The sequence below is a fragment of the Hibiscus syriacus genome, unplaced genomic scaffold (assembly GCF_006381635.1).
Source record: "Hibiscus syriacus cultivar Baekdansim isolate YM2019G1 unplaced genomic scaffold, ASM638163v2 tig00004779_pilon, whole genome shotgun sequence".
Taxonomy (NCBI): Eukaryota; Viridiplantae; Streptophyta; class Magnoliopsida; order Malvales; family Malvaceae; genus Hibiscus; species Hibiscus syriacus.
The window spans coordinates 50,704-109,080 of NW_024062030.1; the positions used below are offsets into that span (position 1 = coordinate 50,704).

Sequence of the window (58,377 nt, forward strand, 5' to 3'; positions counted from 1 at the left end):
TTTAAAAAAATTAAATAAAATACCAAAAAATATTTAATAAAAAATAATTTTTTATATCACAAGTCATATTCAAAGCAAGTCATAACATATATAAGTTAAAAACCATAAAATCAAGTGAAACAAAATGATTCAAATTAACTACAACATAATATTTAAGATAAAACATATTAAATAATAAATATAATTATATAACTATAATTAAAAAATAAATTTGGGGTTAAAAAAATCATAACAAAATGATATTGTTTGGTTTAATTTTTTTTAAAACAATCTCACATTGCTAAGAAACATAGAAGATCATCCCAAAAGTCTAAAGAGTAAAAATATGAGAACAAAACAATCTCACATTGCTAAGAAATATAGAAGCGCATTACAACTAACTTCTATAAATAATAGAGGTAATTTGACATTCAAAATCATGGAGTCTTTTGGTGAGCATTGAGTGAACTATTCTTTCATTTCAATCAAGCTCGAATTTTAGACTTCAATCGAGCTTCTAAATTTTTTTGAGTTCAAGCCTTTTTGAGTTCAAGTTTCAATATTATATTTCGAGTTTGAGTTGAACTTGATAATTTTTAGCTTGTGAGTTTGAGTTGAGTTAAACTTACTTTTAAAATTTTCAAGTTCGAGTCGAGCTCAGCAATAGTCGAGTTCGACTTGGCTCGTTTAACAAACGACGTTGTTTGGTTTAATTTTTTTTTTTTAAAAAAAATCCCGATTTTTTCCGGTTTTCAGCCGATCCGATTTGAACGGTTCAACGGTTCTAGCCGTTTCACTAATAACGGTTCTGGCCGTTTCACTAATAACGGTTCAACCGGTTTAGATTAAACCGAAATAAACAATGATTCCCGGTTGAACCGTCCGATCCGATTTTTAAAACAGAGTATTTTCTATATTTAAACCAATTGCTTAGTTTTAGGTATATGTATTGTCGGCCATTAATTTGTGATTACGGGAGACATTATTGTGAATGAAGGGTTCACGTACGTTAGGTATTATCCTTGCATGACCATTCTTTTTCGAGCTCAAGTTCGGATTTGCACATTCCATCTCACTTTAAGGAATCGCCGATTGGAATAGTGTCTTCACCTACTCTGCATCGCCAGATTCGATGTTGAAAGATTTATTTATTTTTTATAAAAAAATCAAAGATTGGGAAAAAAGATATTTGGTCACAAAGGAATATATGAAGGATATTTGGGTGGTGGGGAATAAAGGGCATCATTGATTAATCCATTGACAAAATTAAGTCTAAAAATCATTAATTTTTTAAAAAATTTAAACATTTAAGAAGAAAATAAAAAAGTAACAAACCGTTAAAGATTAATATCACTATTATACTTTAAGTGAATAAAACATTATTTTCAAAAAAACATCACGTGTTAATTTTTGATTGGGAAAAGAATTATAGTCCGATTTTATCACGAAATGAACAAATCCATTAAGGGCAAAAAAAAATATGAAATTGAGAAGGAGAAAACATTTTCATGACATTGAGAAATTATGTATAATTTATGTACCAAAAGAGCATTTCACTCTTATCAAAACAATTATTTCAGCATAGTTCAATGACATCCGATGTACTCTCGTTAAATAAATACAAAATATAATTAAAATAAATAAGTTTAGATTTGGCTCAGTCCTATAGATCAAATTCAGGACTAGTTGGCACATGTGGAATTATAAAATTAGCCGTACATATATATTATAAAAATATTCTTTACATATTGTATAATATAACTATAAAATTATATATTATGATATGTATGTGTTTAATAAACTAGATTTTTTTTATTTTTGATAAATATATACTGTTAAAAGAATAAAATAAATTGTATTTTGATAAATATGTGCATATATATTTTGTTTTTCGAGCTAAAATCATGCTTTCAGGACTTTGTCTATATGGGCTGCTTTAAAGGCTTATGTGGAATATGGGATACTAAGTCAACATTTCCAACAAAATCTATGTTACAATGATTTTATGCTGTAACATATATATAGAGAGAGAGATTAATTTTTTGACACTAAAGGATTGTTTGTTTGTCTCTTAATGGAACCATTCAGCGCTCGCATCTCTAAATGATTCAGTGCTGAATAATTCAATACTGATTGATTCAGCAAAGCATTGCTAAGTGATTCAGCACAGAAGAACATTCTAAATGATTCAGAGTCATTATCAAACAGCATGTCACATTCAGAGCTAATTCATACAGAATCTCTGAAGCATTCAACATTTGAATCATTCAGCGCTTAATCATTCTGAAGTAAACAAACAGCCCCTGAATCAGACTTTTAATCGATTTTCGGGTTAAGTTCAAGACGAGTAAATTAATCAGAGTAAGTTGGAAGCATACCGGATCGGGGACGACATAAAATCGCTCTGCCACACCCCAAGTTTGAGTTCGAGAATCATATTTAGATTTTAAATAATCCAAGGTTCTTTCGTGTCAAAAAATTTCATTTTAAATCGGATTTGACGGAAAAGAGATGTTTTTCTACTGCATTGATATCTTCTGCAGATTGCTAAAAAGCTTAACGTTCAATGATATGTGTTCTGTAGCATATAAAACTTGCTTGAAAAGATAGTAGCCAACGAAAACAATGCCCCAACAGGTCGAGAGGCGACCAGAACGGGTAAATGGTCCTGGAGAGGAAGGAAGAAAAAGAACTAGACCGATCTATACGACCAAATGGACTTTTTAAGAAGAAACCCGAAACTTAACTCGGATTATGCAAGAACCGCCAACGGTCTAGGAATCTACCATGCAATGGGAACAATGAAGAAACATATAGCTCACTCTTTAGATGGTGTAAAATTGTATCCGGCTTCGGCAAAGTGGGATTTCACCATATCAAGTGCCCTAGACCGGTGAGAAATCTTGTTCTTCTCTTCCTTTGGCATCTCTGCATAACTACCGGAATCAAGATATAAAAAAATTATCAAAAGATAAGTTCCAGCTTTATTCAATGACCAAATCATAACTAATCATAGGCGAAAGCAGATATATGAAACGACGGACTTACGTTTGGTCATAGCCATCAGGTTGGAAGATAGGATCCCATCCAAAGTCATTGGGTCCCCTAGCTGGAACTATTTTGCCCTAATAGATCAAGCCAAAAAGTAGAACAAATTATCTCAGAAACTTTATTGTTACGATTCAAATTAGTCTTCGAATTATAAATAGAAACAACGCTCTTCCTGCCGCTATTTCCTATGCCCGTTTTTTCATTTCCATCCATTTTCCGAACAATATTTAAATTTTTAAAGAATAACAACATACATGGACCAGCACTTTCTGATTGATATAGAATCTGTCTCTTATTGACTTAAGAATGTAAAAATTTATACAATTGAAGAACAAAGTCCTTGTGCTTCATTCTTGACATGTTTAGACCATTTCATTTTCAAAATTAAACTCGAAAGATATAAGAGTTAAGGTAAGAAAATAGAAAAGTAATCTTGGGAACATACCGGAGTTTTACCCAGAAAGGTAACAGGTTCAACATTGGGACCAAGGGCAAAGGAAAATGCGCATAGGGCATAAGCTGACTTATCCTCGTAAGCCATCAACAAGTTATTCAAACCTAGGAAAAAATTATGAAAGTGAAGTAAACAGGTGAGAGAAGAGTATCCCGAAGCATCGTAAAATTGTCACGGAGGTTTAAAGGAAGGAAATGAAATGAAAGACGGTATCGTAAGAACAGAACCTTCATGGCCAATCTTCTGCAAAAACCACTTGCTGCAGAACACATTAGACAATGACAATTAGAAAGCATACAACAAGAACCTCAACGGCACATTGAAAAAAGAAAAGAACAATCTGATGAGACCTACATTATATGCAAAATCATGTAAAAGCGATTTTGCTTCTATCACCACAAAACAAAGATTAATCTTAAACCTAGAAAATTTAAGAAAGTGAATAGAGAACCAAGAGGAGGAGAAATTTGTTAGAATCCCAAAAGAAAGAAAAGCTCCTAAAATATAAGCTTTATAAAATTTAGAGTAAGGGGTTTTACTGATAAACGAGCCTCCACTGTTGAAACAATCGTTTTCCACGAGTATATGACACATATCGATAATGCATTAAGGGTATCGGAGGATTCAGATCAAAGTAAAACCCTCAAGAAACAATAATTAAAAGGAGTCCATTAATGTTAGCCATTTGCTTGATCAGGTAAGCCTAATAAGATTTCATGCTCAACAAATAATCATAAACTCCATAGGTTCAGTTCACCAAATACCAAAATACCAGAAGCACAGATAAACAATTTTGTCTGTACATTTTAAATCCATTGAAACTGAAACGAGAAGAAAGCTTACACGTTTTGAATTTAGCTACAAGAATGAGATAGAACTTACATGTACGGCCCTGCAAGTAGTTCAAAAAAATCATTAAGGAACCAAAAAACCCAATCAGTAAAACATGTAAAGGATGGTTAATACCCGGAAGACCCTTTAGAGCATTGAAGCAAAGGCATGTATCTTCCACCAACACTGGTCCATTCACCTTCACATCCAATAAAATATAAAGATTAAACATTTCTAGACTAAAAAAATACAAAGATTTATGAATATATAAACCTGGCGAGCAGCCAAACGAGCCTTTTCTTTGGATATTTCTTCCGGTTCCCCTTGCAGTTCAGGCACTGAGCAATTGGCAATGTAAAGAGTTGGGCGGTGGGGGATTCAAAATCAAACGAAAGGAAATTAAAAAAAAAAACTTGTTGTAGAAGAAGAGATTACGGTCAAGCTTGAGGGACTGAAAAGGGATGGATTGACCCAAGATGGTCTTCACTTCCTCCAGCTTCTTGGCATTCCCAGTTACGAAAGTTACCGGACGTGAGACAATCACTGCTCTAGCCGCCGCCGCCATTAACCCGTTCCTTTTTTGCTGCCCTGGAACCAAATGAACAAATTCAAAGACTGTTGAAGCTAGGTTTTGTCTAATCTCGGGGCAGACCCTAAATCAAAGAATCAAAGCCGTGGCGACTTCCCCCCCCCCCCTTTTTTAATGCTAGTAAAATTTGTCTGCAAGATAAAAATGGAATGAATTAATGCTAGATGTTCAAATAATTTTTTTGATAAAAATATGTTTTTTTATGTTTTTTCGTTCTACTTTTATATATTTATACAATAATAATTGTTAAAGAAGGCGTTAAATTACTTGTGTTAAGTTTATTTTTGGAAAAATGAATCTAATATCGTGTTTGAAAAAGAAATTCCTCTAATAATCTATCTCACCCATTAATTCCCAAATTAAGGTGTTTGCAACAGTAATTTTAAAAAACTCCAAGATTGTTGTACGTTTTCATCGTCACTAACTTTTTTTTACTCTACAAAGCTGAAGACTCATAACAATCTCGACGTCTTTCTCTTGACACTATAGAAATGACTCTAGATCGTGAAATAATATGATCTTTTAGAATGAAAGGGAATAATATGATAGATGCCTTATATCGAGAAATATTTTTTCCTACTGCTCTATATGAGCGAGGGAGCCGTTTGTATTTTGACTTAATGTAAAAATAAGTGCTCAAATTATACCATAAGTTAATTTTAGGTGATTAAATAATTTTTCATTAATGTATCTAACATCTTTAATGTTATACTTTTAAGTGCATAGATTATAACGACCATTAAATTTGGTCGTTTCTTGACACGCGTTGAGTTTATAAATATTTAAAAAAAATTAATAAACTATTATTTTAATAAACATTATAAAAAAAAAAGAATTCTCTCTCCTTTCTGCATAACCCCTTCACATGTGCACAAGTTTTATCCCTTCCCAAGATGCTTTCAGTATCCTTCCATTGTCCCATATATCCCCTAAAGTTAACTTAAGGTGAGAATGATAAATTGAGATTAGAGTTAAGGATATGGGTATATTGGATTCAAAAATTTAAGTTCATCTTTATTGATTTTGAAAGATTGGGACAACAACAAGAGCGATGATCGACAGTGGAGATTCGACCACAGATGAGTGATCGTTCAACGATAATAAAGACGGCCAATGATGATCGACAACAATCGATATTGAGGTTGAAATGAAAGATATATAGTTGAAAGGTTTTTTTGTAATTTTAAAAAATACTTATTTTAAAAAAAACTAATAATATTATTAAATTTTAAAAAAATTAAAAAAATATATAAAGATTACACATGTCACTTAACAATATTTTTAATAGATATTAATATGTAGACACTTAAAAGTGTAACGTAAAAAATATTATGTACTTATTTTTAACGAAAAATTATTTAGACACCTAAAGTTAACTTAAAGTATATTTCGATACTTATTTTTCATTAAGCCAAAATATAATTATGACATGTGTCATTTAACGATTTTTTTACAGTCGTTATTGCGTAAGCACCTAAAAGTATAACAAATAAAAAATTAAGCATCTATAAGTGTAACGTTAGAAATGTTAGACACCTATTTCTAACAAAAAAAATTTTAGACACCCAAAATCAACTTATTGTATAATTTGAATACTTATTTTTACATTAAGTCAAATGAAATTTTTCATAAATTTATTTCCAAAATCACGTATACAGAAAATTTAAAGAGAAAATTTAAAGATTAAAGAATTCAATATAATGTTTTACAAATTATAATGATGAAAGTTATATTTAAAGATGTAAATGAATCAAATTTGAACGAATAAAATTATGTTTATATTTGTTTATTTAAAAAAAAAACATTTAGGTTTGGTTCATATTCCTTTAAGTTTTCAATATTACATTCGTATTCGTTTATTTATTTATTGTGAATGTGTTTGCATTTGATTCATTTAATGTTTACAAACATGTTCATGTAGCGTTTGCGAACATGTTTTTTTAATATTCACAAACGTATTTGTTTATATAATTCGAGCCCTCTTGACAATCGACCGAAGAAAAATGATAAAATTACACTATCGTCCTTAGGGATGGCAATGGGTCGGGTCGGGTTTTTGGGCCACCCGACCCGACCCGAGAAGAAAGGGTTATCCACCCGTGACCCGACCCGACCCGACAAAATTAATGTTTCACCCGACCCGACCCGACCCGAATATATGACTTAGAAACCCGATCCGACCAGACCCGAAATAAAAAAAAAATTAATTCAATGAAAACAGTGACTTAATTGAAAAAAATTATATATGGAGGGATATTATTGTAATTACCCCTAAATATATAAGATAAAATTATATATATTTTCGGGTCGGGTCGGGTCGGATTTTTTTTACCCTAAACCCGACCCGACCCGAACAGTGCATTTTAAAAAAATCCGACCCGAACCCGAAATTTTTTTAAAAAAATCCGACCCGATCAGGTCGGATCGGGTCGAAACCCGTCGGATTCGGGTTGAGTTGCCATCCCTAATCGTCCTTAATAAAATATTAAAAATTAATAAGAGATAATATCATTTGTTAAAATTTTAATAAGAGATAATATCAAAATCGTTGCCACACATGCTTGACGTGAAAGATTACGTTGTGTTGTGCCAAGTTTCAATTGAACTTTAAAGAAATAACACGTGCAGGGTCCTGAAAATCGGTGATAATGTCCACCAAATCAAGATTTTAATTTTAATTTTAATTTTGGTCAAAATTTGTAATTGCAAGCTTCCCTTTCACAGGTGAGTACTTGTACTCTGCATTGATTGTAGGCGATGGTTCCATCAATCATCAACATACCTAAATACATTTGACCTAAGCGGGCATGGCTAAAAGAGCAAGAAAATAAATTTAGCATAATTTAATGTACTGTGTCATACTTGTATACAAAAATGAATAAACACGAACATAAACGAATAAAAAATTTATTGTTTGTGTTTGTTCGTTAAGAAATGTAACTTGTTTGTATTCGTTCATTTATATGATAAACAAACACAAATGAACGAATAAATGTAAACGAACACAAATGAACAAACGTAAACGAACATAATAAATGAACATAAATGAAAAAATATATATATTTTTTATTTTCTAACAATTTGAGGATTATATTTTATTTAATTGTTTTGAGCTTTTTTTTATTTGTATTTAAAATTAATTAAATTTTAAAATATTTATAGGTATCAAATTAAAACTTTATTAGGCTTTGATATTTTAAACGAGTCTAGAGAGATTGAGTTAAAAATAAATAAACGCACATAAACAAACATAAACGAACTAACATAAATGAACGAACATATTACCAAATATTCACGAACGTAAATGAACGAACGAGCCCTCTGTTCATATTCGTTCATTTAATTAAACGAACACAATATCTTGTTCATGTTCGTTAGTTTAATAAATTCGTATACCATATCCTTCTCTAATAATGATCCGGTCACGTATTAGAATAATAAAGTTATCAGCTTTGCTAAGTCATTGACCACCCGATTATTATAATTAAATGTAAAAGTAGTCCTTACGATCCATAGAACACCAATAATTTGGATTAATTTTTAAAAGAAGAAACCCCAATAATTTACAAGTTCTCAGCTTTTAATTCTCCATTAATCTCCACCCACCATTGCGCATGTACTTTTAATTCCTTTCACTTATAAAAGTAAGCAAAGTGATCGAATCCAACTCACTCAAAAAAAAGACCGAACAAACATTAAAAAAAAAAGAAATGGGTGGTCGGAACAATCTCGTTGTGGTCCTCGTTCCGGTTCTGTTAATCATCAGCCTGTCGTTGTCGGTTCTCGGAATACGACACGAGCAATTAGCTACGATCCACGTTACGAATTCGATGCCGAAGGGTTCGGGACCTATGCAAATCAGCTGCAAGTCGAGCTACACCGATAACGGGACGCACCAAGTTGGCGAAGGGGACCGTTATCAATGTAACGTTCGAGAAAGGGCCTTATGGCCATATCGGGACGGCGAATGGCGTCGTGGCACGCTTTTCAGCCGCGCCGAGACGGGAGTCGGAAGGCGGTTTATTGGTTGCTTAAGGACGATGGGATCTTCCTTAGTTGGGATAATTCTAGCTGGGTTCGAAAATCCATGTGGGAAACAGAGTGAAATTCAAGCTTGGGGACTTGGTTTGCAGATGTATGTATTTGGTTTCCTTATGCTCTTTGTTGTTCGGAATATACAAAATTTGTGTCTTGTTCATTGTAACGCAATTCAGGATGATGAATTGTTGTGTTGTAGTTTATGATATATTCTGTAATAAATAAATTACTTCTTTCCGGAGAACATTTATTATAAATTTTAGGGTTTGGTACCCAAACTTTATATTGTCAAAATCAAACCTAACGTTCAGTTTAAGTTTTATTTTGTTATCCCATTGTTAAAAACTTAACGGTGATGTTAATGTGTCACTATAAGGTAATGCTACATCATCACTGAAAAAACCTAAAAAATATATTATGTTAGCAGTTCTGTTAATTTTTTATCGACAAGGTACCAAATTGAAATATAAACTAAACGCTAGATATAGTTTTAAAAGAAATAAAATTTGAGTATCAAAATGGAACAAAAGTAACAGTTTAGGTACCAAACATGTAGTTTATCCTAAAGTTTATTTGGATGGACGATGAGATTAATTTTGGTAAAATTAGTTATCATGCAACGTCGTCCAATAATCAAAGACATCATCTTATTTACAATATGCACAGTTATGATTAAATGCAAAGGTAAATTGTGAATTAATAGTGTTGCGAGAGGTAGTTTGGGTGATGGCTATTTAAGGCGTGGCGGAGCAAGGGCCACCGAGAGTTATATTGTTCACGGATATTGAGCAAGAAAGTTGATACTTTTTTAAAATTATTAAGATTCTTTTTTATAGTACTTGTAATATAGTATTTATTCAGGAATTTTTTAATCAACCGATAATAATCATATATATATCTAACATTAAACGCTTATAACTCTGCATACAGTGGAACTCGAATCTAGAACCTCAAGGAATAATAATAAGAAATCATTTGATTCGTGCTAAACGAGAAGATTAAAATAAGGTAATTATATTTATTGGGCTAGATTTTATTTAGTTGTATTAGATTAAAAGTTTGAGTTTGATTTGTTTGGGATATGGATTGGGTTGGTTTATTATATAATAAATTGGTAATTGGGTTGGATTTTAGATTTTGGTTAAATATTTATATATTATTTCATTTAATAAAAATTTAAAATTAAAATAAGGTATGATTTTACACTATGTTTTCATCTCATTTAGTGTTGCATATAAATGTTTCATCTCAATTGATCCAGGGATAGGCACTCAACCCGAACCCGACGGTTTCGACCCAACCTGATTGGGTCAAATTTAAAAAAAACGGGTTTGGGTCAAGTCGGGTTTTTTTAGGTGTGATATTCGAGTCGGGTCGGTTCGGATTTAGGGTGAAAAATATCCGACCCGACCCCAAAAAAATATATAATTTTATCTTATATATTTAAGAATAATTACAATAATACCTCTCTATATATAATTTTTTCAATTAAATCACTTTTTTTATTGAATAAAAATATTTTTTTATTATTTCGGGTTGGGTTTCTAAGTCATATATTCAGATCGCGCCGGGTGAAACCTTGTTTTGGTCTGGTTGGGTCGAGTCTCGAGTGGAGGCTCCCTTGTTGGGTCGGGTCGGGTTGGGTGGACCAAAAACCCGACCCATACCCATCCCTAATATTTGATCCCTCAACCCATGGCACCAAGTCTGTCCAAGAGTTGCTCGTGATAACTTTGAGATACTAAGTTCAAATCTCCGAATGTGACATATCGACATAATTGCTTCTACATACAAACACGAAAATGATTTCCGTAATTTCCGTGATTATTTCTGCAGTTAGATTGCTGCGTTTATCTTTTACGGGATCAGCCAAAGAAACCATAAGAACATATAATAAACTGCAGACAAGGTACCCGCAGATTCGATGCATTTCGGGTAAGAACACGGTAAAAAGAACATGCAGAAACAACTAAAAACAGTTTAATTTCAACAATGGAACGAATAAACCATGGTCTGGATTAGTGACCTAAGCACCTGCACGGCTGCAATATTTCGAAAGAATCTGATTCATACCTGTACATTGATGTTGCTATACTATATAGTATTGTATAGAATCCGATGACACCGAGAGTGTCATCAGTTACTTCCATTTCCTATTAACAGAAGCTTCTGCTACAACATTTTCTTTATCGAATAATGCATTCGCTGTTATATCAAAGAATCAACAGCAAACGAGACATATTGGTTAATGAAAATGGGGAGTAGTGAGTCACATACTTTCACGAGGCATTGTGTTTCAGGGGAAGACTGTCGGGGGGAGACATGTCAAAGTGGTCTTCTTGCCTTTTCGATTCTATCAGCATTTTCACAACTTCACGCATGGACGGCCGATCGAAAGGAGACATGCTAGTGCATAACAAAGCGATTTTCAACACAGTAATCATGTGATCGACAATACTTCTATCGTCAAGATTTAAACGACCGTCGAGTATCCCGGTAGTCAATGAGTGCTTACGAACATAATGTCTCACTAGCGTGACAAGGTCGCCTCCATGATCCAACGGCTGTACAGGAGTCTTCCCTGTCAACAACTCCAGTAACACAACTCCATAGCTATAGATGTCACATTTTTCCGTGATCTTCATAGTGTATGCGTATTCTGTCACAAAAAACAGATACAATTTCAACGATCTAAAACAGATAGATGTCACATTTTTCCAGTAAAAACAGATTTGTTATCTATCACAAATACCTTATATACAAGCTCAAAAGCTGCATCAAACGAACAAATAACAGAAATGTACGAGAAAGAGGAAGAGAATTTTCAGTTTCACCATTAGCGGTGTCGTCAGGTATGATCTTGATCAATATAGTAATAGTACCTTTTTTTGTGAAAACGGAAAGCCAAGGACAACTTACCAGGGGCAATGTATCCATATGATCCAGCAACTGCCGTCACCGACTTAGATTGGGGCATGTCAATTACTTTTGCTAAACCAAAATCACCGACATGTGCTTCGAAATTTTCATCAAGTAAGATATTATTGGACTTGATATCTCGATGAACGATCCTCGGTTTGCAGTCGTGATGTAAATAAGCAAGACCTTCAGCAGCTCCTATGGCAATCAAAAACCGAGTTGGCCATTCTAAGCTGCATGAGACCCCATGAAGTGCTTCACCCAAACTACCATTCTCCATGTACTCGTAAAGAAGCACGTTGAAACCTTGATGATAGCAGAAACCATAAAGCTTCACAATATTCCGATGCCTAATGTTTCCTAATGTTAAAATCTCAGCACGAAAACTGTTCTCAATGTTGTTTCCCTCTGCATTCGATGCTAGCCTCTTAACGGCAACCGTTTGTCCAGAATGCATAACGGCTTTATAAACCGTTCCACAAGCTCCCCTTCCAACAATAAAACTCTCATGAAAATTATTCGTAGACTCGATTAGATCTTGAAATGCAAACCCTTCTTTTGGATGGAAGTAAATATCTGAAGCCGGTGGTGGTATCTCCTTGTCTTTCACGGATGCAACACTTTCACGTGGACGTCTCATTTGATATATGAGAATTACAATGAGAATTAAAGATGCCCCGCCAACAACACCTGCAACTATCGTTATGATTCTTCCTCCTGTACCCTTCTTAGCAGGTATCATCCGAGAAGATGAATCTACCATGCAATTACGAAGAGGCCTACCACAAAGTCCTTTATTTTCAATAAAGCTACTAGTCGGCATGTTCTGAAATAACGGGATGGCAGGTAAAGGTCCGGTTAAGTTGTTGTACGACAAGTTGCATACCATTAAACTTGACAGGTTCTCAAATGTGCTGGGAATTTCACCACTCAAGTTGTTATTATTGAGTAGGAGAAATTCCAACATATTAAGAAGCCCGAGCTCTCGTGGTATATTTCCGGCGAGACGGTTATTGCTAAGGTTCATTGCAATCTGCAAGCTTGAAAGAGAACCAAATTGATTGGGTATTTCACCGGAAAATAAGTTGCCACCCATCTGAAGCTCAATCAAACGAGATAAGTTCCCCAAAGCTGCCGGTATATTTCCCGAGAACTTATTTTCCGAAAGTCTTATAATCTCGAGCTGTGTAAGGGTTCCAAGCTCATTCGGTAAAGTATCAACAAAGCTGTTGTGGCTGAGATCAAGTCGTTGAAGCTTCTTGCAGTTAACTATCTCATGTGGAATCCGCCCGGAAAGTGAATTAGATGATACATTAAAAGTCACTAGTTGAGACAGATTGCCTATCTCCTTAGGCAGCTCGAAACTAAAGTGATTCTCGGCAATATGAAGCCTTTGAAGCTTTTGGCAATTTCCGATCTCAGAAGGAACTGGTCCAGAAAAGTTGTTCTGGTCCAATTCAATAGCGGAAAGATTGACCAGTTTGCATAACCGTGAAGGAAATCTCCCTGTCAGCATGTTCCGGACCAAACGAAGTTGCACTAAGGTCTCACAGGTCTCGATCCCGGTTGAGATATTTCCAGACAGCTTATTAGCTCCAAGGTTTAACAAAATAAGATTACCATGCCAACAAAGATTAGGAGGTATTTTGCCTGTCAAGCGGTTGTTAGAAAAATCAACCGCCCAAAGTGGACTATAAACTCCGAGCTGCTGAGGAATGGTACCGATCAGAAAATTTTCGAATAGCTGTAACTGAACCAATTTAGTCAAATATTGGAAACCATAAGGAATGGGACCTGAAAGATGATTGATCGAAAGGTCAAGGATGGTCAAGTTCTTCAAGCTACTAAGCTCATTTGGTATGACACCAGTAAGCCGGTTCTCGAATAGGTGCAATAAGTGTAGACACCTTATGTTGCTGAACTCAGTTGGGATTTCGCCAGTCAAATAATTATCCGAGAAATCGATTTCCATGGCAAGAGATAGATTCCCTATCTCCCTCGGAATGCTTCCGTTTAATTGATTCCGGTATAGATACAACTCCTTCAGAAACTTGAGGTTCCCAATCTCTGCAGGTATTGGTCCGACAAGCCGATTTGCATACAATGCAAGTGTCTCAAGGCTAGTACAGTTTCCAAGCTCCTTCGGGATAAACCCAGATAACTTATTCTCCCATAAAATCAAATCAGTCAAGCTTCTGAGCATTCCGATTTCCTTAGGCAGTTCTCCTCCAATACGGTTCTGTGCAAGACCAAGCATTTCTAAGCTTTGACATCCACTGATTTCAGCCGGAATGTCACCAGAAATCGAATTCTGCCCAGCTCGAAATGTCTTCAACTTTCGGAGATTCCCGATAGAGCTAGGCAACGGCCCAGTCAAGTTATTTGTGTATGCCACAAACTCATCTAGTGAGGACAAATTCCCAAGCTCTTCAGGAAGGGAACCAGAGATTTTGTTATTGCATATATTCAAACTTCTCAAATAAGAGAGCTTACCCAATTCACCAGGAATCAGACCACTGAAATGGTTATTATTCAAATAAAGAAAGACCAGACGTGAACAATTCCCAATCTCCTCCGGTATGTTCCCGCTGAACTCGTTATAAGACAGATCGAGGAATGTCAAGTGGATCAGACCACCAATACTAGGACTCAGGATTCCCGAAAGATTCATCGAACTCAAATCAACAGACGAGACCACCGGCTCGTAATCTGAAGAACAATTGACACCTCTCCACCGGCACGGCGTCTCATCAGTGGATTTCCAGTTCCCAAGATGGTTGTATTCATCATGAAGACTATTCTTAAGCTCTAGCAGCAATTGGCCCTCGGAATTTAGCCCGTCTACTATAGTTATCAGTAGAGCCAAACCCAGTAGAAACCTCCAAAATCCTTCCTCCAAATGTCGCCTCGATTCGAAATTCCTAGGCATTTTAGTAATTGCAATGATCTGAATCCTGCACAACAAAAATCCCTGCTATCACAATTCACAACCCAAAAAAAAAAGCATATGCCACCATTACAATGTAAAGTTTTTTTTTTTTAACTTTGAATGCATTTAGAAGAAACTATGAACCAGTTATCAACAAATTTGTTCCCACTTTCAAGCATTCGAATACTCTAAAACCGATGCATTCATCGAAATTTACAGAAACAAAACTGGAAAAAGGGGGAAATATAGAACATATAAAACATCACTTTGGTCAATCCCAAAGTCACCTCTTCATCAAATAAAACTCCACCATATAACCGCAACTCCCTGAAGAACACAAAGTGAAGACGACTCAATTTCGGAATTTAACAAATACAACTTATACAACTTGCTTTAACAAATGATGAGAACCTTCAAATCGAACAACTTAATATATCCCTCTTAATAAGCAACTAACCAAGGAGAAACATCCACATGAAACAAGATAATGTAAACAATCGACACCCCTTCATTTACCTCGTATTTTCTTCTAAATCCGACCGAGTTGAAATCTTCAAGCATAAGTTCCAGATATGTAACCTATCATAAAAACACCATAAAGGTAAATTATTAGAGTGATGAATCAAACAAGCAAGATTAAACACAGCAGTGTAACATTGCATCTTTGGCATATAAAGCTTTTAATATTTTAACTTTCAACTTTCTTTATCATTCAAAAGAAGAATTGAGGCCCAAAATGCACAAATTTCTGTACCCAAAAAAAAAACTTTAAATTAATCCCTACAGAATATACAAAAGTAGAACACTTATATTACAAATCTGGGTTTTTCACTGGACAACAAGCAATCTCAAATGAAATGATTCTTCATCACACAGCACCATCAAAACATTATTCTAATATAAAAAATCCATCAACTTCAAGGTATAATATCCACCCAATGGCAACAGACAAAGAACCCACAATTCAGAACCGAAAAAATATTAAATAAAAACTACTGGTGAGACCCACTAAAGCTTCCAACAAAGGGAACAAGAGAAATGTCAACAGTTTCAGAACTAATTCTACAGAAGAAAAAAGCAAACAAACCCTTTGCTTAAACTTCTATGGCATCCAAATTATCCAGCAATTAGCTACCAAACTAAAAAGAAAAAAAAATCAAAGGTTTAAGATTTACCAAAGCATTGAAGCAGAATATAGGATTAGCAGAGACAAAAGGTGGGAACTTTGGACACGAGAAGCTAACAAAATTGGTTTTCTTTCCAGAAATCAGACAACTTTATAATCAACTTTTTAAAGGAAAGGAAGAAAATTTTCTCGGGAAAAGTTGGGGTATTATAGGATTTGGCAGTGGCAGCTTTGATCTTCCAAGGTAGGCACTGAAAAAAAAACAGAAGTTCTTCCTAGTCCAAGAAATGAATTTTTTTCATGAGAATGGTAAGTTAATTTTCCGTACATTATATCAAACTCCTAATTTTAATTAGTTAACCATGGATTAGTATTAGTATTCTGATTAAGAAGACCAAGGATTTGTATTAACTCCTGTCCAAATTAAAGATCATAGTTTTTTTTTCTTTTCTTTTTTATCATAATTTTTTCCTTTTTATTTTGTGGTTTTTATTTTTATTTTATTTTGTTCACGTTATTATCATTAATTACGTCAGCATTACTGTTTTGTACACGTCATTACATATGTATTAATGCAAATGATGAATCTTAGGGGGCTTTAGGACGGGGAATCACACATTTTTCGTTTGGTTAGTTTGAAAATCTCATTTTTAATAAAGTAAGATTATTAATAGTGGATTTTTTTGGGTATATTATTAGGAATATCATTATCTTCCTTTCTTTAGGTATTGTTGGATTAAAATGCCCTTAATTTTTTTTCATAAATATCATTTTTCTGTCATTGAATAATAAAAATTCTACGAATGTTAAATTACAAATTTATCCTTAAACTATTTTAGATTTACAAAAAAAAACTATAATTAAAATTTTATATGAAGTTCAGAGGTTAAAATAAAATTTTACCCTTTCATTAAACATTTTTATATTTTTAATTTTGTAAAAAATATATATAAATTTTATGAATTTAAATTTTTTAAAGAAAATATATAAATATTTTTCAACTTGTTAAAAACAAATTTATAATAAGGACAATTTGGTCAAATATACATTCTAATAATCTTTTATTCCTTTAACCAAACACGGTAATCTTACATTACTACTAAGCCAACCAAACACAAAATACAACATTATCAGTAATCTTATTCCCTGATAATCTTACATTCCCACTGGTAATCTTACATTTCGTGAACCAAACACACCCTTGGAAGTTCGAGATTGGAGTTTTACTGTGTACATTTTTATCAACCCTTAATTTATGATTCTAGTTCTAAATTAATCCCTAAATTTTAAATCATTCTATATGAATCCTAGACTATTGGTATTATTTTGATCATTCTGTTAACTCTATTAATTAAAAAATAATTTATTTTTGAACTTCATGAGAATTGAACATATAATCTTCCAAATTTTTTATAAGACCTTCAAAAATAAATTAATTATTTTATAAGATCACGGGTTCGATTCTTAAAACCTTCAAAAACTAATAAAGTTTATGACAAAGGATCATATTAACTTTTCGTCACTCTCACTAACGGTTGTTAACGTCAAAGGATCATATTATTACAATCGATTATGTTAGTGACTAATTTATAAGTTTTAAAAGTTTAACGAAGAAAATACTCAAACTTTAGTGTCCATTCATGTAATTTACCCTAAATTTAATGATAGTTGATGCTAGAGAACAAGTACTCTTGCAACCGAAACCATACATGTAATTAATTGTACTTATAAATTGTAATTCTCTTGTATTATATCCTATGAAAAATATCTCATAGTCATACATATGTTGTAAAAAAAATTAATTCGATAATTTACTTTTATAATATATAATTTAGGGTTTAGGGTTTTAGGGTTTATAATTATAATTCTAGATTTTATATTTAAAATTAAAATAAATAAATTATGTAAAATTATATCTCAAATGATAATATTTATTTTATTTACACCATCTTAAGTTTAATATATTAAATTGAATTGATAAACGATCCTTAAATTATTAGAAAATATTATTTTAACATTTAGCTTGTTCTCCTTTGATTTATTTTTTATTTTTAATTATTTCGTAGTTGGATCGGATCCAACGAGTTTTGACCAGTAGTCAACACGCTCGAGTTTCTCTAATCAACGAATCTCCAAATCCGAGTTGGCATTGGCCTTTGGGTAATGTATCAAAATTCAACTCGAAAATTATTTATAAAAAAATTTGAAAAGAAGAATATCACATTAATTAAAAAATTTGATTTTAGTGTAAAAAGTATATTTATATTAATTTATAGAAGATATATTTATTAAAAAATAAATTTAAATTATTATAATAAAACAGTTAAAATATAATACAGATTAATATACCTCGTAACCAGAGACAGAATTAAAATAGTTCAAAATAATATAAATTTATTTAATATTTAATTTAACAAATTAAAAGATAAAAGTAAACCTTACTTAAGTTTAAATTAATAGAAATTTAAAATACTATTAAAACAAAATTTTAAGGAAAATCAAGATAAATAATGGTAGCCAATGATTCGGGACAACGTAAACGAAAAATTATTCTCTTAGTTAAATTATTATAATAAATTATGTAAAATTTAATATTAAAAAATTAATACGAATATAATATTAAATTTTAATACATATTTTGAATAAAAATAGATAATATTTAAAATTTAATATGAAATTCAAAGACTTTACTTGCCACTTGCCAGGAAAAAAGTCACGTATTCCCTGAAATTGAGGGAATTATATATATATATATATATAAATTTTATTCGTTGCTCCAAATATTTTATTTTTGTTTTAATTTTGTCCTTAATCGTCAACTTGAAATCTTAATATGTAAAACTGAACCTGTGACCATTATTTTATCAAATACAATAAATCAGACAAAATGTCAATGAAATGTTCATGTGCCATGTCAAGTAATATATCTAGGGATGGGCATGGGTCAGGTTTCGGCCAACCCAACTCGACTAGAAAAATTTTACATTCTTAACCCGACCCGAATCCAACTCGACCCGAAATAAAAAATATTATTTTTATTCAATAAAATCAGTGATTTAATTGAAAAAATAATATATAGAGGGATATTATTGTAAATAGTCCTAAATATATAAGGTAAAATAAAAAATTTGTTCGAGTCGGGTCGGTTATTTGTCACTCTAAACCCGAACACCACCTTTAAAAAATCGACTAGACCCGATCCGAAACCGTTTTTTTTTAAAATGACCCGATCGGGTTGGAACCCGTCGGTTTAGGGTCCCATGTCCTTCCCTAAATATATCCGATTATTGAATAAAAATATTTAGTTATTTATTTATTAGTAAAAAGAGTCTGATAACTAAATAGATAGTGTTTTTTATCAATACAATATAAATATTAGACTGATTCAAAATTTTATATGTTAAAACAATCATAGGTTTATTAAAATATTAATTCTTGTAAGTGTGTATAATATAATATAATATAATATAATATAATATAATATAATATAATATAATATAATATAATATAATATAATATAATATAATATAATATAATATAATATAATATAATATAATATAATATAATATAATATAATTCTCGAGAGGATTATAATTGAGTGGTGTAAGTTGAGGAAGATGTTGAGTGATTTGAGGAGGTTGATTTTTTTATCAAGAATTGAGGGGTAATATAGTGAATGTTTGATCGGGTCGAGTGATTAAATTTTTTATTTTGGACTTAAATTTGGATCGAATCAATAAAACTATGAAATTTAGGTCATTTGAATATATGGATTCGAATCCAGATTTAAAATTTTATTTTATTTAAATTTGGATTAATTTTATTTTCGAACCTCATGAATAGATACGAGCAAAATTAATGTTCACAATAATAAAAAAATGTATATAATTTCACCAAATAAGGGTTTATATACCAACTTATCTATTGAAACTAAATTTAATATTTATCCCATACATATAAAATTAAAAATTACACCTGAAATATTATCTTTCACGAATTCAAACTTTTTTGATTCATTAACCATGCAATTAATGATAATTTAATTAAATAAATTAATACGGTAATTTAAAATCTCACAAATCAATTTTAGGCTTTAATTGAGCAAATGAGATTCATGCTTGATTGACAACTAACTACAATTTTGGGCATTAAGCAATAGCTAAAAGCATAATTTAAGGTTTAGGGGGCTTGGAATTGATTATATAAATTTCAATACATTTGTTTATTCATATCATATATACTATTTTATTTTTTATATTATATATAAATTTGTCAAAAAAAATTAGCAGACCCTATTTTCATATGTAATGAGGTGAGGGAGAAGTTGGATAGTAGGCTGCCCCCCAACGCCAGGTTGAGAGCAGCTTCCGTGGAAGACATCCGGCAGTCAGAATTATGAATTGACTACCGTGGGACTCGATCCCACGACCACAAAATTAAGAGCATTGTGTTCTATCAACTGAGCTGGTATAAAAATAAATTTGTTAGAGATATAAAGATATTTTAAGGGTGAGCATACATATATATAATCACATGAAACTTTGTATGTGGGTTGACATAAACAAAATTTTAGAACGAGCACAATCAACCAAATAAATAACAAATAAAAAATTAAATGTTTATAATAAATACAACTACTCTAACTTAAAACATAAAAACAAATTAATATTTCAACTGCCGAAGCAACATATTAAAGTTAAATAAATGAAATAAAGGGGGAAGTAGCATGGTTCCACTCACACCCATAGCCATCAAATTGCTGGAAAAGTGCCGGTGGAAACACTTCCATCACAATTTACTAGCATGTTGCCATTTAATATTATTATTTTTACATATTTTTCAGAGAAATGTTAATTGGTTGGTTAAATTACATTATAGGTCACTAAACTATATTCAAATGATTATTTTGGTCATTGGACTTTTGAAAATTACAAAATAATTATTAAATTTATTAAACTGTTACAAAATGATCATTAAATGTTATCAAAATTTTACACTAATTATAACATCGTATTAACTATTTTATAACAATTCAATAAATTTAATAATCATTTTACAGCTTTAAAAAATTTAATGACTAAAATACTTATTTTAACATTATTCAGTGACTGATTATTTTACCCTAATTATTTTTCAAGGAGTGAACATGAAATATCTATCTATCTAGAGAATTGGCATAGACCCAAAGATAACTTGCCAATCCTATGAGAGAGAGAAAAAAAAGGCTATGGTAATTTCACAAGTTGCATATATAAATATATTCTCAAAATAATAAAAGCATTTTTATTAAAGAAAACTATTATTATTAGTATTCAAGTTGTATATAGTTGGAGGTATATTAATAAGGGTTAAATCAACATTTAGTCTTTCAACTTGGTCCTTAGACTTTTTTTTTGTTCATATTGTCATTATATTAATTTATCTTTTTATTTTTAACCTTTTGATAATACGATACTTAAGATTGTACTGTGGTACACATTCAAAATCACAAGACATCAAACTTACATAGATAGGGATATGATCCAATTATATATTGTAATTTTTTTTTAGTTTTATACAGGTTTAGTACCATTTGATGAGTTAAAATAGACGAATGAAATTAACATTAAGAAATAATAAAATATTCACAGTCTATTTTCACTCATCCAACTACTTGTGTAAAACTAAAAAAGTTTTATATTGTGTGAGTGGATTCTAACTCTCGTGTGTGTATATATATATATATATATATAGCTTAAAAAGATTGAAAAATCGATTCGAATCGATTCGAATAAAAAGATTCAAAAATTATTGTCTACATGTGTTTGTTCTGGCATTGCAAGTTGTCTTTCATGGGGTGTTCATGAGAAGTCTATGAAACAAGCTGGAGGTCGTTTTAAGTTTGGTTTGCAATAAGTTCTCTTTGGACCTCAAATTTCACTAGCTTAGCTTTCCACTTATTTAATGACATAATTAATTTTAATATTTATTACCCGGTTAAAGGATTATTGTATAATTAAACATATTTATATATATTGTTGTCAGTACGTTATAACAATAACATTATTCATTAAACAAGATTTAGTTCAACAACATTATTTTACTTAGAAATACATATTAGGTACAAGGACATGAAACTAGGCTTGATCCTACTTTCAACTCAAGAAATGCACTCATACTCAGAGATGATAAATGTCGGGTTAGGTCGAGTTTTCGGTCAATCTAATTCAAATAGAGAAGTATATCCCTTCAACTTAAATTTAACCTGATCCGAGAAACATATTCTTTTTAACTGGTCTGACTCGACTCAAGAAACATATTTTCTCAACCCAAACTCGATTCAACCTGAATTTTGAGACAAATTATTATCTAACTGGTGTAAACATTAAAAAAATCTTTTTTTTTGGATAAAATAAGGATATAATTGGGAAAAAACTATAAGATGATAATTATAGCAATTATCCCTTAATGTATAGAAATATATATATATATATATATTATTACCCCATATCAAACAAGAGATTTTTTATCCTAAATCCGAATCTAATCCTAATATGACCTTACCTTCTATAAAAAAAATTTCGAATCGAACCCAATCTTTTATTAAAAAATTAAATCCCATCAAATTATTCTAATCAAAATGGTCATTTTCATACAATTATTTTTTCACAAATTTAACTTCTAATGTTACTTTTTTTCCCTCTTATTTTACTCATCTATTATTAAAAACTTTTTTCTTCTTATTTTACTCATCGATCGTTAAAAACTTAATGAAAATGTGACATTACCTATTATAATAGTGATTTACTCAAAATTTATTTATTATACTAATTAGATCATAATTCGAAATAAGTCATATTTTTCCCTCGTTTTACATAATCGGATCAAACCTCAAAATTTCTACTCGAAGACTACTAGGTTAAGCGATTCTACTCTTCTCTACTGTTACCAGGCCGTACAACACATTCATTACCAGTGCCAACAAGGATGGATCAAGAAATACGCGACGCGATGACATTTGAAAATTTTAAATTCTCATGTAATTTAAACATTTTCTTTATATCTTTTATTACTGATCATGGATGTAAAACTCCGAATCCATCATGATCGGATACTTTCAAGGATGTTTTTCAATCAGTTCTTCCTAGCAAACAAAAAGTCACAGTTTTCTTGACCATTTATCACTTACCCTGTCCTTAGGATCACAAATGGAATCCTTCCAACCTAATCACTGAAACTCGAATTTGTTTTTCGTTATCAGATGTTGGGATGGAGGAATAAAAAAGGATTAGATAAAAGATCGTAAATCCGCGTTTTGTTAGGAGGAATAACCTCAATAATCCATGCCGCCCATGCCACCAGGCATTGCTGAAACATCCTTCTCATCCTTGGGAAGTTCGACTACAATGGCTTCGGTGGTTGTCATCAATGATGACACACTGCATCAGAAAATAAACATACCCAGCTTGTGACTTTCAGGAATCCGAACCAATAATGTGATCCTAGAAAACAGATTTACGGCTTACCTTGCAACATCGACCAAAGCAGTTCTTATTACTTTCAATGGATCCATAATACCCGCCTTCACCATATCGACATATTCACCTGGTTATTGAGTAAAGATAAGAGTATGAGCTATGCTAGTTTCATAGAACAATAAATATATACGATGAACGTAGCATCTAAGAGATTCACATACCTTTGGCTGTGCATCATACCCGAGATCGGGGTTATCCTGCTCCAACAGCTTACCGACAATAACAGCTCCCTCAACTCCAGCATTTGAAGCAATTGTGTTTACAGGTGTCTGCAACAGAAATTCATTCACAAGGGAGAACGAAACTTCACACATCAAAATCACCAGTATTTCGAAACTTTATGGTGGAAGAAAGGTCCAAACTTTTCAACAGTATAACGAAAATAAAATTTTCAGAATTTTGACCCATCCGACAAGGAGAAAAGTTTACAGACCTTTAAGCATTCTGGATAATTTGAACACCAATCTTCTGGTCAAAGTTGGCTGTAGGTAGCTTGTCCAACTCTTTCGATGCATACAAAAGCGCAACGGCACCACCTAGATGTTAAAATCGTTAGTAACATTCCACAGTATTCGATGTTTAAACTGTACTTCATGAAAACCGTTATGGATTTAGTTATTTACCTGGCACAATACCCTCTTCTACAGCTGCCTTTGTAGCATTTAATGCATCTGTAACTCTATCCTTCTTCTCACCAACTTCAGCTTCACTACCTCCTCCAATCTGCAACGTCCAACAAATTCTGAGCTTTGTTAACTCCATTTAAGCAGGAAGCAAATTGGAAAAAGAACCACCATTGAATTTCTTCATTGACAAGTTAAAAATGAAGATAGGAACAATACATTCAACACAGCTACACCACCAGAAAGCTTTGCCAATCTCTCTTGCAACTTCTCCTTATCATAATCAGAGGTGCTCAATTCAATTGCTGACCTAATCTGTTATCGTGAAAGACATGTTATAATCTTGATCAACAAAATCAAGTAGAGTTCAAGAATCAAAATATGGCTAAACAATTGTTCGTAAAAGAAAAATACCTGTTCGCATCTTTCTTCGATGGATTTCTTGTCACCATTCCCATCAAGAATAACAGTGTCATCCTTCGAGACAGTAACCTTTAACAGCCAAAAGGAAAAGAATCGTGCATCAAAAAGATCCCCATTGCCCGTACGCATAAAAAGGGATTTTCAATAGTGTGTTTTACCAAACTGATGGAATTACTCTAGGAAAATGATGGAAATGTGACATTGGGCAAAGACTTTCATGTCCAAAATATAGATATTGTACCCTTTTGCAAGTGCCAAGCATTTCCAGATCCACCTTTTCAAGGTTCATGCCAAGTTCTTCAGTTATAACCTAGTAGAGACGAAACAGATGTCATTGTCAAGAATTCATGTCAGATGAACAATATGATACAAACAAGACAATATCATATATCAGAAAGACGAAGTTGCCCTACCTCTCCTCCTGTGAGGACAGCAAGGTCATGTAGACTAGCCTTTCTGTTTTCTCCAAAACCAGGGGATTTGATGGCACAGACCTGCACCATAAATAATCCACATATATGATTAGCAAGCATTCCAGAAAATGAAGTGACCAAAACAAACAAGGTGAAGAAAAAAAAGTTTCATATTAGACTGATCATCAAACCTTGATTCCAACACGAAGCTTGTTAAGAATGAGTGTAGCCAGTGCTTCGCTCTCTACATCTTCAGCTACAATCAACAAGGGCCTTTGTCTCTGAACAAATATAGCATAGAAGATATTAATATTACAAATGAAACACAGAATCTAATTTCAGAAGTTTTGATACAGTCTTGGTGAGAAAAACAGTCTTGACGAATGATGATTAATCGAAACTAAGTCAGGTAGAATGGTCATAAAGCATGATTTGTTCAAAAATTTCTTACCTTTAAAGCTAACTCTAGTACTTTCACAACAGCAATCAAGCTAGATATTTTCTTCTCATGAATTAGGATGAGAGGATCGTCTAATTCGTAGCATAACACAATGAATAAAATCAGCATAATATCACGGTCAAGCCTCAAAGAGTGTCAGATTTTCCAGGTCAGTCGACGGAGAAAAATGTTACTTACACATTTTTGGTTCTTTGTATTAGTGATGAAATATGGGCATATGTAGCCCCTGTCCAGCTTCATGCCCTCAACAACTTCCAGCTCATTAAATAGCGTTTTCCCATCCTGCAAAGGTTTAACCCACAGTAAGACATTGCATCTTGTATAAAACAGTGATGGTAAGCATGATATGACGGTATTGATACCTGAATTGTTATCACCCCTTCTTTGCCAACCTTCTCCATGGCCTTTGCAATTAACTCACCAATTTTCCTCTCTCCATTAGCTGATATCGTGCCAACCTATTACAAAAAATTAAGTCGAAGCCTTAACAGATTAATGTTTACCGCCATTTTGGTTTTGATTATAATGTAGTGCATTAATCTGACTGCAATAAGCTTTTGATAGGACCCATGGTTACTCTAACAGCATCAGCAAGCTCTTCAACAACTTTAAGCACCAAAGCTCGAGCTTCAACGCCATATTTAATATCTTTTGCTGTATAGCTCCTATTCCAACTCAATCTACTTCCAATCTAACACACACCCAAAGTAGAAATCAATAAAAGAAATATTAAATCAACCTTAAAACTAGCAACGACAATAAAAATATTGTAACTACTGGTAAATAAACTACCTGGTATGTAGTGTTCCTAGCAATCCAGAAACCAAGGTTTGGAAACAAAGAAGAGGGAACAAGTTAGCTCATTCAAAAGGAACAAAAAAAAAAACTTCAAAAAAACTGATAAATGAAGTAATTGTAATGAATATAGTACCTAGCTTTGGAAGCGAGGCTTGAACCAAAACGATACACGCTTAGATTGGGAGGAAAAGAAAATAAGAGAAATGTTAAAAGCGAAAGCTTTGGGGTGACAAAAAGACAATGGGTGAGGGTTTGTGGTTTAAAAGAGAAAAGAAGAAGAAGCCCAAAGATTGGATTGAAAAAAAAAAAAGGTATAGAAGCAATATCAGCAATTCTCACTTTCTTCTTGTTTCTTAACCCTTCTTTAGGGTTTAGGGTTTTACGATTCCAATTTTTTATGGAATCTACTTTTTCCCTTTTCTAAAATAATAATAAAATATATTTATTTTATTTTAACCTTTGAAACTTTAAAATGGGTAAACTACATCATATATCACTAAATTTTATATGTTGAGTCGTCAGTACACTCAATTTATAGTTTTTATTAATTACAACACTGAACTTAATTTTACATTCAATTGTGTCATTTCATCGTTAAGTCACTAATGGGACGATGACATAACTAATGGTTGCTGACATAACCTACCACATCAAACAACGTTATTTTGGTGTCTAAAACGATATTATTTTAAACATTGAATTTTAAGAGAGTATCAATTTGTTATTGAACTTTTAAATAAATTTTTTTGGCACTACACTTTTCGATCATCGTCGGTAGTCAATCATCACTTTTCGTCGATCATCTTTCGCAATAAAATTGATACTCAAACATTCGTATTTCACTTTTCATTCTTCTCATATGATTAATTTTCAACGAAGCCCAATAAAAATTGATGAAATTAAACAAAAACTTACCATTTTTTAGAAGTTTGTAAATTTTATTAGATTTACGAAAATAGAGGTATTTGTTTGAAAATCTAAATGGTGAAAAGTATTATTTCAAGAAGATAAACAACACATCTCAAACTAGCCTCATTGACGGTCATTAAAGAAATCAAAGTATTAATACGTCGAACTTTTAAGTGTATTTTCGTCAATTGTAAGTGAGTTTTTTTGAATCTTTGAATAAGAAAGAAAAGTGAAAGGCGAACATTTTGTTATTGTTCTTATCGAGAAATATGACTAATGATAAGTGGTGATTAGTTGCCTTCCCGCGGCTGAAAAGTGTAGTACAAAAATAGAAAAGTGTTTAAAAATTCAATGATAAAATTGATATTTTTTTAAAGTTTAGTGCCTAAAACGATGTTATTTGGGCATCAATAGTCGTCACCAAAACGACATCGCTTTGGTGTGGCAGACCATGTCGGCAAATTTCTATCATGTCATCATCCTATTACTAACGACAAAGTGACATAATTGAATATAAAACTAAAGTTTAGTATTATAATTGATAAAATTAAAAATTCAGTGATATAATCGAGTCAACAGATAATTTCATTCGTATAAAACGAGTCAACGGACAAAGTTTAGCGATATCTAAAGAAGTTTGCAATTTTAAATTATATGTATATAAAAACTAAAATACACTAGTGAATCCTTTTGTTTTTTTATCTATCTTATTTTGATTATTAGTTTTGAAAAATTATATTTTAATTACTTTTATTTTTAATATATCTTATTTTGTTCACTGAATCATTAGTTTCCGTTAGTTTATTGATGTGACACATTAGTACAAATAGATAAAATTTAGCTTGGCTCCTTTATTTTAGGTAGAATATTAATTTGACCTTAAAGTTTACTAATTTGATCCTAAATTTTGATGAATCTAAAACCTTCAAATTATTTAAAATTATAATAATAAATGTATTGTAATATGATTTTATTGTGATTTAAATTTATATTTTTGGTGCCCTTATTTTGAAATGAATATAATAATAAATACATTATCACATTTTATTTTAAAGGAATTTAAATGGTTCAAGACTAAGTTTGTGAAGTTTGATATATTTTTTTCTCAATGAAATAATCATTGGATTCACATCGAGGAGGTGAAAAGGGGTGAATTAGAAATTTTGGAGTTCAACGACCGTTGACGATGACCAATGACGACAACAATGATGAACGATGGTTAATAGTGAGGACTTTAACCAGATTCACGAGTTAAAATGATATTTTATCTAAAGTTTAAAGATTAAATTAGTATTTTATTTAAAATATAGGTTCAAGTTAAAATTTAGCTAATTTTGCTAACGTTCCGCGTAAGCAAACTAGTAAGTGTTAACAATCCAATGATCAAAATAAGACATATCGAAAACAAATGTGACCAAAATATATATATTTTTCAAAATTGGTGACTAAATAAGACAGAGTGAAAACAAAAGGGATCACAAATGTAGTTTACCCTATAAATAGATACTTTTTTAGATAAATAAAATATTTTGTCACTTTAATTATATATATATATATATATATATATATATATTTGGATAAATCAGAATTTTATTATCCAAGAGCAATGTAAATTTACAACCAATCACCAATCAAGACAAAAGAGCATTACAAACATACAAAAGAACAAAAGATTGATTAGACTATACTCCAAGCATTACAAAGATGGAAGTTAGTGCAATCAAGTCTGTTGATAGTTTTTCCTCTAAGCCTTATACTAACTATTTCAATGATTTCCTTGAGCAAGTTGTCAACAGTTCGAGATCTTCCTTGAAATAGTATGCGATTACATTCTTGCCACAAAAAGTAGATATAAGCATTCCATGAAATTTTCAATATAGTGGTGATTAGAGACTTCCCTTTCCACATAGAGCTGGCACGAGAGGCTATTTCTTCCCAAGTCAGTGCAGTGTAGTTCATACCATTCAATTGGAGTACAGATTTCCAGAGGTCAATAGCCAAGGGGCATTGAGAAAACAAGTGATCCATTCTTTCGTTTGATGCCCTGCAGTTTACTCATATTCCAGCAGTGATTAATCCCATGCGTTGTAAGCGATCGCAAGTGGGTAGTCTGTTCAAGATGACCATCCAAGTAATTAAGCTATGCTTTGGTAAGTGCATAGGATACCATACTAGACGGTGCCAGTGCACTTTCTGACCTTGCATTCGGATTTCCCCCCAGATTTCCTTCGCATGCAGAATACCAGAAGAATAAAGAGAGAATGCAAAATTTCTCAATTTGAGAATTCTTATAATATTCCAGCTGATATTAGACCCAATCTCAAACTGCCAGAAGTTTTGATCCTTGAAAACGTAGATATTTAGCCATACAACCCAGAGCGAACCGTTTCCTACAAGGATCTTTCTAATAAGGCTCATAATGCAAGCTTTGTTCCAAGTGGTAATATTTTTCAGTCCTAAGCTTCCTTCAGATTTTAAAAGACATATTTGGTCCCAACTAACTCTTGCTCCAGTTGTCGATTTGTCGGCTCCTTTCCAAAAGAACCTTGAGCATAGTTGATCCATTGATTTTAAAATAGAAGCTGGAAGAATTAATTGTCTACACCAGAAATTACTGACACTAAATAGAACATATCTGATTAGCTCGAGTCTGCCAGCATAGCTTAAATTTATTGTAGACCAGTGGTGTAACCTTTGCCTAATATTGTCAAGGAGTGGTTCACATTCCTTTAGAGAAAGTTTTCGAGTAACAAGAGGTATTCCAAAGTACCTAACAGACAGGCAACCTGTTTTAAATCCAGAGATAATTTTCAGGTTCTTAATATCCCTAGGGGAGATACCCGCAGAGAAGATCTCACATTTGGAAGGATTTAAATGAAGTCCAGAAACTTGATGAAACTGGTGGAGAACACTCAATACACCAGCTACTGAGTCCATATTTCTTTTGCAGAAAATCAGTAAATCATCTGCAAATGAGAGATGAGTTAACCCGATTTTCTTGTATTTTGGGTAAAAAGCAAATATTCCTTTGGCAGTAGCTATATTAAGAATTTTGGAAAGGACGTTTATTGCTATAACGAAAAGATAAGGGGAAAGAGGATCCCCTTGTCTTAAACCTCTGACCCCTTTGAAATAGCCTATTAAGGTACCATTAAAAGCAATAGAGTACCTAGCTTAAGAAAAACATATTTCAATCCAAGCAATAAATTTTTGAGGAATATGGAGGGCTTTAAGGATTGCTAATAAAAAAATCCCAATGCAAGGAGTCAAAAGCCTTATGAAGATCAATCTTCATTGAGCATCTTGGAGAGATGGATTTCCTACCATATCCTTTTACCATCTCCCGAACTGAGTAAGGAGAGCATTATAAATGATATCACGACCTCGGATAAAAGCAGCCTGATTTAAAGAGATAATCCCATGCAGTAATTCAGTCAACCTTGTGACAATGATTTTAGAAATAATCTTGTAAATGACTGAACAACATGAGATTGGCCTGAAGTCTTTAACAGTGCAAGGATTAGGGACTTTGGGAACAAGAGCAATTATAGTGGAATTGAAAGTAGGGGGAATATAGCTATTGCTGAAAAAATAATTGACAGCATTAAAGACGTCTTCTCCCACAATTGACCAGTATTTCTTGAAGAATAAAGAAGAGAAACCATCCGATCCTGGGGCCTTTTCATTGCCTGGACTGAATAAGGCATTTTTAATTTCTTCAGTAGAGACCTTCTTAACTAGAGAGGGAGAAGCTTCAGGGGGTAAAGAAAAGTTAAAGAGGTCTTGAATAATGGAAAAATCTATATCCTTGACCAAAGGGTCAACAGTACCAAGTAACTTATAGTAAAAAGTAGTAACTTCACTAGCCATGTCATCAAAAGCCTCAAGCCTATTACCTCTATCGTCAAGAATGACTCTTATAGTATCCCTATTGTTTTTAAAGGCCACTATATAATGAAAAATTTTGGAGTTTGTGTCTCCATATTTGATCCATTGAACTTTTTCCTTTTGCTTGAGGAACAGAGATTTGGCTTCTTCAAGAGTCTTTAACTGTTCTTGAATTTCAAGCTCATTCACAATGGAATCCTCTCCCTTGAGAGTGAGAAGTTACTGATTTTCCAGCTCAATTCTCTTTAATTTCACATGGTCCGAAAGATTGCTAAAGTTATATTTGTTGAATTTCTTTAGGCAATCTTTGAGTCTTCTAAGTTTTGAGAATAAAATCATCATGGGATTACCATGAGTATCTTGGGACTAAGAATTTCTAACAACATTAAGGAAAAGAGGATGAGAAGCCCAGAAATTAAAAAATGTGAAAGGTTTGAGTCTTGTTGTAGGGGACTCTTTTGAAAACCATATGATGGCCATACTATAGTCAGAAACACCTGAGCAAGGAATTCCACAAAGGAATGATGAAAGAAATAGTCCAAACAAGGATTAATCAAGATTCTATCAAGTTTTCTTCCAAGAAAAAGGTCATGTTGCTTGTTGCTCCATGCTCCAAGTGTACTTAGGCCCAAAATAAAGGTGGTCAAGAAGGTTAAGCTCATGGGTAAACTCTTGAAAATCACTCATGTCATGAGAAGAATAAGGGCCTAACAGCTCATGGTCAGAGTTTTCATGGGAATGCATAAAAATATTAAAGTCTCCTCCTAAGACCTATGGAGAATGATCAACAATAGTACTAACATCTTTTAATGAATGCCACATTTGTCTTCGGGTAATTCTCTCATTACTACCATATATAGCTGTGATGAAAACAAAATTACCAAAAGCAATACCTTTAGCAATGATACATTGGTCTGAAACTTGAATTATTGAAAGATCAATTCCCTTCCTCCATAGCATTCAAATTCTGCCATTAATGGCATGATCGTAATTTGTGCATACATTCCAGTTGAAGAGTTTAGATTTAAGAATAGCCTCTGATTTTTCCAGTTTAACTCTGGTCTCCAAAAGACAAAGAACATCCACTTTATTTTTGAAAGGCTCTAAGGAGCACTTTATTTTGCTTTAGAGGATTATTAAATCCTCTAACGTTCCAGAAACTAACTATCATTGAGAAGGTTCTCCTAAGGAACCCCTTTGACTTTCTACAGAGAGGGACTTAGTTTTGTCAAGCTTATCTTTCTTTTTTGATTTAAGCTCCTTAACCAAGACTGATCCTCCCTTTACTGCAGCTCTAGGCTTCCTTAGTGGAACATCTATAGTAGGAGAATCCTCAACAGAGTTGAGCACTTCAAATTCGTTACTAGAACTTAAGAAGGAACCCTTTTCAATATCATTTTTAGGCCTTCCTCTACCTCTCTTAGTTGTTTCTGGTTGAGAAGCTTTTTCACTAACCAATTCTAAAATAGCCTGGGCAGATGTTTGAGCTTTTGAAGAAGGAATATTGGTAATGTAATCTCCCGCAGTCAAACAAATTGAATTTTCAGCAGGTAAACTGGAATTATGAGTTACAGCAGTCTGAAGGGTTGAAGTTTCATTACCAACAACAAAGTTAATTGATAAGTCCACAACCTTGTCAACTTTTTGGAGCACAGAATGTGGAACTTCAACAGCAGTAGGAACTGAGTGTTCTAAGGAGTTAGAAGAAATAACTTGTGGAGCCTCTTTCTGAATATTACCATCAGCTTCAGTATTAACATAATTAGAAGGTTCATGTACAGCTTCTATACCACCTATGTGGATTACTGTCGAAATAGAAGAAGAAACTTCATTCTTTTTTCAGACTTGAGAAACAACAAGTATAACAGTTGAATTGTGCAGGCAATCCTTGTCATTATGACCAAACACCTTGCATTTCTTACATGAAGGTGGGATCCAAGGAACCTCAATCTTGATCTAGGTTTTTTTGGCCGTTTTTAAGTTCAACTTCAATGAACTTTGGAATGAAGTCATTAATTCCTATTTCAATGCAGACTTTCGCAAATTCAAGCCTAGCCTTAACAGCAGTGATAGTATCCATTGATAGTGGTACTCCAATAGCACTAGAAATGTAACTAAGGCCTAATCGAGTAAAGAGTTCTAAGGGAACATTGAAGAGATGAACCCATACTGTAATTTTTGTTAAGTCGGAATTTAAGGTCTTCAAGTTAGGTTCCCAATTACGAAGAATAAAGGTTTTGTTATGAATGTGCCATGGACCGTTATTAAGAACCTAATCTCTAGTAGATTCACTATCAAACGAGAAAATAAACAGATTGTACTAACCTTTACTTGCGAACCCAGCAGAGCTTTACTCCAGACATTTTCGACTATTCTTTGCAAGGAGATGAAGCTGGGTGAGACTCCAAGAAATTGACCCACCAGGGATAGATTCCACGCGGAAATTCCAGCATCAAAGATTTCTGGGGGAGGATGGACAATCGAGTTTTCATCACGGACATTTGGGGGAAAGAAAACTAGATATTGGGATTCAAAAACTTTGAAAAGTTTTTCCAATCCATTTGGAGAATGAAATGGAAAAAGAGAAAACCCAGCAACAGAAAGTGAGGGATGAAAACGGAGAACGGCAGTCGGAGAATCAACAGGAAATTCGGGCGCCATTAGACCTGCTAACTTGCACCTAGAGCATTTCCTTATCTGCGCCATTTCAGTTCAACACTTGTATATTTTTTTTAATATGGTAAACATGAACATTTTTTTCCATTTCTTTTTGTTTAAAAATATTTAGAAAAATAGAAATAGGATTTCTAACCCGCCCGGGGGATGAAGGAAACTAACTGAAAATGGACGGAATTAACACTTTAATCTTTAAACTTAATCTGATCTTAAGATTTCTCGAAGGGTTTAGAGTAAAAACATTGCAATTCGAGGGAAATTCTAGGTGAAAAATTTGATTGAAAAATGAGAAGAAAGTGTCGGATTTGGTGGCCAAATCAGCTATCTTCAACACAACCATCTTGCAGTGAATTCCTGTTTGGTTGGTTCGTGACTTGCTCTTCGGATTCTCTTGATATTGTCGTCGCTTTCGCTTCCAATCACGAGTCTTCTTCGAATCTGCAATCTGGTCTCCAGGTAATGCAGTAATTTCTGATGCCATTTTGCGAAGATTTTTTGAATTATAATTGCTTAGGGAAAAGGGGCACTTAGAAATTGAAGAAATGGAATTAGCTGGTGTGTTTTTGTAGTAATTTCTTGCTGAGTTTGTATTGCTTCAGGTAAAGCACTCGTTCTGATTTCATTTTATGGATTATAATGCTTAGGGGAAAAGAGCACTTAGAAATTGAAGAAATGTAATTAGTTTTTGTGTTTTTGAAGTTATTTCCTTCTCAGGTTGCAATTCTTCAGGCAAACCACTAATTATGGTATCATTTTGTAAAGATTTTATGAATTACAATTGCTTAGGGAAAAAAGGTACTTCGAAATTGAAGATACGGAATAAGTTGTTGTGTTTTTGAAGTTAATTTTTTTTCTGAGCTTGTAATGCTTCAGGCAATGCACTGATTTTTCCATTATTATTATTTTTAAGATGTTTAAGCATGAATTGTAATTTTGCTTAGGATATAGGGTACTTTGAATTAAAGAAACAAAATTGATTCATGTGTTCTGGAACAGTTATCTTGCTGAGCTTGTTTGGCATTTGGACATGGTTTTAATCCAGGAGTTTATTTGAAACTGTCTGATTTTTTTTCTTGAAAACAGGAGATCCTCCATTCTATCAATGGAAATATGCATGTATCTCTTCAAGATAAATCAAAATTTTCTTTGTTGGGTCAGTATAGAGCTTGTCTCAGATATGGTCAAAAGGGAGTAGAAGAGGATGATTTGAGAAACTCCTGCGCTCACGGTGTAGATGGAGTTAGTGAATGCTCTGGACGAAGGAGCCGTGGATGCCTTAAATTTGATGGGATATTAGGCCAGCGTAGACAGACATCTAAAGAAAGTAGTTACTGGATTGAGCTGGCATATGATTCTCTTCGTCTTCAAGCCAAGGGAATTCATTGGGTTCCTAAATTGCATCATCTTCATTGGAAGAGGGAAATAGTGTCTCAGTGTGATGTCCATGTACGAAATTCAGATTGCTTCTACTGTTTGGTTTATCATTTTAGTTGTATTTGTCAATGGTGATTAACCCATGGCTCTTTCTTTCTGAACAAGTTTAGGTTATATTATATGAGACCCCAATTTATGGTGTTCACCATTTCTCATTACGAAACTGGAATTCTTGTGAGCATGAGAAAGCTTCTCTTAAGAAGCTTCAGTGGGTTGATGAGCTTCAACAAAAGCAGCCTTTAAATGACATGGTATAAACAGTTCACGAGAACCTTTTGGTGGAGTTAGAGCAGCTTTTATATTTATGTGTGTGTGTGTGTGTTTTAATTCTAAAATTTTTGAAAGCAGGATACAGTTGTTTTGGCGATCAACAATGCTTCTGCAGCTCAGAATATTTTTGAGAGACATGATAGCTTCAAGCAATTCCCTGCAAATATTCCCATTGTTTCCATGTAATCTCATTCTAACTTGATTTACCACATGCTTTTGCCGTGTATCTCTCTCCATTTTCTTATGTACCATTACGTGGCTTTGCAGGTCTTGTACCTTCATGTGGCATATATTGGCCATGTCATTGGCATCATTATCTACTATTTTTTATATTTTTCTTCAATTTTTCCATAGCTTTGTGAATTTTGAATCACAATCATGGATATACTCTTCATCAGCAAAGGCATTTAGCAATACCTGGATAAATTTCCGAATTCGTTGTTGTCAGATCTTTTATTGGCCGATCTTTCTGAAAGACAATGACCTCAGGTGGAAATTCCGTAGAATATAATGAATTCATTGAGTTATATATGAAGTTCTCAGTCCATGTTGAGCTGAGGCATGTTTTTCTATATTAAGTTTTAGAACAACGCCTGTTATGCCTCCCCTCATTATCCTGACATATAATATAATCTAATGTTTTTTATTAGGTCTCAAACAAGTGTGGAGTGTGCAGAAAAAGTTGCATTACATAAGCATTCCTTGTGGTCAAGTTTGGTTGTTGATACCCTTTTGGGAGATTTGATTGGTTTGGCACTCTTATTTCACACAGAATCTGTCTGTTCATTGGTTTCAAATTTTTTCCAGTGATTTAACAAATGGGTTGTTGAGGTCAGGTTCTGTGTGGTTGATGGGTGTCCCGGCTGTTTTCAAGTCTCCTTGGATTTTTGTGGGTTCTCTCTTCATTTATTTCATCAAAGGACTTGCTATATTAGCTATTCTTTTTGGGGTGACAATACCTGTTGCTTTGGTCATAGACATTATTGCGATAGTAACATTGCATGTGTCAACACTTCATTGGTTAATCTCGATCCTCTATTCACAGCAGTTACATGCGCTAGCAGCTTTGTGGCGTATTTTCAGGTACCATTTCAGCATTCCTTATCTTGGATTTGGTTGGCTCCTCTAATCTGTTTTTTTTTTGTTATAAACTAAAATCATTTTGGCTGTGGTGTTATATTAAAAATATAGTAGTAACATCTGTGTCATCTAGGGTTATTGCTAACATGCAGTGGAACTAGTTAGGAGGTCACTTTGATTCTTTCCATAGAAGTATTAAATCTGGCACTGATTGATTTTGGGAGCTTCCGAAGCCCTTTTTTGTGTACAGTGGTGCAACAAAAACTCATAAACTAGATAGAACATATTTGTAGATTATTCCAGGTCCAACAAAAAATGATCTCCACATCTGGTACCGCTGAAATATGAATGAGATGTCCGTAGATCCTATTTCAGAGAGGGGAAAATTGCTCGTGAGAAGATTTCTTTTTCATGTTCTGGGAGAACATACCATACCATCTCACGAGCTCATGATATTCCATCCCAATCAATGTGTTTCCTCGTATCATTTTGTCTAGATTTCTGTTTCAGTGTAAATTACTGGTTGCTTGAAGAAGGGATCCAATTCTCTTAAAGGCTAGTGTTTTTCAATTGTTATATACCCAGATAATATCAATGCCATTATTTTGTCATGCATCTGTTATTGCCCAACAGCTTTAGCTATGATATAATTTGAAAGGCATGCAAAGTTATCATTTTTTATTAGTAGTACTCTATCAATAAATTTATTTAGTTGTTTCAAGCTGTTCTAAGAGCTTCTGTATTATTGGCAGGGGAAGGAAGTGGAATCCTCTTCGTCAAAGACTAGATAGCTTTGACTATACGGTGAAGCAACATGTTGTTGGATCTCTTCTACTTACACCTCTCTTGCTTCTATTGCCAACCACATCTGTTTTCTATATTTTCTTCAGCATTATGAACACAACCATTAGCCTTAGCTGTATGTTCATTGAAGTCATCATATCCGTCCATGCTACTCCTTATATTAAAATTGCCCTTCGGTTGCTAAAACCTAGAAGATTTCCATTGGGGATATGGTTTGAAATCATAGCCTATCACAATAATAGCAGTCATTCTCCCTGTAGTGCTTATAGGGATAGAAATGGTTTGCCAGTTGATGAGGCGCCACAAAAAGAGGATTTAGATAGAATGGTATCTAGCGTTTTGATTTCAATTCTCCACAGCAATTATTTGAGCATAGGTGAGGCCTGGATCAATTGTTCTTTGAAACTTGATTTTCTTGAGATAATCTAGATCATAATTGACAATTCTTAAGAAAAATCTTAGCATACACCATTTAAGAAGAATAATAGGCCTAATGCATGGGAAGTGGTTATTTCTCCATCTAGGATTCTCACTGCTTTCATAGGTGTAAAAAACTATTTTTCACATGATGCAATAAGCTAAATCTTTTTATTTCTCTTTTCCATAATATTTTATCTGGCAACTGAAAACGACACAGTTAATATTCTTCCTATTCTCATCGAAATTAGTATGGTCTTTAAGTTTTAGTTCTTTGTTTGTGCTTGGGTTTCATTGAAATTGCCAGTAAGCTAAGCATTGTGGGATAAACCTTACAGGACAAATTGTCTTAACACATTACAGAAAAGCTTTTTCAGGAGTATCTCGATCATATATTTCTGCATCAGTGTTTGGACTTCTTAGTGGTAACAAGTTGATTTATTATATTTTCCTGTTATCTTTCGTCCGTGCTTTCACATTATAGTCTAGACTTAAATTTGTGTTATCTTTCCAGAGGTGCATCTACTTTGGGAGCCACATTGCCTTCAACAATGCCATGGTTGTGTATCCCATACAAGGAGTATTGGTGTCTCTGTCATAATTCGATTCTTGGATGTATGGTAGATTGCAACTATTATAGATGTCATGATTCAAGACCATCTTCATTTGGTGTAACTTGAGTAATCAGATATTTTAGCTGTCGTTAAGTTGCTTTTTGAATAGATAGAGAATTTTGGTCGGATACGAGCTGCTGCTGCTTTTTTTTTTTTGGTTCAAACTTGGGCATCGGAATTAACAAACAGCTTATCAAATGAGATTGGGGGGCAAAATCAGGGATTTGATTCCCTTTTCTTGGCTGATGAGCAGTGAACTACACTGCCTTCTATAGAACTAGGACTGGGTTGAACTTAGACGGTTTTCAGGCTTGCATTTGATGAAAGATGTCTCAACATTATCCTCCTATGATCTGATGGTTTAGATTTTACTCTAGGTTGTGAACTTGTCAGATCAAGTCGGTTTCGGGTTGGATCATATTCTGATTCAAGTCAAGTCCAACAAGTCTGATCCTGTTTAGATTGTGCGATCGTGTCATAACCAATCCAATTCAGTTTGTCTGACTCGTTGGGTCATTCAGGTTTCGGATCATTTTAACCGGATTAAATCAAGTTTAGATACATATGTTTTTATATCAAAGACAAAACCTATGTACTATATGTAATTTACATGCAGTTCGTTTAATGAATTCAATGTTTGTATTAAGCCTAATCCATCCTCTACAAACAAATCTGTTTCCTTTGGTTAGCAAGGAATTGTATTCCCCTAAATAACATAGCATTTTCGATTTAAACTTTACTATTTATCTCAACTTAATCGCTAAACTTTATCTAATTCCCACTGGTCTTTAAACCTGAATTTTTGAAATGTTTTTAATCCTTTTAGTAATATGACACTCGAATCAATTTTTATTCTTTTTAATGATATGACACTCTCAATATGTCACATGACATAATCTTAATATACCACATAAAAAAATGCCAATTTCATGGACTAACATAAGCTAAAACAAAGCTATCGAATTTAGAGACGGAAGTTGATTTATCCCCCATCTAATATTTACCACCATAATGCATTGCCTCGCAGACCAGTTTGGCTAAAAGTGTTGGAAGATCAAAACAGGAACGGCTAAGTGTATGACAACAACTTCAAAACCAAATCAAAAGTTTATTAAGATGTTGCAATGGATCGATGCATAACACATTTATTCCAATGGCAGCCTGCACGATTGAAGTCACTCGTAGTGCATAAACAGCCCAATCCCAATTACATTGATTTCAGAATAAAAAAATATAATCGAGAACCAAAAACTGTGTTAAAATCAGAACTTCGGAGAAAACGGCTTAATGGAGAATGGAAGAGGTTTCATGGTGTGTCTTTCTGATAACTTTGATTTGGTACAAAACTAGATGCCGGTTCGATACATCATTGATCAACATATGAAGGGGCGGGAAGAAAGGGAAATGGAGCGATGGATGCATATGCTACAGGTGGGTGTCCTTGTGGACTGGCAGTGACATACCTCGATTTTTTCTTTCGATCATCTTTTCCATTTGCAGTGACCTCTTCTGGGAATGATAAAAGCTCCACTATTCTGTTGGGATTTCCCACGACGCTCTGCTGATCATCGTAGAGACGATGAAATAGGAGGCCAGACATAAATACTGGAAGATACAGAAGGCTGGCATAAAACATCCTTCTTGCTTTTTGAGTAGTCCGGTCACGATAAAATGAAAATGCTGCAGCACTTATTGCTAGGGTGATGAGTGATGATTCAAGACAAAACCAACCAGAAGCAACACCCCCTACACAAAGAATTTCACTGGTTGATATATAAAGAAATACAAGTGGAAAATAAGATATAATAGTCCATACGGATCTTAACACACATTATAGAACTATTTAAGATGGTTTATACTTTATACAGAAAATTTTAAGAATGCTTATGAAATAGATTTTTTGTTCATATCCAATGTTCTACAATTGTGAATATAGTACTGAATCATAAAGTGTTAAAATTTAATAAATATAAATGAGGACAACTAGAAAAGCTGATAATGTGAAGTTTCACGTTTGGAATTAAGGTAACTTACAGTCATTGGCTATGAACCCCAAAGGGACAAGATATAGGCAGTTCCTGAAAGCCACGGCAGCCGTTCTCTGACCTGAAGCATCCGCAAGTGAAAACATCTTGTACCTGAAAATATAAGGAAACAAAGAAAACGAAGTGAAGAGAGGGGAAGAAAGACCTAATCAAATGCATCAAGAACAGACAATTCACGCGCAAAGGCACAGACATATCTCACATCTTATCCATGAAGAATCATCCCTAAACCCTAATGACTCATATGAGAATAATAAACTAAATATATAATTATTTCGGAAAAAAGTAATGCTGCCATTCTCTAAGTTATATCAACGGAATTGAAGATACTTAAAAATCGTTTCTCAAAGCCAAACCCAAATTTCAACACAAGATTATAGGAGATAGGCAGAAACAGAAACGATCAATTTCCTGTGCATGAAGAAAAAAAACAGTAGCTATGTTGAAGGGGAAAAGTAGTAAAAAAAGCTTACCCTCCTGCAGCATAGTCATCACGACACAAGTATGCTAGTGCCATAAAATGGGGTATTTGCCAAAAGTAGAGAGCTGCTGGAAGAATTAATCCATTGAGAGAAATCTGACCAGAAGCAGCGGCCCATCTAAAAAGTCAGAACAGAAAATAAATAAATAAATAAATAAATGACCTCAATAGTTTCAAAGCAACTCAAATCAAACTTATATAGGGTCCTCTTCCTCTATAACCTCTCGACATGTGGTACATATATGAATTAAATCTACAAGAGAGATTCCACATCATTTGGGGACCATCTATTCTTTTATCTTTCATTTCAAGACAAAGAGGAAAAGGAAGAGGAAGAAGAGGAGGAGAAGAAGATAAAAAAATATACACAACATCAGGCAAGTACGCATAATATGCATAGCATACTGCTGGAGTTATATACAATAAATTTTAGTTCCAATTTTTTTGTCTAGCACACAAAATTTAACAGGCATGAAACATGACATGGTTAACTACCATACCAAACATAAAAATGAGCAACTAGAAAAGTAAAATTTCTTAGATAGTCATCACAATAATTAATAGAATGAGGACAAAGTTACCCTAGAAGAGGAGGAATAGCACCAACAATAGCTCCAACCCATGTATTAACAGGGTGAATCTGCTTCAATGGAGTATACACAAATGCGTATAAAACAAGATTGGAAGCTGCAAGGCCAGCTGCCAACATATTAGCCTGCAATAACCTTGTGGCAGCAGCAACATTAGTCACTCAGCTGACATCATTTTAAGCATTGGGTGAAGCTAAAAATATCACATTTTGAAATTAAAGAAATAAAGAAAAGTGAGTGAATTGATCTGGCCACCTTGCACGCCAACAGAGCAGTGCCAGCAAGTCCAACAGAAGATGCCCAAGTGACAGCATGTGGCATTGTAATGCGTCCTGAAGGTAGAGGTCTTAGCTTTGTTCGCTTCATTTTTGCATCATTATTTATCTCAAAAACCTAGAGGCATGAATACCATTGGTTAACTGAAATGTCAGTCTATCTAGTTAATTCAGGAAAGTAACTTAAAATACAACCACCATGCTGTCACATCCTTGCAACATTGACCAACTCAAATGCAAGAAAAACATAGTGTTCAAGAAAGAAGGTAAGAAGAAATTACAATTTGCAAGTCATGAATTTGATTCCTAGAATATCAAATAATTTATAATTGTTTCTTTCCCTATCCCCTTTTGCCAGGGTACTTATCTATCCCTTCCATCAAGAAAGCTATGTCGATGGATTTAAATCATAACCAATGAGCTTTTGCACCTAAAAGCTATGTCTGTACCCTAGTTTCTACCAAGGTTAATAAAAAGGAAAGAAAAAAGAATGTCAAAACATAAGGCCCTTTACAAAAGTGCAAGCTTTTGCACCTAAAAGGTGCATCTTTTGTTATGAAAGAATTACATGAAAGGCAAACCTCAAGAATAATAATGCTTTTCTCCAATTTTTTCACATTTCTTTACAAAACATACTTCCGAATATCTAAGAAAGAATAATTTTATCAAAATATCTAAGAACCCTTAACTCCTCAAGAAAAGATTTAAAAGATTGTGCATGACAAATAACCTATTAGTTAGCATTCTAAAATTGTGCATGACAAAGCATTCAATGAAAACAATCAAATATTTAAAAGACAACCTGATTCAACGAATTAGCCGAAGCAGCAACCATCATGGTTCCAGCACAAGTACAACAAAGACCCGCCAAATCAACGGCGTTTCCACTCCCTAGCACATATCCAGTCCCCGAAGTCGCCACCACCAGCATACTAATAAATCGAACCAACAAAAAAGAGTCAACTTTTTTAATCAAACCTTCAAAATTTGCCTAAAAATCTTAACTGAGGTTTGACCTGAGACGAGCCTTGGAGAGCTCCCAGTAACACCGACCGTAGTAACGAACCAGCTGGATCGCATCACTAGCTTTGAAAGTTAAAGGCCGAAAGGCATCAGATTTGTTAGCGAGAAACCCTAGCTTTAAAACGGAGTCCGATGAGGGAGAAGGAGAGGGCGCTGCCGATGAGGAGTAGAAACGTTGATAAGAAGGAGAAAGTGTTTTGTCTACAACGGCGTTCGGAGTGAAAATTGAGAAAGCATATGCGTAATGGAAGTAATCGAAATTGGTGGAGGATGAAGAAGAGAGAAGCTTCGAAGAGAAGCTTAACGTGGTTGAGTTTCGCCACATGGTTTTGTTCTTTTTCCCAAGAGATTTTTCGGAGTGAAACTTCGGGTCTGAAGAAAAATTTTGGGATTTTAGAATTTCATTTTGGGTTGCCGAGTCGAGGAACGTCGCCTGTGGAAGTCTCCAATATGATCGGCTTTTATTGGGTAACGAATTATTCGAATTAATTCCTTGGGTGAAGCACACAAATAATCCCACGACTAAAGTGATGTTTTGTTAAAACTCTCCATTATTAAAAAGTTATAAAATAAATTTTAATTATATAATGTTATTTTATAGAGTTTCTGACTGTTAAAAGTTATAAAATGATCAGTTGATTATTTAGTATGTTTCAAACTCTTCCTTTTCCGTTAATAATTTAACAACAGTCTGAGTTGGATGTTAACTTATTAATCGAGATATGATATTTTTTTAGATTCTTAGATCATATTTTATCATATCTCAGTTAACATGTTAACACCCAGCTCAGAATGTTGTCAATTTTTTAACGAAAAAAGAAGAGTATAGAAAATAATAATTGAGTTCGGAACATAATAATTAGTCGAATGATTATTTTATAACTTTTAATAGTATGAGACTCAAAAAACAACACCCTTTAATAGGAGGATCATTTTACAACTTTTAATAGTCAAATGACTCAACGAAACATCACCTTATAGTCGAGGAACTATTCCACACTATACCCTAATTTGTTATTATAATATAGACTTAAATTTTTAATGTTTTATTTGTAAAAGAATATTAATGATAAATTTGTTATTATAATTTATCAGTTTTGTAGAGTTTAAAATATTTTTTTGATGAAATTAATATTGTATTCGCGTTAATTGAAAATTTTGGATCAAACGGTCGTCAATAGCATGGTTGATGATGACTAACGACCGTAGTGAACGGTGACATGCAGGTAAGGGACTTTGATCAGATTCAAAAGTTAAATTGATATTTTACATGAAGTTCAGGGTCAAATTAATATTTTAACTAAAATTTATGAGTTGGTACCATCTTATAAAGTTCAAGATCAAGTTGATATTGTAAGTATCATGTTATATTTTTAGGGTACTTATGATCGGCTCATGTTCTTGGAAAAGATAATTAAATCTTTAGTTTGCATATTAACCGACTAATCCAGATCGGATATTGCGGAGGCGAGGATGACCCTCTCAACCCAGTTTGCTACATTTGCAAATTGCATAATTCGAACCTCTGACATTGCTTAAGGGCTTAAGGGACTTAATGTATTATCTCACTAGATCAACTCGTTGTTGGTTGTATATAATTCATGTTAATCTATTTTATTATTTAAAAATTCACTTAAGATGATGTCATCGATTAATCAATTTCCATTTTATAACTGATAATTAATTCGTATCATCAAAGTCTAATCTTTCTCATCGCTACAAAATAAAAAATCCCAGCAGAAAGTATAACAAAGAATATTTAGAGAGATAATAATAATAACAATAGCAATAAATATAATATTTGCTAGTTTGTTATTTTGTGTAAGATCAAAATTTGGGGACTTGGGAGTTCTCCACTACATTAAGAATTTCCATCTTCTCCTACCATCACTACAATATGAATGCTGACGAGGAATGGCCAGAATCAACTACCTATAAAAAAAACCCTAGTGAAATGGTAAAACTGTTGTTTACAAAGAACTGTAACATTTGTAATTAATGCTGCAGGATTTTTACAGTGTGGTACTGTCACTAAATTTAGAAGTCTGGTACCTTAATCCTGTAAAAATTGCAGTGCACGGAAAAGAAATAATGGCGATGGTAGAACTGATACCTTAATCCTGTAAAAATTGGAAGGCTGGATCCTCCATAAGTTCTTCGGCGGCTCTTACTTGTGCGTACTCTTTGACTCGTTGGGAACTATGGATGTCGTCCATTGTGAATGGAATGCTACATTCAGAAGGGATTAATCGATTAACATTCTATATCGGAGGAGCTAAAACGATACTCTTCCTTGTTTTGTTTTTTTTTTTACTTTGGTTTTTGTTATATTACCTCAGATCATCCTCCAACAGGAAGGAGTTGCTGCCATCGTCGGACTCATCGGTCATAAGTTGTTTCATGCGGGAAAGGACCTGTGCGAACAAAGGCGTCGTCTTGTTATACCGTACGAATGAAACGATGAAAAGAAGACCAGGTAGAGAGAAATGTCCACCAATTTGAGGATATGACTTACATCTTGTGAAACACTTTGAGTGTTGTATTTGTCGTCCCTATAAAGCGTGCATACCCTATAGAGTTGTTGAACGCTCAGGCCCTGGTGAAAACAAGCAATGTAAGAGGAAGAAGAAACCATAACTCGAAACATTTCAGAGAATTGCGAGAAGAATGGAAAAGAGATTTACATTGCAAAGGTCATTTGCTATTTCTTCGTAGGTCATTTTGGATTTCTGATTTATAACCTGAGAAAGACAAGACCAGGTTTTTCAAAACAGAGAAATGAACCATGAAACAGTCGCATGCACGAGCTCAACACAAATAGTTGAACATGTCAAGATCTAACCTAAACCACAACCAGAAGAAACATACCAAGAACCCAACAGCTTGCCTTGTGCGTTTGAGTTCATCCCATGCGGGGCCGACATACTGTAATTAAACAACCATCAACTCTCAATTCAAATTTAGAAATTACCTCAAACAATGTGAAAGTGCCACCTTCAACAGTCATTAGTGGGAACTAAAGAAATTACCTCATGGTCTGCTTCGGCACACCAGATTTCCAGTTCAGCTAAGCCAGACTTCACATACTCTCCGTTGCTAAATGTGCAGCACTCTCGACGGAGAAGAAGGCTGTAGCAGAATATTTTAACATCAGATTTTGAAATTGATTCTTATTATATTATCTAAGATTAACAGGGAAAACAGACAAAACAACCGTTTACCTGTTAAAGAGCTGTACGTTAATATATTCAAAAGTTTGAGTGAAAATATTCTGCACGAATACTGGAGCCACCTGGAAATAAAAGTGCAATAACCATAAGTTCATGGCTCAAAAAAAGAGGAGGGGGTGGGGGGGGGGTAGAAAGAGTCCATCAGAATTGCAAATTATATACAAAGTTTTCTTTTAATATGCTCATCATTCTGTTCAGACACTCGATAATGGCCTTCCAGTGACTAGCTGGAGATGTATAGCCCTGTTCTTCGGACGTTGGAAAAGCAGCTCCTTTTGACATCCTAGGTACCTGACATGCAGGGTGATGAATTAGAAACATACAGAAATAGCAATTCAAAGCACTTGTGCAGAACATGATATTGTCGTGTAGAGACTAAATATGTAAAAGAATGGGGGAAATAAGCTTAACAAGTAGATGTGTTTCTCTCTAAAATAATAATTAATTTTCCGATGCTCAAACAATAAATCATTCGCTTCGAGAATTTCAAACCAAGCAGGCATCAAAAAATAAATTGCAGAGAAGTTAAAGGAGAGGAGCCTGTGATAGTTTCACATGTAAAGAGCAACCTAAAACGAAACACATGATTTGAAATTAACACACAGCAATAAATTTCAGTCAACAAGACAACATACATGATCTACAAGTTCAAACGAAGCAACCTGGAAAATTTCTTGTGTGCAAAGTACTATAGAAGCTAGGGTGATCGTTCTAAAAGTAAGAATCAGAAAGACCGCCATACTTTCTCGAGCATATTGCAACTAACATGATTTTAAAAGTAAAGTAAATATCATGAAAAGACACGACAATCCAAATGCGAAGCTCCTTGTACCTGAATACAACGAGAAATAAGAGGTGACAATTCCTTTTTCAGGTTGTCTCTAACTATTCCGTAGATCTTTTCTACATAAGCGGAGAGCTGCTGTTTAAAAAGAAGAGCTGGATACTTGGCCTCAACCTGGGTCACTATACCAGCTTGAAGATTGGCAGAAGATGAACGGAAACTCTGAGAAAGAATAACGTTATATCAAATAATTTTCCTGCATGAGTTATAGAATCATTCATCAAAACTGATAATGAATGTATGACAAGATTTTAAATAAAGAACTAATGTGTTTTGTTCTTTCCTCCTTTTGTAGGATAGTTCAGAGATATTTAAATCGGGACCATTTCATGCAAACAATTTAAAGACGTAGTAAATGAAATATCTCAATACTTTGGTCATCCTTGCAAACAATGATGCTGCAGCAGGTGGTTTCTGTGCTCCAACGGCTTTCAAAGTACGTTGAAGCAAAAACAGCAATGAAGATGTGTTTGACAGCCAATAAGCTATGTGATCAGTGTTGTCCTCATCCTGAAAATCATCACATGGAATCATGATTATTATATTAGATTTATTTTCCTCATCTTTTCAGTTGCTTAAATCTGCTCAATCAGAAAAACAAATTTTAAGAATCAGTTAATCTGGCATAAGTCCCTAGCAAAGAGAATACTCCAACTGCTTTTGAGTAATTCTTGAACAAGCTAAAATATCAAGATTGCGATAATAGCTTTTATTATTACCATTATCTTGAAAGAACAATAGCTTTTATTAAAGACAATAGTACCATAACATAATCTCTGTATCGTCAAGAAAAGGGGGGTTTATATTAAAGACAAGGATTTTATCTTATAAAAACATGAGCTTTCTGAAATAGACATACCACTAGTGCAGATCCAATCATCTCAATAAGACGATCAAAAACACTCGTCTTTTCAGCTTCAAATAACTTCCAGTGGAGAAGACATTTGTATATGGTAAATGCTGCAACTGGCTTTTCTTGACTGAACCCAAGATTCTGCGCCACACATTGGATCAGATCATCTACACTCTCCTGCTGCAAAGATGATACATACAAAAAAAATTAATCCCTAGAAATTTCACCTGATACAAACACTTGAAAAAAAAGAAAAGAAAAGGGAGAATCAATTCCACATCATTAGAATTCATACTTGAAGCTTTTCTGTTTGGGATCTCTTCATTTTACTATCATCCCTACCAAACTGTTTTGATGTACCGGAACCAAGTTGTGCCTGTTAGAAAGAGCTTTCCATCTCAGGATCATAGAAGCAACAAAGAACAAAGTGCGCAGATATATCTAATAAACTGAAGTGATAGGAAATTATTCAGTCTCTACATTATTCACTTACATGATGACCATTTTCCCGAGACTGCAAAGTGAAATAAAGTCCAATAAGGAAAAATCCAAAAAGCAACTGAAGGAAAATAAGGAAAGCATGTTAAGATATATTTCACTGCAGATGGCACCTCTGACATTATTCTAGCAGGTGTACTCTGCAATTTCTTGACCCCAGTTCCCATGTCCAAAATCTTTTCTTCGAGCCTATTAAAGATGTAAAAATTTATTCAGAAGAAGAAAAGCAACTTCCCAGTCAAAGAATGAATACAATTAACTAAACATTCATGAATAACATATAAACTTCAAACATTATCAAATTTCAAAATAGGTATAAACCTCTGCACTTCAATTTTGAGCTCAATTATCTTCGACTCTGCTTCCGTAGCCTGCTTTAGCCGCTCTTCACTAAGCTTGTTTGTTTCTTCATATTTTCTCTCTGTTTCATTAATTTTCTCTTCCAAGGAACTTACCAGATCCTGCAATGGGATTGTACCAAAAAATATTTCAAGAAACATAAAGGAAGAATACAAAGTTTAAAAATGACATCAGGAAAGCCTTTAGTCAAACCTAAGATCTTATTTGAAGCAACAAATGTTTAACAATACCTTCAGCTTCTCATTTTCAGCAGTAATTTCTTTCATCAATTCACTGTCAATAACGGGGATCTCCTTAATCATAGGAACTAGTTCATCAATGCTTTTTGTGGCTTCATGTTCCTCAACTAGTAACTCTTTTGTTTCTTGAACCTACAATGGCATTGTCCCAAACAAGATTTCAAGAAACATAAAGGAAGAATAACCAAGTTTAAAAATAACTTCAAGAAAGCCTTTAATCAAACCTAAGATCTTATTTGAAACAACAGATGTATAAAAATACCTTCAGTTGCTCATTTTCAGCAGTTGGTTTATTCATCAATTCGTTGCCAATAACGGGGTTCTCCTGAATTGCTGGAACTTGTTCAGCAATGTTCTTTGAAGCTTCATGTTCCTCAACTAGTAACTCTTTTGTTTCCTGAACCTACAATGGCATTGTGCCAAACAAGATTTCAAGAAACATAAAGGAAGAATAACCAAGTTTAAAAATAACTTCAAGAAAGCCTTTAATCAAACCTAAGATCTTATTTGAAGCAACAGATGTATAAAAATACCTTCAGTTGCTCATTTTCAGCAGTAGGTTTACTCATCAATTCGTTGACAATAATGGGGTCCTCCTGAACCGTAGGAACTTGTTCAGCAATGTTCTTTTCAGCTTCAGGTTCCTCACCTCGTGACTCCTTTGTTTCCTGAACCTACAATGACATTGTGCCAAGCAAGATTTCAAGAAACATAAAGGAAGAACAACCAAGTTTAAAAATGACATCAAGAAAGCCTTTAGTCAAACCTAATATCTTATTTGAAGCAACAAATGTCTAAAAAATACCTTCAGCTGCTCATTTTCAGCAGTAAGTTTATTCATCAATTCATTGTCGACAGCTGGGATCTCCTTAATCGCGGGAACTTGTTCAGCAATGTTCTTTGCAGCTTCACGTTCCTTAACTAGCAAGTCTTGTGTTTCCTGAAGCTGAAGTTGCAGTTCCTGAAACTCAAGTTGCTTTTCATTTATAGTAGATTCAAACCTTGCACTTTCCTGTTCTTGTAACTCTTTTGTTTGCTGAAGTTCAAGTTGCAGTTCCTGAAACTCAAGTTCCTTCTTCTGCATAGTAGATTCAAACCTTGAACTTTCCTTTTCTAGTAACTCTTTTGATTGCTGAAGCTCAAGTTGTAGTTCATGAAACTCAAGTTGCTTCTTATGCATAGTAGATTCAAACCTTGCACTTTCCTTTTCTAGCAACTCTTTTGTTTGCAGAAGCTCAAGTTCCAAATTCTGCAAAGTAAACTCATACCTTGCACATTCCTGTCTTTTGGATCCCTCAAACTCAAGTTGCATCTTCTCCAAAGCAGCTTCAAACCTTGAACTTTCCTCGACTAGTAACTCTTTTGCTTGCCTAAGTTCAAGTTCCTTCTTTTGCAAAGTGGATTGTAACCTTTCAGTTTCCTGTTCTAGTAACTCCTTTGTTTGCTGAAGCTCAACTTGCAGTTCCTCAAACTCAAGTTGCTTATTGTGCATAGTAGATTCAAACCTTTCACTTTCCTGTTTTTTAGATTCCTCGAACTCAAGTTGCATCTTCTGCAAAGTAGATTCATACCTTGCACTTTCCTGTTTTTTGGATTCCTCAAACTCAAGTTGCATCTTCTGCAAAGTAGATTCAAATCTTGCATTTTCCTGTTTTTTGGATTCCTCAAACTCAAGTTGCATCTTCTTCAAAGTAGATTCAAACCTGGCACTTTCCTGTTTTTTGGATTCCTCAAGGTCAACCTGCCCTAATACATAAATCAGTTAGGAAAAATCAAAACACATACAGCTTAGAATGTAGTTTAAAAGACAACATATAATTTTCCTAATGGTTCTTATCCTTTCTAGCATGTTTTGCTATGAGAAATCACAAATGAAAGTTAGAAATGGACTAATCAAACAGAGGTGACAACCAGCTTATACCAAACGGATATTGAAGTTGTTAATGAATAGACAGATAATTCTATGACAACATGGCTGGAACTGTTGTAAACCTGTGTACTTATAATATTATTATCAAGAAAAGCTCTACCCTGGTTCGTTTCTCTAGCTGCAAGCGCCATGTGAGTTCTTCAACTTCCTTTTCCAGCTTAGTTTTGGCTTCTTGGAGGGCACCAGTTTCCCTGGCGGCCTGCAGACAGAGGAACAATAAATTGAAACAATCATACACATACTTGGGAAGGAATTGTAGAAATTGAGACTACAAAAGATGATAACTTCAACAGTTGCAAGCAACATAAGCAGAAAGGGAGATGATTATTCCATTTCTCAATACGTAGCTGGTAGCAGGGACTGATTCTCGACATTCGTTCATTGTTATATAATCAATCAAGATCAGCAGAAATAACAGTAATATTCATATAGCAACATGGAGCACATTAGGGAATATTATCATTTATGAAGAATTTATTGTTGAAACAAAAATACAAGAATACACCCATGCAAAAGAAAATCACGAGCTTAAACAAATTTGAGAAATGAAAAAATCACCATTCTTAGCTTCCGTAATTCTCTACGTGCAACTCTTGCTCTCCAGGCACATTGTGTGGTAATTGCTGCTTTCTTTAACCTTTTATAATAACATCTGGCCATGAAGCGTCGATATCGAGTCTGTAAAATACATGAAAAAAAATGAGTATTATTACTTTTTCTGAACAGACCAGCATCAACGCACCTATGATAAAACCCAAAAGCAAGACTGCCCATTCTTTTAAAGGTAAAAATTGAACCTAGAACCTACTTGAGAACAATCTTTCTGGTTACAGATTAGGGCACACCACACTGGAGATTGCTTCTCTTTAGAATTACAGCTAGGGAGTGGGTAGAATAGAATTAAATGATTAAGCAAAGAAGCAAGAATTTGAAATAATGACATATTCTTATTATAAAGCCCACTGATTGCCATATTATGGGGAAATTATGCATTAACAAATGGTTGAAGAGAGGGTTAAAACAAGAAATCAGAAAGAAAGCTAGTACCTATTAATATGTCAACCACTGAAAGAAAGTTTTATTTTTACCTGAATTATAGTTGCAGCTTTTGTCTGCCTTCTGAATAGAAGCTCGCTACGAGCAACCATCCCACGCATACCTGTTTGAATAGAAATAGATGAGGAGTATAATTTCTTGTAGGCTTTCCTAGCAAGAAACCTGCGTGAATGTTTTTGAATTTTCACACTAGCAGCTTCTCTTTTCATTTCCTCATACAGATGGCGCGCCGTTACTCCTGCAAACAGGATAAAAAATAGAAGTGAATAACTATGACAGTAGATATAGGCAAGCAATTCTATCTCCTCTTTACCTCTACACAAGGCTTGAATTTGTATGGAAGATAACTTCAACAATGTATAGTATTTACGAGCCAAGAACGTTCGGACTTTTCTCTGTATTAGACTCGCTGCTTTTGCTAAAACCTCAGCTCGCAATGCATCTAGTTCAGCCATCTGACCAGCTCTGAGAAAAACTTTCGTTTTACCGATCTGCAAGCAGCAAATCTGTAAGGTACAATATTGAATGGTACAAGAGCATAGTGAAAGCAGCAATATGAAAGTGCACTGCGTGCCAAAACTTATGCAAGCAGCCAGCAAGCAAGAGATTTGGACATAAATGACATGCATGAACTACTTAAGAAATACACGGAATAAGAAAAGGAACAGTCCCAAAGTTATTTTTAATAAAATATATAAATACTGGGAGCACCTGATAACCAGTGAGATTACTCTTCTCCAGAATCTTCTTGCTAGCAGTGACCTCATTGTAGCTACCACTGAAGGACACAGAAACAGATATATGCACCTCACAGATAAGTCCAGGATTCTAGTAACATTATAAAGAATAAAAGGGACACCTAAAGAAAAGTAATAATTTTTAACTGCAAGAACAGATTTTGGAAATATTACCTCTTACTCTTAGAGAGAATCTCTGGAGCCAATATGGAAAACCGAGCTGTAAATTCACGAAACGTCTTTCGAGAGGGAAATCCAGCACAACTAATTCGAATTGCCTCCATCACTCCCTGAAGTCAAGTACAACCATCACACGTGGATATACAGACAGGCTACTTATCAACAAAAGCAAGGATTGACCAAAATATCAAAAATTACCCCGCAACGTAGTTGTTGTAGTACATTTTTGTTCTCAAATATTGCCGGCTTAAGATCATTATTTGGCTTCACACAACGAATATAGTGTGGTTCGGTGGCACTCAAAGTCTCGAGCAAAGCTTGGAGTTGTTGCTGTATAAAGCACATGGTATGAATGAAAATGAACAAAAATAGATGAAGCATGTAATCTACCTTTAACATACACACTAGACTCTAGAGCAGAAACAGACCTTGAAGGAGGAACCTATTGAAGAGAACTTTGATGATTTGGAAGTTTCCTCAGGTGGAGGAGGAAACAAGCTTGAAATAAAAGAGCATTCTGAAGCATGCAGCAGAGCTTGGTGCTCTGAAACAACATAATCCTTGTTCTTATCCAGGAAGAGATCGGTCTGGTAAGTAACCTAGAGTGCAAATTCCTTCAAGTTAATGTTAAGCAGATTTCGCAGAAGTAGATTCAGAATCACAACAGCTCATGTTATTTAGGTCTTGTTAAACAAGGGTTCTTATGTGTAATTTGAGTATTATTAGCTAAATGGGACCTTTGTTTAATCTCAACTGTTTGTTAGTCAAGTTTAATTCACTTTTCCAAGTTGGACATCAACACATTCCACAGGTATAGGACTAGTAAGAACAGCCAAATACAATATATAATCTATATTCAGTGGAGAGTAACAAAGATATTCCAGCAGGTTTATCTTCTAGCATGTGGTTCCTATGGATGCCCTTACATGGTAAAAATACTTACCTCGCCAGCATAATGATAAATGGTGAAGTCAGTGCGTGACAACTTAGGTTTACTGAAGCGTTTATTGTCTTTAAAAGTCTGATAAAGCTTTTGAGCAAATGTCTCGTGTGTTGATCTGGGAAACATACTACGAAAATAACAGGAATAATTGTCACAGTTTCAAAGGGCAATTGAAGCATAAAAAACTAATATTAACAAGAGTAATAGTCACAATTTCACAGGGAGATTGAAGAAAAAGAAACCAATTTTTTTTTAAATAAAAAGAGCTGATTTATCATTTTATTATTCTAATACCTACCAAGCCTCATCAAGAAGAGCTATGATGCCACCAGGTTTCTGTAAGCAGAAAAGAAAACATTAGTTAGTACATAAAATTTCTACTACTCATCATGAAAAATTAATCCCCCTTCTCAGTTTCAAAAAGATCCTCTCTATCACGATTTTAAAAAAAATAATTATTAATTAAATTCATTTTAGTTTTAAAAAAAGAAACTTTAAAATTTTGTTCCCAAATCTACAGATACCTTTTACTTTCAATGTAGATATTTGATTAAAAAGAAAGTTAAAGAAGGGAAGCGTCGAACAATTTGACATGGATGGAGTGTTGCTTCTGATGCAATTAATAAATAACCAACAACGAAGGAAAGATTAAGCATTTATCTGTCTATGTGCGTATGTGTATGTGTCTGCACATGTATATTGGCAGAGTGTTTCACATTATAGAAAGTGAGATACAGGTCATGAAAACAACAATGTAAAACAGAAATGCAATGCACCTTTTCAATAAGATCAAGAATATCTTGATTATCAATAAATTCTATATAACTCCAGTCAATTTCTTCTTTCTTGTATTCTTCCTGCTCCATCTTAAAAACATGCTGGTAAATGACAAGCACAGTAATGTTAATCGGAGCTTTAAAAGCTGAAAAAAATCCTAAATACATTAGAATCAATCTAATGCATAAACCTGATTAAAATGTTGCTGCAGCTTTTCATTTGTCAAATTGATGCAAAATTGCTCAAAACTGCATAAAGTGAAACTTTAAAAAATTATTTATCGACAGACGCAGATTAAGGAATTCACACTGCAAAACAAGAAAAACTGACACACCCACAAACATGTGGGGTGAACTAGCTTTAAAATGTATTTAATGCTGCAATCATCCAATCCAAGAAGACAAACTATAAACTAGTTATCACTCTAGCCGAGAAAGAGGAGTAATAGTATCCCCAAATTTGATCAGCAAAACCCAGCATAACCATTAAGGGATCTTTCACGCATTATGGCCTTGAAATATTGGATTTCCTGAGCAAGACATCCCAGCCATGAAAGTTATAGAGGGATGTCATGCAATAAATTGGTTTCGTAAATGAAAAAAATTAAAGCATACCGGTTAAGCACCTGTTTGTCTTGAAACTCTCAAATCCATAAATATCCAGAACACCGATCAACGATTCTGATGCAGTATCCTGACCGATAGAAACATTTATCTTGTCCACAAGCCTGGGGAATCAAAGTGCAAAATGTTAAAAATTAACTTTAGATGGATGTGTTGAATCAGTGTGTGTGTGTCTCCAGAGTAAATCCATAAGGTAAATTGAAAGTTACCAGTCAAACAATTTTGAATAAACAATTTTTGCCAAAGCATCTCTGCTGAGAGCTGCTGTATCAGGGTCAAGTGATTTTGTAATGCTCTCATCACGAGTCACCATAACACGTTTAACAAGAGAGTCTTCAAGAGCCTTCAGATTACACCTAAACAAGAGGCGGAGGCACATTAGAGTTTTTCCATTCACATCTATATATAAGGATGAAGGCGTGGATGTTTAAGGATAACAATAGCAAAAGCAAATTACTTGAATAGTTCTGCTGCGGTTTTTAGATGGAACCGAGATTTATCATCCTTAGGTTGAGAAGAATCTACTTCTTTACCCTTTACAAACTCAACATTTCCTAAATGAAGAATTGCAGCCACAACTCGGAATATTGCATCCTGACATAGCAAAGATTTATAATGAGAGAAAAAAGGTGAAATAATTACAACTAGATAATAATCAAAATGCATTACCTGCTCTTCCGGACTGATCCCGACAACATCCATAGCTCTCTTAGTTGCGAGATACTCCTTATATTCATCTACGCCATCCAGATCATAACAATTTGACTGTTTTAAATAATGAAAAGTTCGTGGATTTCCCAATTTGTACTTCTCAATATCCTGATACATGTATTAGAAAAAAGGACAGAAGAGAATTAGATGCCTCTTCGGTAACACAAAACCAGTCAACATATGCAAAAATGAAGCTCTCATGTTAGAAAATCACAAGAAGTATCATGACGGGCAACAACATGGATCTAGAGTAATACTCCCCCCCGGCGTAATTAGCATTAGAACATAGACATGGGTTTCTCTGTGAAGTCAAATGCAGAAAATTCGGAGACACCATTACCTCTGCCGGTGCAGCACATAGCATATAAAAGCAATGATAGTTTCTCTCTGGATCAGACACTTGACAAACACGAGATCGTTCTAGCAAATAAGTCCTTATTGCAGCTCCAGAAATTTGGCCCTTTTTATCAAATTGAATTTCCACAAACTTGCCGAAGCGACTGCAATTATATCACAGTCAGTCCGGGGAAGTCTTTCATCAGTTAAAAACAAGAGACTTTACAGGAAAAACCTCAAGGCATGTGGAAAATTCTAATCTCTATAGATTTCGAACCTTGAGTTATTGTTTCTGACAGTCTTCGCATTGCCAAATGCTTCCAGGACAGGATTAGACTACAAATGTAAGAACAGCAAGATTAGGAAAAATATAATATTTTTTATTCAAGCACCCTCATTTTTCAAGAAGGAAGATGGGAATCACTCAACCAAGAATGCAACATCAAATTCATCAATCTTACACATATAGAAAAACTAAATGAATTGAGTTTAAACTACCTCCAAGACCTTCTGCTCCACAGAGCGTTCTTCTGTCTTGCTAGCTTTCCCTCCCATATAGGCTAGATAGCGCATAAGACTCTTCGTACTCTCTGTTTTTCCAGCTCCACTTTCCCCACTTACCAAAATAGCTTGGCTTATTTTCTCATTGATCATATTTCTGTTCATAACACTTATTACATCAATGAGCAAATCAATAATGCAAAAGAACTTTACGACACGGGAAGCATATAAACACACTACCTATAGGCAGCATCTGCAACAGCAAATGGATGTGGGCTCAGCTCACCAAAAGCTGCCCCTTTGTATTGTTCCATCATGTGATTGCTGTATAAATGTGGTAGTCTTCGAAAAGGATTTACAGCAATCAAAATGTTTCCTGTGTAGGTCTGAAATAAACATCAGCGCATTTAGCTTAAGACAACAATACATAACTCTGAAAAACAGACACAAAAAATTAAAGCAACATATTCACACTCGGTCATCATGAACCACAGTCAAAGGACTGCATTAAGTGAATCACGATGCAAAATAGATGATCTGAGTAACCACTGCTATAACATGGCAATACATTAAACAAAACGAAAAATATGTTCTGGAACAGCTAATTCAAGCAACCCCTGCCAACTTGGAGCTATATCTAACAATAATAAACAAATATAAGAATGCAAATCCACTGTTGGTACTTACATATATTTCATTGATATCATATCGGCATCTTAAATTCTGCAAAACCCCAGGTTCATGCAAATATGCTAGCTTCGTCATATCATCAACACCGCATGAAGGAAATTCAGGGTCCTTTGGATAGACATTAGATGATTTGGCGACAATCTACACAACATGAAAGGAATACAAAAACCACAAACCTTTCAGACTCCAATTTCATGCACCCAAACAATGACTACATAAGGAAAGAACTACTACGGATTGGCATATATAGAGAATGAAATTAGATCTTGAATAGATGAAAAATACTGTTAGCTGAAGTTTTGAACCATGTTAATATTTAAGGAAATTTTGATTTACCATTGAAAGATATACAAAGTACACACAAAAGGTCAAAAGAATTCAAAGAAAGACCAAAACAAAAACAAGAAATAATTAAAACCATCTCATCAAGGAAATTAAGTAATAACTTAAATACATCAAAGTTCATTAAACTAGGGCTGCCAGTGATATCATGTTCACGTATTCTTCAGTTCCAGTTTAAAACACATTCATGTTTTATGAATCACAAATCCTGATCCCAAGCGTGAAAAAATAAATAAATCCTTCGCGCAAGAAGTAAATCATTTGGCTTGTAAGTAAACTGCTGTTAGGTGAAAATATAACATATTTAGATAATAAAAGCCATAACCAAAATATTTTTGTTTTGGCCTACACCAATCGAGTGGGGGTGGGGAACAAAAAGGCAAATCACATAAAATCATGAGAAAAAGCACTCACCGTCTTCCCTGATGTGCTGTTTATTTTAATATCATCCCCTTTAACTTCCGTCACTTCCCCATCTAACCAAGCTTCGTCTGGGTCCTCCACCCAAACATGAGAGCCAACAATAATACTGGATGGGGCAGGCTGTGAAGCCATGTTGAATCATAAGCATGTCAATTTCAAAGAATATCGACTCATCTCAAACAATGAAAATGAAACAAAATTGTATTTATCATGAAAGTAGATATGTAGGACCAGAAAAAAGGTAGAACAGTATCCGTGCATTAGCAAGTCGGAAATCATTGAATTTGGGACATTGGAATAACAAATTCAAGCTACAAAACATGATCTCAACAAAAAACAGTGTAAGTTGTGAATATTAATTCTACTAAGCCAGCTACTTCAGAAAAGACTGGTATATTGTTGATTGAATTGCATAAAGTAAATACTAACAAAGCTTTTTTTCTATTGA

At 33.9% G+C, this 58,377-nt stretch overlaps 6 protein-coding genes and 1 pseudogene across 7 annotated transcripts; 1 reads left to right on the forward strand and 6 right to left on the reverse strand.

Moving 5' to 3' along the window:
* Positions 1 to 2,563: 2,563 nt before the first annotated feature.
* On the reverse strand, positions 2,564 to 22,181 carry LOC120197966 (inosine triphosphate pyrophosphatase). 2 transcript variants are annotated; one of them, XM_039199375.1, is made up of 10 exons: positions 22,175 to 22,181; positions 4,751 to 4,898; positions 4,589 to 4,653; positions 4,451 to 4,514; positions 4,367 to 4,376; positions 3,712 to 3,743; positions 3,476 to 3,588; positions 3,028 to 3,104; positions 2,706 to 2,915; positions 2,564 to 2,608 (listed from the first exon to the last, which is right to left on the reverse strand). In XM_039199375.1, the coding sequence occupies exons 2-9, from the start codon at positions 4,878 to 4,880 to the stop codon at positions 2,798 to 2,800; spliced, it is 609 nt and encodes a 202-aa protein (XP_039055306.1). In that variant the 5' UTR covers positions 4,881 to 4,898; positions 22,175 to 22,181; the 3' UTR covers positions 2,564 to 2,608; positions 2,706 to 2,797. The 2 variants fall into 2 exon arrangements, with proteins under 2 accessions (XP_039055306.1, XP_039055297.1); XM_039199366.1 differs by lacking the exon at positions 22,175 to 22,181 and having other exon boundaries at positions 4,751 to 4,940.
* On the reverse strand, positions 10,903 to 37,259 carry LOC120197937 (probable leucine-rich repeat receptor-like protein kinase At2g33170). The gene is made up of 7 exons (XM_039199339.1): positions 37,249 to 37,259; positions 22,587 to 22,597; positions 15,966 to 16,046; positions 15,315 to 15,369; positions 15,054 to 15,119; positions 11,862 to 14,815; positions 10,903 to 11,601 (listed from the first exon to the last, which is right to left on the reverse strand). Exons 6-7 carry the CDS (start codon positions 14,788 to 14,790, stop codon positions 11,222 to 11,224), a joined length of 3,309 nt encoding a protein of 1,102 aa, XP_039055270.1. The 5' UTR covers positions 14,791 to 14,815; positions 15,054 to 15,119; positions 15,315 to 15,369; positions 15,966 to 16,046; positions 22,587 to 22,597; positions 37,249 to 37,259; the 3' UTR covers positions 10,903 to 11,221.
* Positions 23,071 to 25,475, reverse strand: LOC120197958 (chaperonin CPN60-2, mitochondrial-like). The gene is made up of 11 exons (XM_039199359.1): positions 25,344 to 25,475; positions 25,084 to 25,173; positions 24,893 to 24,973; positions 24,721 to 24,789; positions 24,471 to 24,548; positions 24,276 to 24,371; positions 24,057 to 24,156; positions 23,867 to 23,969; positions 23,595 to 23,702; positions 23,422 to 23,500; positions 23,071 to 23,334 (listed from the first exon to the last, which is right to left on the reverse strand). The coding sequence occupies exons 1-8, from the start codon at positions 25,458 to 25,460 to the stop codon at positions 23,869 to 23,871; spliced, it is 732 nt and encodes a 243-aa protein (XP_039055290.1). The 5' UTR covers positions 25,461 to 25,475; the 3' UTR covers positions 23,071 to 23,334; positions 23,422 to 23,500; positions 23,595 to 23,702; positions 23,867 to 23,868.
* On the reverse strand, positions 23,229 to 23,747 carry LOC120197475 (chaperonin CPN60-2, mitochondrial-like). The gene is made up of 3 exons (XM_039198992.1): positions 23,595 to 23,747; positions 23,422 to 23,477; positions 23,229 to 23,334 (listed from the first exon to the last, which is right to left on the reverse strand). The coding sequence occupies exons 1-3, from the start codon at positions 23,745 to 23,747 to the stop codon at positions 23,229 to 23,231; spliced, it is 315 nt and encodes a 104-aa protein (XP_039054923.1).
* LOC120197947 lies at positions 33,746 to 38,363 on the forward strand (annotated as a pseudogene).
* Positions 38,364 to 39,330: 967 nt separating this feature from the next.
* Positions 39,331 to 43,087, reverse strand: LOC120197981 (protoheme IX farnesyltransferase, mitochondrial-like). Its single transcript, XM_039199386.1, has 8 exons — positions 42,650 to 43,087; positions 42,436 to 42,565; positions 41,614 to 41,751; positions 41,350 to 41,483; positions 40,761 to 40,886; positions 40,277 to 40,380; positions 39,562 to 39,988; positions 39,331 to 39,516 (listed from the first exon to the last, which is right to left on the reverse strand). Exons 1-7 carry the CDS (start codon positions 42,979 to 42,981, stop codon positions 39,609 to 39,611), a joined length of 1,344 nt encoding a protein of 447 aa, XP_039055317.1. The 5' UTR covers positions 42,982 to 43,087; the 3' UTR covers positions 39,331 to 39,516; positions 39,562 to 39,608.
* A 1,661-nt stretch (positions 43,088 to 44,748) lies between these two features.
* Positions 44,749 to 58,061, reverse strand: LOC120197992 (myosin-6-like). The gene is made up of 38 exons (XM_039199394.1): positions 57,921 to 58,061; positions 57,162 to 57,305; positions 56,715 to 56,860; positions 56,472 to 56,631; positions 56,251 to 56,309; positions 55,978 to 56,137; positions 55,596 to 55,745; positions 55,384 to 55,520; positions 55,136 to 55,282; positions 54,929 to 55,030; positions 54,494 to 54,551; positions 54,303 to 54,404; positions 53,825 to 53,862; positions 53,527 to 53,653; positions 53,012 to 53,182; positions 52,782 to 52,913; positions 52,578 to 52,693; positions 52,378 to 52,444; positions 51,980 to 52,157; positions 51,699 to 51,904; positions 51,169 to 51,288; positions 50,711 to 50,809; positions 49,486 to 50,421; positions 48,403 to 48,542; positions 48,195 to 48,270; positions 48,077 to 48,097; positions 47,879 to 47,959; positions 47,590 to 47,763; positions 47,103 to 47,240; positions 46,719 to 46,892; positions 46,049 to 46,177; positions 45,878 to 45,948; positions 45,686 to 45,785; positions 45,525 to 45,581; positions 45,341 to 45,397; positions 45,172 to 45,252; positions 44,991 to 45,070; positions 44,749 to 44,885 (listed from the first exon to the last, which is right to left on the reverse strand). The coding sequence occupies exons 1-38, from the start codon at positions 58,059 to 58,061 to the stop codon at positions 44,771 to 44,773; spliced, it is 5,190 nt and encodes a 1,729-aa protein (XP_039055325.1). The 3' UTR covers positions 44,749 to 44,770.
* Between the last annotated feature and the right edge of the window lie 316 nt (positions 58,062 to 58,377).

What these genes read in the sequence shown, in the direction of transcription:
- LOC120197966 (XM_039199375.1), bottom strand. Translation starts at nt 4,880, where the DNA reads ATGGCGGCGGCGGCTAGAGCAGTGATTGTCTCACGTCCGGTAACTTTC. An exon ending in GCAGAAGATTGGCCATGAAG is followed by an intron (nt 3,589 to 3,711) that starts GTTCTGTTCTTA and finishes ATTTTTTCCTAG; the next exon opens with GTTTGAATAACTTGTTGATG. An exon ending in CCTTTCTGGGTAAAACTCCG is followed by an intron (nt 3,105 to 3,475) that starts GTATGTTCCCAA and finishes TTGATCTATTAG; the next exon opens with GGCAAAATAGTTCCAGCTAG.
- LOC120197937 (XM_039199339.1), bottom strand. Translation starts at nt 14,790, where the DNA reads ATGCCTAGGAATTTCGAATCGAGGCGACATTTGGAGGAAGGATTTTGG. An exon ending in ATATGGATACATTGCCCCTG is followed by an intron (nt 11,602 to 11,861) that starts GTAAGTTGTCCT and finishes TTTTTGTGACAG; the next exon opens with AATACGCATACACTATGAAG.
- LOC120197475 (XM_039198992.1), bottom strand. Translation starts at nt 23,747, where the DNA reads ATGTGTGAAGTTTCGTTCTCCCTTGTGAATGAATTTCTGTTGCAGACA. An exon ending in GGTATGATGCACAGCCAAAG is followed by an intron (nt 23,478 to 23,594) that starts GTATGTGAATCT and finishes GATATGGTGAAG; the next exon opens with GCGGGTATTATGGATCCATT. An exon ending in GCTTTGGTCGATGTTGCAAG is followed by an intron (nt 23,335 to 23,421) that starts GTAAGCCGTAAA and finishes TTTCTGATGCAG; the next exon opens with TGTGTCATCATTGATGACAA.
- LOC120197958 (XM_039199359.1), bottom strand. Translation starts at nt 25,460, where the DNA reads ATGCTGATTTTATTCATTGTGTTATGCTACGAATTAGACGATCCTCTC. An exon ending in CTGTCCTCACAGGAGGAGAG is followed by an intron (nt 24,790 to 24,892) that starts GTAGGGCAACTT and finishes CGTCTCTACTAG; the next exon opens with GTTATAACTGAAGAACTTGG. An exon ending in TGCTTGGCACTTGCAAAAGG is followed by an intron (nt 24,549 to 24,720) that starts GTACAATATCTA and finishes TGGCTGTTAAAG; the next exon opens with GTTACTGTCTCGAAGGATGA.
- LOC120197981 (XM_039199386.1), bottom strand. Translation starts at nt 42,981, where the DNA reads ATGTGGCGAAACTCAACCACGTTAAGCTTCTCTTCGAAGCTTCTCTCT. An exon ending in CTGCTCTGTTGGCGTGCAAG is followed by an intron (nt 41,484 to 41,613) that starts GTGGCCAGATCA and finishes AGGTTATTGCAG; the next exon opens with GCTAATATGTTGGCAGCTGG. An exon ending in GCTATTCCTCCTCTTCTAGG is followed by an intron (nt 40,887 to 41,349) that starts GTAACTTTGTCC and finishes CTGACTTTTTAG; the next exon opens with ATGGGCCGCTGCTTCTGGTC.
- LOC120197992 (XM_039199394.1), bottom strand. Translation starts at nt 58,061, where the DNA reads ATGGCTTCACAGCCTGCCCCATCCAGTATTATTGTTGGCTCTCATGTT. An exon ending in TGCAGCAACATTTTAATCAG is followed by an intron (nt 54,405 to 54,493) that starts GTTTATGCATTA and finishes GTCATTTACCAG; the next exon opens with CATGTTTTTAAGATGGAGCA. An exon ending in GTAATCTCACTGGTTATCAG is followed by an intron (nt 52,158 to 52,377) that starts GTGCTCCCAGTA and finishes TGCTGCTTGCAG; the next exon opens with ATCGGTAAAACGAAAGTTTT.